The sequence below is a fragment of the Phocoena phocoena genome, chromosome X, assembly GCF_963924675.1.
Source record: "Phocoena phocoena chromosome X, mPhoPho1.1, whole genome shotgun sequence".
NCBI classification, from domain to species: Eukaryota; Metazoa; Chordata; class Mammalia; order Artiodactyla; family Phocoenidae; genus Phocoena; species Phocoena phocoena.
In genome coordinates, this window is record NC_089240.1 from 29,822,549 (window position 1) to 29,894,637 (window position 72,089).

The 72,089-nt window shown below is 42.3% G+C and overlaps 2 protein-coding genes and 1 pseudogene across 2 annotated transcripts; 1 reads left to right on the forward strand and 2 right to left on the reverse strand.

Annotated features, from left to right (window-relative positions):
* The first annotated feature begins 9,160 nt into the window (after positions 1–9,160).
* On the forward strand, positions 9,161–9,529 carry LOC136142579 (ubiquitin-conjugating enzyme E2 D3 pseudogene; annotated as a pseudogene).
* Positions 9,530–19,129: 9,600 nt separating this feature from the next.
* On the reverse strand, positions 19,130–20,164 carry LOC136142051 (melanoma-associated antigen B3-like). The gene has a single exon (XM_065900143.1). The coding sequence runs from the start codon at positions 20,162–20,164 to the stop codon at positions 19,130–19,132; it is 1,035 nt and encodes a 344-aa protein (XP_065756215.1).
* A 17,329-nt stretch (positions 20,165–37,493) lies between these two features.
* Positions 37,494–38,521, reverse strand: LOC136142607 (melanoma-associated antigen B4-like). The gene is given in 2 exon segments (XM_065900871.1): positions 37,494–37,540; positions 37,543–38,521. Coding segments are annotated over 2 exon segments (1,026 nt in total).
* Positions 38,522–72,089: the final 33,568 nt, after the last annotated feature.

The following is a 72,089-nucleotide window of genomic DNA, read 5'->3' on the forward strand; positions in this document are numbered from 1 at the left end:
GAGAGCAGGTGATGCTGGAACCTGGAGGAGGGAAGGTGAGAGGGTGTGAGCACCTTCAGCAGGGAGGTCCCACCCTGACTTGAAGAACGCCGCTCTGCACGTTTCCTTGAGGGCACTGCTCTAGGAACCACTAGGCTCTTGTTCTTGGTCAGCCTGTCCCCTGAGAACCCAGCGTATGAAGCGAGAGTGAGTGAGCCTCAGGCTACAGCCTGCCAGCCCTGCCTGTGGCTGACGGCGGTGACCACGGATCCCGGTAGGGTAGGCCCTCTCTGGGTTCCAAGGGTCCCTTTCGTTCACAAACAGGATTGCCACATCGACTCTTAGTAGGGCCGGGGCCTCTTTCCTGTGCTGCTCTAAAGGTGACACCTCAAAGCTCCCTGGGGCCCACGAGAAGGAACTGCGTCATGGACACTGTCGGGGTGCACAGCGCTGACAGTTGTGTGGGGCCTGCTCTGTCCTGAACTCGTTGGTCCTCAACCATTCAGCGTCCTCATCTTGTCGATACCAAGGGTCTGGGACCCCTCCTGCTGCCCCTGGTGTGGCACCTTCAGACGAAGGATCTCGTCTCCCTTAGAAATGATACAAAGAAATGAGGAGCCTCCACCTGACCACCATGCTCTGGGCCTTCAAGGGCTGAGCAGAGGCCTGGGCAGGACTCTTTATTATGCCTTTGATTCGGTGGAAGGGGGGTGTGCTACCGTCAGTCGTCATTCACAGTCCCCACTGGGTCTCCTGGGAGGATCTGGGGGCGCCTTTCTCTCTTGACTTGAGGACATTGCCTCACAGTAAGGCCCACAGCTCCCTGAGACCGAACAGTGGAAGTGAGGATGGCCTTACCTGGCCACAGCGCCCCTAGTCTCCAGAGGCTGAAAGCCGCAGCAGGCAGGCTGAGGCCCTATAACGTGTGGTCCTCCCTCACGGTCCCCATTTCTCACTCAGGGGAGGGTCTACGGTTCCTCCCTCTGCTGACCCATCACACCAAGATGCTGACTTCCCTGTGAGTTCCGAGTGGGGAACTGATGGGCACTTCTGCCTCACATCTGTGCCCGGGGGCGCCTCTAGGAACGACAATGGAGAGGGACTCCGCGCCGTCCCCGCTGGCACGGGGTGGACTTCCCCCCCACAGTCCTCAGCATCTTCTCCGTGAGTCCTGGCAAATCCCGGAAATCCTCCCTCCGCTGATCTGAGTTCGCTTGCATTACATTAAGATTCTCACCTTCCTGAGATCCCCGAGATGAAAGAAAGGGTGAGCCACTGCCAGTCACCCCCGTCCATGCCCTCCCTGGGTTGGTAGCAGGGGCTGGACTCCGCGGGACCCCACTGTTGCGGCATCGTTGGCCTCTTTCGCCCTCACTCAGACGGCATCTACGCTCCTCCCTCAGCCCACCCGAGTCTTCTGGCCTCAGATCAAGACCCACATCTGCCTGGGTCCCTGGGGCCCGAAGTGAGGGGTGACACATCAGGCTACCTCTACCTGGGGTTTCCCAGGGCTGAGGGGGGTGGGAGTTTGTGGGCCCCCACTGCTTTGGGTGGGTGTGCATCTACATCATCCCTCAGTGTCCTCACCCTGACGCACAGCAGGACTTGGACATCCTCTGTGTCTTGACTTGATGTCTATCCCCTCATACGAAGGCCCCCAACTCCCCGAGACCCGCTAGAAAGAAAATTTTCTTGTCTCTCTAGCTACAACTGTGTGTGGACTTGCAATGCTGACAGGCAGGAAGAGATTCTGTGGCCCTCACTATTGTGGTGTAGGTGGTCCCCTCAATTCTCAGGGTCCTCTCCTTGGTTCCTGGCATTACCTGGAAATCCTCCGGCTGCTCACCTGAGCCCATACTCCCATCAAGGAGGTTCCTCACCTCCCTGCCATGGTCTGGGAAAATGTGTCACCATGCCTGAGTCTCCCTCCCAGGTCTGAGAGTAGGGATGAGATTCTATGTGGTTCACTTCTTTCTGGGTGGGGCTCCCTCATGTTCACTCGGTGTTACCACCTTGACTCTCGTTAGGAACCAGGCTTCTTCCCTATGTTGAATGAGGCCTCTCCCATTAGACCCAAACCCTGACGTCCCTGAGACCACCCTTGGAGGAAACTGAGAGGGCAATTCAGCCTGAGAGCTCTAAACTTGGCTTCCCAGGGTGAAGGCAGAGGTGGCACTTTGTGGGGTCTCCTCTGTTCTGGGGGAGTCAGCTGTCTCATTCCTCACATAGAATTTGTGCCTTGACATCGATCGTGGCCTGGGACTCCTCTTCTTCTGCTGAACCGGGCAGCCAGCCCTTAAACCAAGGCCCTCATCTCCCTCAGACCCCACAGGCAGAAGTTAGGGGGCACCTGAGCCTGCCAGCTCTGCCCTGGGCCTCCCGGGGCTAACGGCAGGGGCGGCATGAGATGCAGCTCTCTCCACTGTGTATGCAGCAGTCTCCATTTCCTCACTCAGGATCTTCACCTTGACTCTGCACCCTGCCTGGGACTTTGCCCTCTGCTGACGTGAGCCCGTGACCGTCAGAAAAGGTCCTCATCTTCCTGGGACCTGAGCTTACAGTCAGAGCGAGCCTCATTCTGCCAAAGCTGATCTGGGGCTCGGCTACGCCTGGTAACAGCAAGGGTGGGACTCTCCGACCCCACTGTTCTGGAGTTGGTGGCTCCCTCAGTCCTCATTCAGGACTCTGGCGTCCAGTCCGGGTAGGGTTTGGGATTCCTCCCTCCACTGACCCGAATCTACATGCCTCAGGCCGCAGCTCTCACCTCCTTGAGTAGCTAGAAGAGAAGTCGGGGGCTCCGCATCCCGGCTACCTTATCTGGGGACTCCCAGGTCTGAGAGCAGGGCTGCTGATTTGTGCAGTTCCCTGTTTTCACGAGAGGTCTGCTTACTAACACTGATGGGCCTACCTCTGCTTCTTTTAGGGCCAAGTCTCCTCCCTAAGCTTAATGGGGTTGCCTTATCTATCTATCTCTCCATCCATCCATCCATCCATCCATCCATCCAACTACCTGTTGTTTTACATTTCACACCCATTACGCATTTACTTCGTAACTGGTAGTTTGTATCTCTTAATTGTCCTCACCTAATTTCTCTCCTCCCCCCAACCACGTTTGCTCTCTGTATCTATAACTGTTTCTGTTCTGTTGTTTGTTCATTTGTTTTGTTTTTCAGCTTCCACGTGTAAGTGAAATCATACAGTAATCATACAGTTTTTCTCTGTCTGACTTATTTCACTTAGCGAACATAACACCCTCTTGGTCCACGCCCCCGCCCTTTCTTTTTGGCCGCACCATGTGGCATGTGGGATCTTAGTTCCCCTACCAGGGATCGAAGGTGCGCCCCCTGCAGTGGAAGCGAGGAGTCTTAACCACTGGACCGCCAGGGAAGTCCTGCCCCCTTTCCGTAAAGGCCTTTCTCTACCCGAACGTCCCCTAGCCCCCAACCCCACTTCCCACCCCAGGCAGAAATGAGGGGTTCTCTCAGCCTGAACTCCTCTAGAGCATCGCATGGGTGAAGGCGGGAGGGGGCCCCGTGCAGTCACGCCTTTCGGAAGGAGGGACCCTCGTCAGCTCTGAAGGTCCCACTTTTCACCTGCTGGGGACAAGACTACACCCTTTGCCTAAGAAGCCACCCCCTCTAGACAAAGGCCCTCCACTCTCTGAGGCCCTCCAGACGGCAACTCCTCTGGCATATAGGTCAGATCAGGGTCCCACGCTGCTGATGGCAGGCAGGGGCGGGAGGCGGGGGGTCACCTTTGTTATGGGGGGAGGGGGGAGGGAAGGTCCCTGCAGGCTACATTCAGGTCCTCACCGTGGCTCCGGACGAGTCCTGAAAACCCACGCTCGGACGAACAGACGCCGCGGCTCCCGCTCGGGCTCCTCGCTCGGGCTCCTCGCTTCCGAATCGGAAATCCGGGGGAGCCGCATCCGGCGCTGCGTGGGGTAATCGAGGGCTGACGGTAGGGGCGGGACTCTGTGGGGACGCCCACTGTTCGGGGTTCAGCGGCCCCTGCGTCCTGCCGGTGCCGTCTATCAGAGCCCGGGACCCCTCCCTCTATGGTCCCGGGTCCTCCAGCCTCCGAACCAAGCCCTCACCTCCCCGAGGCCCTAGTGGGGGGAAGTCAGGGCGCTGCTCCGACCACCTCTGCCTGACAAGACGGGCGCCACCCTGTGAGCCTCCCTCCTTGGGGGAGAGAACCCCTCATTAGCACTGAGGGTCCTCACCTTGACTCTGGTTATGGCCAAGACGTCCCCCTCTGCAGAACTGGAGTCTGATCCTGCTAGATGAGGCCCTTCCCTCCCTGAGATCACACGGGTGGAATGAGGGGATGACTCAGCAGTAGCTCTTCTGGGTCTCCCAGGGCTAAGAACTGTACAGAATTCTATTTGGCCCCCTCTGCTTTTGGGGGGTCCCCTCATAACACTCAGCATCGTCACATGAATTCTTGTTAGGGCTCAGGTCTCTATCTCTCTCTCTGCAAAACTGAGGCCAACCCCATTAGACAGAGATCCTCACCTCACCGAGACTTTCCAGGCTGAAATCAACCTGACGTCTATGGCCAGAGCTTCCTGGGGATGACAGCATCAGAGATTTTTCCGGGGCCTCCTTTTATGCTGTGCGTGCTACCCTCAGTCCACATTCAGATCCTCACCTTGACACATGATCGATCCTGTAACTCCACTCTCTGCTTTCCTGAAGCTGCTTGTCTTACATCAAGGTCCTACTCTCCTAAGAATTCCAAGTGGAAAGTCAGGGTGATCCTCATATGACCATAGTCCATTGGGGCCTCCAAGAACAGGCAGCAGGGATGCAACTCTATAGGACCTCACTGTTCTGGCTGGGTCCTTCCATGATTCCTCACTCAACATGCTCACTACATCTAACAAAGCCTGGCACTCCTCCTTCTACGGAACTGAGGTCACTCTCCTTAGTCTTTGGATAACTCCTATATTCAGGGGTGATTGTCTCCTCGGTCCTCATTCATGGGGGTTCTTATATCAGCTTCTGTCTCTTGATTAAAGGCTTCCTGGGAAACGCATATTCCTACAAACATTTGACCGGTTACCCTATTGCAAATCTTGGGAGAAAATGGGTCTCTGTCCCGAAAGTGATGTAAGATTAGGAAAATACAGCACAAATTAAGGAACTCAGGACAGACGTTACGCTGTCAGAGAAAAAGAGCTGATATATTCCTTCTCTTCACCAGCCAGACTTAGGGTAGTTCTAAAATATTTACTTTCTACATAGAAGGATAGAGCCAGATAATCTTGTAAGCCCCTGATCATTTGAGGGTATCTGATTTTGCACATGCAGATGATCATATTGCTACCGAGCATTATCTCTTTCTCTCCTTTATTCATATCTCTTGTTTATTTCGGTATTCGTACTGCTGTGGGTATGTATTCCAATCCAGTGTTTTGGTCACAGAGTCCTTCTTCTCATCACTCAAGATACATTTTGAAGTGGTACAAGACAGTGAATTAACTGACTCATGATCAGCCTCAGGCTGGGAGGAGTGGAATGGCGCGAGCTCTGGACAAATTCAGACCAGAGGTCCAGTCCCAGCCATGTGACCTATTAGCTGTGTGAACTCAGGTCCATCACCAAGCTCTGTGAGCCTCAGGTGAAGTGGCTTTGTTAAGCCCTATTTTGCAGGGCTAGTGGCATGCAGGTAATGTATGTAAAACACCTGGCACAGCGCCTGGACCACATTGAGACTTTACACAATGTCTGTTTTTACCACAATTATGATTATTTTGGCTGCAGACGATACCACCCACCCTGAAGGAATTTTTAAATCCAGGAGATATCAGAGAATATGTGGCATTCTAGGACATGGAACACCAAATCAGTCCAAAATGCTGTTTACAAAGAATCTTTAATTTCCCCAATAAATCAAATATGAAAATTATATTTTCCTTCCAACTGAATGAAATTCAAATATTCTAGAATTTGCTTCCAAGACTAACTCTTTCTTCCTTCCAAGCTGCCCTTTCATCTAAACTAAACAACCCCTATCGTCATTAATTTTACCGTCACCGAAAATCTACACCTCTCGTAGACTTTGCGGAATTACAATCAAAAAAAAAAAAAAAAAGAAAAACTGAATGCGAATGCCCTTTTAATAGAATGGGCTCTGACTCCTTGTCCCCCAGCAAAGAGTATCAGCCCACTGGCTTCTGAGTTTCCAGTTTCAGACTCCTGTCACCTTTATTTCAAAGACACTCCTTGGAGATGACGTGCATAAAACACCTAGGTTGTGCACTGTGTTCACCTGCACTGGGACAGGAGCACGGGGCACGTTCCATCCCTGCCCCGGGTGGAGATTTTTCTCTGGTTTACTCATGACTTCAAAGTAACTGTTAAGGGCACTTTTCCATTCCAGGCTTAAGTCTCTCAACTCTGAGACCCACCATCTGAGGGTCTGGCCCCTGTTCCGTGTTTCCACAGCCTCACTGGCTGGCTCACCATACGGCCTAACTTAAAATTATCTCCCACTGCAGGACTTTTATATTGTCCTAAAGTCTCAAAGTGCCTTGCATCAGGACATTTACACTAGACTCCTCATGAGGAACCCCTCAACCCCCACTTCTTACCCCTTATTTTTATTGGGCCTTTAGATCTTTGTTCACCAGCTGCTTTCTATGAATGCTGCTCTTAGACTCTAGAATTCTACAGGCAGGGGGTTGGGTCTATGTTTCTTAGCATCCCCAGTACCATCCAAAAGCCTTCTGAAGAGCAGACGCTAAATTGATATTTGAACAATTAAAGATCAGGGCTTCCCTGGTGGCACAGTGGTTAAGAATCCTCCTGCCAATGCAGGGGACACGGGTTCGAGCCCTGGTCCGGGAAGATCCCACATACCGCGGAGCAACTAAGCCCGTGCGCCACAGCTACCGAGCCTGCGCTCTAGACCCCGCGAGCCACAACTGCTGAAGCCCACGTGCCACAACTACTGAAGCCCACATGCCTAGAGCCCGTGCTCTGCAACAAGAGAAGCCACCGCAGTGAGAAGCCCACGCACCGCAGTGAAGAGAAGACCCACTCGCCGCAACTAAAGAAAGCCCTTGCAGCAACCAAGACCCAACGCAGCTAAAAAATTAATAAATTAAAAAAAAAAGAGCACGTGTGCAAGAAGGCAAAATACTGTGATTTCACTTCTCCCACATTCTTAAATAAGCGAATCCAGGTATATATACTTCAATTTTACAAAGAAAGACTAAAAGGAATAAAACAAACAAGAAGTGAATACCTCTTCGGATTTTTTTTTCTGTATCTCATGATCACACAGACTTTACTGTGGAATAATTTCCTTTTTCACAAAAAATCCATATTCCAATGTTCCGAATGACAAGAAATGATTCAAGGATTTCCAGTTTGTGTTACATAATACCAAAATTCTTATTTTTCAACCTGATAAGCTGCACTAAATGCGTGAGTCATGTCATTAATAAACTTAAACTCTGAAGCTAAACACATCTTTAATTGAAAGGAACAACATTTAAAAATAGAAAAAAGAAAAATCTCCGATCTGTGCATATTGTCTAGGAACACAAATATATTATATGTTGTGTTCCCAGGAGCCACACCTTGGCCCTCCACTAGTCGGAAGACTGACTGCTTTCTTTAAATACAATGTGAAGTATCTGCTCAGCCTTCACTAGGGACCGGAGGAGCCTTGGGACATGCCCTGGAACACCCACTGGCCAGCGTAGCAGTATGAGCCCTGGCTGCAGCTCTGGCTCAGGCTCTCTCTTCCTCATCTCTCAAAGCCTCTTCATACCAGGATGGGAAGGCACTGGGCTTGGTATCATTGACATTAGCCCCAAACTCACACATTCTTTTATATATCTATATCCATAACCATCCTGCAAGCACCCCATACTAGTTTACAAAGATCATGCTCATTCTTTTTTATAGCTACACAGTATAGTGCTCCACTCTGCGAATATACCACGTTTTTATCAATTAATATATTCACGGACATTGCAGTATTTTCACATCGTTGTGGATGTGTCTTCGGGGTTAATTTCTGAAAAATTGGAGTTACTGGCTCAAATGTAAATGCATATTTCCTTTTGTTGTATCGCCAAATTCTGTTTATGTTCTAATCTCATTCTTTGACGTGTAGCTGTCCAGCTACACGTCAAAGAATGAGATTAGAACATTCTCTAACATTACATACAAAAATATACTCAACACCAATTAAAGACCTAAATATACGAGTGGAAACCATAATGCTCCTAGAAGATAACATGGGTGGGTGGAACACTCTTTGACATAAATCATAGCAATATTTTTTTGGATCTGTCTCCTAAAGCAAAGGAAATAAAAGCAGAAATAAACAAATGGAATATAATTAAAGTTAAAAGCTTTTGCACAGCAAAGGAAACCATTGACAAAATGAAAAGACAACCTGTGGAATGGGAGAAAATATTTGAAAATGATATGCTCAATAAGGGGCTAACATCCAAAATATATAAACAGCTCATATAACTCAACAGTTAAAAAAAACAAACAAACAAATAACCCAATCGAAAAAATGGGCAGAAGACCTAAACAGACATTTTTCCAAAGAAGACATACAGATGGCCAACAGGCAAATGAAAAGATGCTCAACCTCATCAATCATCAGATAAATGCAAATGAAAACTACCATGAGGTATTACCTCACACCTATCAGAATGGCCATCATCAAAAAGAACAGAAATAACAAATGCTGGCAAGCACGTGGAGATCTGTACACTGTTGGTGGGAATGTAAATAGGTGTAGCCACCGTGGAAAACAGTATGGAGGTTCCTCCAGAAACTAAAAATAGAGCTACCATATGACCCAGCAATTCCACTCCCGGGTATGTATCCAAAAGAAACAAACAAACAAACAAAAAACAACAACCCCACCCCCTCACTAAGTTGGATGGTCTCCTTCAGGTTCTCGATGGTTCTCTGAGCCTGAGGGTTTCCACCGCTCATCTACCCTTCCCCTCAGCTTCGTCTACATGCCTCTGACCCCACCCTCCCAGTCCAACCTCTCTGTTTAGTAAGAAGGTGCCTGTGTCTGGCAGAGCCAGGATACGATGAAGAGACAGTCCTTCCCAGCCGCCCGGATAATCAAGAGTTTTGACCGGATCTTTGAGCACACACCAGGACTGTGAGGGGCCAGAGGAAAAGCACAGACTATGGTGCTGAAAGGGATTAATAAGGAACTTAGTGATTTGGCCCGTGACCCTCCAGCACGCTGCTCTGCAGGTCCAGCTGGGGATAATATGTTTCACTGGCAAGCCACAATTATGGAAGCTAATGAAAACCCATATCAAGGTGGTGTATTCCTTTTGACCATTCATTTTCCTACAGACTACCCCTTCAAACTACCTAAGGTTGCATTTGCAACAAGAATTTATCATTCAGACATTAACACTAATGGCAGCATTTGTCTCAATATTCTAAGATCACAGTGGTCTCCTCCTTTAATTGTTTCTAACGTTCCTTCATCCATTTGTTCACTGCTATATGATCCAAACCCAGATGACCCCCCCCCAGTGCCATAGACTGCATGGATCTATAAAACAGAGAGAGAGAAGTACAAAAGAATTTCTCAGGAATGGACTCAGAAGTATGCCAGGTATGATACCTTAAAGTCAGAATAACCTGCATTATAGCCAGAATAAACTTTAAATTACTGTTAAAAAAAGGAAAAAAACACTAATTCGAAAAGACGCACGCACCCCAATGTTCATAGCAACATTACCGACAATTGCCAAGATGTATATACCACATCTTCTTTACACACACACACACACACACACACACACACAATGGAATACTAGTCAGCCATAAAAAAGAATGAACTTTTGCCATTTTGCAACAACATGGATGGAGTTGGAGGGTATTATGCTAAGTGAAATAAGTGAGGTAGAGGAAGAAAAACACTGTATGATACCACTTATATGGAGAATTTCAAAAATAAAGCAAACTAGGGAAATATGACAGACTCACAGATATAGAGAACAAACTAGTGGTTACCAGTGGGAAGAGGGAAGGGGGAGGGGCAGGGGAAGGATAGGGGATTAAGAGATACAAAATACTATGTATAAAATAAATAAGCGGGCTTCCCTGGTGGCGCAGTGGTTCAGAGTCCGCCTGCTGATACAGGGGACACGGGTTCGTGCCCCGGTCTGGGAAGATCCCACATGCCACGGAGCGGCTGGGCCCGTGAGCCATGGCCACTGAGCCTGCGCGTCCGGAGCCTGTGCTCCGCAATGGGAGAGGCCACAACAGTGAGAGGCCGGCATACCGCAAAAATATTAAAAATAAATAAAAATTAAAAATAAATAAAAATAAATAAGCTACAAGGATATATTGCACAACCAAGGGTATATAGCCAATATTTTATAATAACTGTAAATGGAATATAACTTTTAAAAATTGTGAATCACTCTGTTGTGTACATGAAACTTATAAAATATTGTATACCAACTATACCTCAATTAAAAAAGATCTACTCTCTTAACAACTTTCAAATATACAATACAGTATTATTAACTATAGTCGCCATGCTGTACATTACAACCCCAGGACTTCTTTATTTTGTAAATGGTTTGTACCGTTTGGCCATTTACACCCATTTTATCCATCCTCCACCCCACACCTGTGGGAACCACCAATCTGTTCTCTGGGTGTGTTTTTTTTTTTAATTTCCACATATAAGTGAGATCATATAGTATTTGTCTTTGTCTGTGCCTCTGTGTTATTGCAAATGGCAGGATTTCCTTTTTTTTCTTTTTTAAATGGCTGAATAATATCTGAGGGAGAATGAGAGTATGACTGTGTGTGTGAGTGTGTGTGTATCACATTTTCTTTATCCATTCATCCATTAATGAACACTTACGTTGTTTTCATGTCTTGGTTATGGTAAATAAATGAATATGGGGGGTGCAGATATCTTTTCAAAAAAGTTGTTGTTCTCTTTTCCTTCAGATAAATTTCCGGGAGTGGAATTGCTGGATCACATGGTAGTTCTATTTTCAATATTTTGATGAACCTCTATACTGTTTTCCATAGTGGCTGCATCAATTTACAGTCCCATAAACTCATATTTTCTTGAATAATTTAAGCACATCCTAAATGCAAAAGGTATATATCTTTTCCTAACTTTAAAAGGTGTATATCTTTTAAATTTTGGAAAAGGAAGACTGAATGGAGTACGCCAAACCCATAGGTGAACAATTTTAATTTGTTTTCTCTATCTTCTTATCCTATTTTACTGTGGAGTTCTTTCACATTACCAAGGATATCCCTATTCCAATTCCATGCAGTCTTGTTCTGGATCCCATAGATGATTTAAAATTTTTCAATTTGTATTTCAAAAAACAAAATTCTTACTTCTAAATCTGATAAAGAGCAATAAGTGTGTGACCCATATCATTCATAAGCTTGCTCTGAATCTAAATAAACTTTCTTTTGAAAAGAAAATCACTTGAAAATTACCAAAAAAATAAGTCAACAGGAATTTATGCATATCAGGAACACTGGTTAACAGGCTTTTCCAACCACAAAGTGAAGAATCGGCCTCTACCTCACTCGGGGTGACAGGAGCGACTGGATGTGGCCCTGGAATGTGCACTGGCCGTGGCAGTAGTGCCAGCCCTGACTGCAGCCCTGGCTCGGGCTCTCTCTCCCTCATCTCTCAAAGCCTCTTCATACCAGGCTGGGAAGGCAGTGGGGACCCTATCATCGACCTTGGCCAAAAATTCCAGGACTTTCATCTTGCCGGTTTCAGCTTGGGCTCTCGATCGCTGTCGCGCATCTGATGATACACCAGGTATTTTCCTGCACCAAATCTTCTGTGATAACCTTCCTGGGCTCCACCAAGATGAAGTGCCTCCTTCCATCAAAAACACCCAAAATATTCAGGAATTCCCAGATCTCCTCCTCAGAGGCACGGTCGCCATGCAAGAAGATCACACCGAGGAGAGGCATCAGGGGCCCATTCTTCCGAAACCGCCCGCCACTGCTCCGACGCCCATCATCGGTGAGATCTAGCTTGCTGACAAGGGCATAGGAATCACCACCCGGCTTGACTTCCTTCAAGTCAAGGCCGCAGACCAGTTCCATGTGCTCAGTGGCTCTCCTTAGGATCTCAGGGAATTGTTCCCTGTACATTTTGTTGACAACCTTCAGCGTGTCTACCTTCATGATGGGCTCTTTTATATTTCTGCAGTAGGAATTGCATCAACATCCCTGCCTTCATGGTTAGAAGGTCCTTCCGTAAGCTCTCAGTGGAGGTTGAGGCTTTAGAGCGACGTGCACTTTCTCATCTTGGCTCTTGACATCTTTTTCAGACATTGTGCATGAAACAGCTGAGAAGTAACCATGGTGGATGTGGATCTCTGAGGCTCCTAGGAATGCCAGCCACAGGGGAGTCCAAGGAAACATCCCCAAAACAGGAGAGGAAGAGAAGGGGGGCTCTTCCCTGCTGAGTGGTTTGAGCACCCTGGAGATCCTGGGTCTCACCCCGGGCATGCTGGCATTTCTCACGAGCACTGAGTTTACTCTTGTGACCCTAGGGGATGATGAGTGTCATCAGGAACAGCAGGCGGGAGTGTGGGTGATGCCCACACTTGGAGGAGGGAGGAGGAGGGGGAATGCGATGGTGTGAGGACCTTCAGCAGGGAGATTCCACATAAGCTTTAACCAAGTCCACCTCTGCAGGTTTCCTTGAGGGCACCGCCCTAGGACTCTGCAGGGCTCTTGTTCTCCTGGTCGACCTGTCCCTGAGAACCCAGTGGAGAAACGGTGAGCCTTAGGCTGCAGCCTGCCTGCCCTGTGTTTTACTGACTAGGGTGACAGCATGGTTGATAGTGGGGCCACTTGTGTTTTCAGTGTAGGGGTCTTCTGTGTTTAGCTTCAGGGTTATCATGACAGCTCCTGGCAAGGCCTGGAAACTCCCCTCTCTGTTCCTCTAAAGTTGACACCCCAGAGCTCTCCGGGACCCACAAGAAGGAAGTGAGAGGGGCACCTCAGCCCACCACTCTTATCAGGGGGAACCCAGTAGTTAAAGCTCTGTGGGTACCTCTCTGTCCTGAGCTTGTTAGGCCCTAAGTCATCATTTGGAGTCCTCACTTGGATACCGCACAGGGTCATGGACTCTTCCTTTTGCCGACTGGGGGCTGGACCTTCAGACCAAGGATCTCACCTCCTTCCAGAACTCATAAAAAATGGGATGGGGATCCATGAAAGAAATAATTGATAAGCTAGATTTCCATTCCCTTAAACTTCTAATCTGCAAAAATACACCATCAAGAGAACAAGAAGATGAGCTACAGTCTCAGAGGAAATATTTGCAAAAGACAGATCTGATGAAGGCTTTTATCCAAAATATACAAAGAACTCTTAAAATTCAATAAGAAGGAAACTAACAACCCGATTAAAAAAGTGGACAAAAGATATGAACAGATACCTCACTAAGGAAGATATACAGATGGCAAACAAGCATATGAAAAGATGCTCGCCATCATGTACCATTAGGGAACTGCAAATTAAAATTACAACCAGAAACCACTTCGTGCCAAAATCCAGAGGACTGACAGCACCAAATGCTGGTGAGGATGGGATTTAACAAGAACGCTTTCATTGTTGGTGGTGATGCAAATGGTATAGCCACTTTGGAAGCCAGTTTGCAAGTTTCTCAGTAAACTAAACATATTCTATACTGTCGGTGGGAATGTAAATTGGTCCAGCCACTATGGGAAACAGTATGGAGGCTCCTCAAAAAATCAAAAATAGGGCTTCCCTGGTGATGCAGTGGTTGAGAGTCCGCCTGCCGATGCGGGGGACGTGGCTTCGTGCCCGGGTCTGGGAGGATCCCATGTGCCGCGGAGCGGCTGGGCCCGTGAGCCGTGGCCGCTGAGCCTGTGCGTCCGGAGCCTGTGCTCCGCTGCGGGAGAGGCCGCAGCGGTGAGAGGCCCGCGTACCGCAAAAAAAAAAAAAAAAAAAAAAAAAAAAATCAAGAATAACATGATATTATCGGCAATCCCACTACTATCCAAAGGAATTGAAATCAGGACCTTGAAGAGATATCTGCATTCCCATGTTCACTGCAGCATTATTCATAATAGCCAAGCTATGGAAGCAACCTAAATGTCCACCGATGGATGAATGGATAAAGAAAGTATAAAGTATACATACAACGGAATATCATTCAGCTTTAAAAAGAAGCTAAAACTTCTCCAGCTATGACAGCGTGAATAAATCTAGAGAACGTTATGTTCCAGTGAAATAAGCCAGACACAGAAGGACAAATACTACATGACGCCATTTATATGAGGAATCTAAAATAGTCAAAGTCAGAGAAGCAGAGAGTAGAGTGGTGGTTGCCAGGGGCTATGGAGATGGGGAAACTGAGAAGGTTTTAATCAAAAGTTACAAAGTTTCAGTTACGCAAGGTAAATCCTAGGGATCTACTATACAGCATAGAGTTTACAGTTAAGAATACTATATTGTACACTTTCTAACAGGTTAAATCTTATGGTAAGTGTTCTTATCACACACACAAAATAAAAAGGGTGGGAGGAAACATTTGGAGGTCATAGATATGTTTATGGCATAAACTGTGGTGACTGATAGTTTCACAAGTGGATACTTATCTCCAAACTCATCAATTTGTATACATTAAATATGTACGGTTTTTGTACGTCCATCCTACCTCAATAAATTGTTTTTTTTAAAAAAACCAACTAAACATACTCTTACCATACAATCTAGTAATCATGCTCCTTGGTATTTACCAAAATGAGTTGGAAACTTACATCCACACAAAAACCTGCACACCGATGTTTATAGCAGCTTTACTCATAATTGCCGAAACTTAACAGCAACAGAGGTGTCCTTCAGCAGGTAAATGGATAAATAATGGAATACTGTTCAGTGCTAGAAATAAATATCAAACCATGAAAAGACATGGAGCAACCTTAGACGTGTATTACTAGGTGAAAGAAACTAATCTTAAAAGGCTACATGCTGCGTGATTCCAACTACATGACATCCTGGAAAAAGGCAAAACTATAGAAAAAGCAAAAAGACCAGTGGTTGCCAGGGGTTGGGGGCAGGGAGGGATGAATAGAGCACAGAGAATTTTTAGGGTAGTGAAATTACTCTGTATGACACTATAATGGTAGATACAAGTCATCATACGTTCGTTGGAACCCACAAAGTGTACCACACCAAGAATGAAGCCTAATGTAACTCTGGACTTTGTGTGCTAATGATGTGTCAATGTAGCTTCATAGATCGTAGCAAACGGCCCACTCTGATGGGGGATGTTGATAGTGGGGGAGGTGTGAGCTGTGTCGGGGAAGAGGGTACATGGGAACTCTTTGTACTTTCTGCTCCATTTTGCTGTGAACCTAAAACTGCTTTAAAAAAAAAATAAAGTGAACTAAAAAAAAAACTGATGGGGGGTGGTGGTTGTTGCTCAGCCTCACACCCTTCCCTGGGGATTTAAGTCTTGAGTGCAGGCGCAGGGCCAGTTTTCCCCTCTATGCAAGAGTGGGTGGGCCTCTCAGTCCTCACTCAGTTTCCTTGATTTGACTCCTGGCAGGGCCTGAGGCTCCCCTCTTTCTCGACCTGAGGACATTTCTTCAGAGAAAGGCTCTTATTTCCCTGAGATCCAATAGGAGGAGGTGAGGGTGGCCTTACTTGGCCACACCTGCCATGCCATGAGTGACAACTGTATCAGGCAGGTTGAGACGATATGATGGTGATTCCACTCGGGGTTCTAACTCAGTACCCTAAATCTGACTCACGTGAAGGCCTAAGATTCCCCCCTCTGCTGCCCTGGGACCTCCCCCTCAAACCAAGTTCCTCACTTTTCTGTGATCCCCGAGAAGGATATGAGGCCGTCTCTTCCTGACAGTTACACCAGGATCTGTCATGGCAACAGGGAGGATTCTGTGAGGTCTCCGCCGATACGGGTTTGGTGGGCCCTGAACTCTTCTCTCTGCTCACCTTCCTCCTGGCTCACCTTGGAAATCCTATCTCTACTGACCTGAGTTGGCCAACCTCAGGCCAAAGTCTTCACTTTCTCAACCTCTTACGTGGAAATCAGGTTCAGCCACATCTTGCCAAGGCTGTCTGGGGACTCTGAGGGCTGACGGCAGGGTCAGGAGTCCACGGGGCACACTGTTCGGGGGTGGCAGGTGTGCTTCCTTCATTCCTCATTCAGGGTCCTGACCACCACATGTGGCAGAGACTGGGACTCCTCCCTCTACTGACCTGAGCTCATCCTCCTAGGTAGGACTCACAAGTCCCTGAGAACCCTGAAGAGTAACTGAGGGCATGCTCAGGCTGACAACTTTGCCTGGCATGTTGCTCTCCCCAGGCCACCCGTAAGGGGCCCTTCATCGTGGCTCCCGTTTCTTGATTAAAGGCTTCCTGGGAAAGGGCCCATCCCTGCAAACTCTTGACTGGCTTCCCTACTGCAAACCCTTCAGAGACTGGGTCTCCGTCCCAGGAGTGATGTGAAGTAGGGAAGTTGTAACGCAAGGCAGGATGGATGTGCTGTCAAAGAAAAAGAATACATTGGTTTTTCCCTTCTCTTTACCAGCAACACTTAGCCTTTTATGTAACTTCTCTTTGAATAGATTTAACTTCCAAATGCGAAGGGCTGTCCAGCATGATTTTCTGAGCCCCTGATCTTTTGAGGTTATCTGACTTTGGATATGTAGATGATCATACTGTGACTAAATATCTTCCTCTGCTTTCTTCACCCTTTTCAACTATTTTGATACGCTTATTGCTGTGCGTATGTATTCCCATCCAGTGTTTTGGCCACAGAGTCCTCCTTTTTATCACCTGAGATATATTTTGTAGTGAGTGAGAAGTAAGGTGAATTAAGGAACACAAAGTTGGCCTCGGGCTGGGAGGAATGGAAAAGTGTGGGCGTCAGACTTAGTTAGGCCAGGAGTCTAGTTCCAACACTGTCACTTAACAGCTGTGTGAAACTGAACACATTACCAAACTCTGTGAGCCTCGGTCTTTTCATCTGTGAAATGGGTTTGAGAAGCTCTGCCTTGGGGACTGATAGAATTTATATAATGCCTGTGAAGTGCCTGGCCCATTGCCTGGCCGGTACTGAGACTTTCAAGGATGCCAGTTCTTACTATGATTAATTTGTCCCCTGGAGTTTCAACCCACTACACTGAGATTTAACTCTCAATCCAGGAGATGCCAGAGAACAAGCAGGGCTCTAGGGCAAAGAAACCCCTATCAGGCAAAATCCTGCTTAGCAAGGAAAACTAGTATTTCCCTGTTAAGAGTGTGTCATTCGAGGTCAACATGAGGCAGACTTCCTCAGTAGATGCAACACGAAGCTCTAAAATGTTTCACGGACCTAAAACTTACCTCCCTCTCAGTTGCCCTTCTTTATAAACCACTCCCACTTTCATTCATTTAACCACCCACGAATATCTACTCCTTGCCTAGAGTTTGCCAAATTACAATCAAGATAACTTAATTTGAATGATTTTTTTTCGTGGAGTGGGCTCTGGCTCCCCCAACTAGGGCAAAGAGTGCCAGTCCAGTGGCTTCTGGGCATCCCCCCTCAGGGGAGTACCACCCTTATTTCTCAGAAACTCCCTGGAGACATGACAGCGTGAATAAAACATCTAATTTGCATAGTGTTCACCTGCACTGGGACAAGAGCACAGGACACATTCTATTCCTGCCTCAGGTGATTTCTCTCTGATTCACCCACAACCCCAAAGTACAAGGAGACCTCGAAGATATTGCAGGTTTGGTTCCAGACCCCCAAAATAAAGTGAATAGCACAATACAGCGAGTCACAAGAATTTTTTGGTTTCCCAGAGCTCTTACAAAATTTCTGTTTACACTATACCGCAGCCTATTAAGCGTGCAATAGCATTATGCCAAGGAACAATGTACATACCTTAATTAAAAAATACCTTGCTGCTAAAAACTGCTAACCGTCACCTGAGCCTTCAGCGAGTCCATCTTTTTGCTGGTGGAAGGTGTGAAATATTGTGAGAATTACCAAAACGTGACACAGAGACATGACGTGACAATACCTTGTTGGAAAAATGGCACTGAAAGACTTGCTGGAAGCAAGGTTGACACAAACCTTCAATTTGTTAAAAAAAGAAAAGAAAAAGCACTATCTGTGAAATACAATAAAGCAAAGCGCAACAAAATGAAGTGTGCCTGTAACTGCTAAGGGCAGTTTTCCATTGCAGGCTTTGTCTTTCAACTGTACGGCCCACCATCTGAGGGTCCGGCCCCTGCTCAAAATTATCAGTCTCATCTAGCCCACCACGCACCTAACTTATAATTACCTCCCACTGAAGGACTTACATTTTTCCCAAGGCCCACCACTGCCTTGCATCAGGGAATTTACATTTGACTGCTATCATGCGAAACCACCCCTCTCCTTTCTTATCCTGTCTTTTCATTTGTCCTTTTGGTCTTACAGTATACATCACCATTTTCTTTATATGATAGCTGCTTCTCGGCTCTATAATCTTATGGTCAGTGGCTAGGTCTTCTTCTTCTCAGCTCTCAGAGTACTAGCAAGGAGCCTTCTGAAAGAGCAGATGCTCAAGTAATGTTTGGGGAATAAACGAGCCTGTGAGCATGAGGTCTAATTTATTATGATTTAATTCTACATTTTTGAATGAGCCAAGCACATACTGTTATTTCTAATTTTATAAAACAGAGAGTAAAAGGAATTAGTAAACCAAATACTGACCATCTTACTTTTTCTATACTATACTACATACAGTATACTATACTATACTATACTTAACTTTTTCACATTTTCAAGGAATTGCATATTGCAATGCCATGTTATCTTCCACCAAATTACTAAATAAGATGGAAGTTTTCCCAATATGTTTTACAAAACAGCAAAACTCTTATTCTTAAGCCTGATAAACAACAGTAAGTATGACTGATGTAATTCATAAACTTACATTCTAACGCTAAATAAAATTTCATTTAGGAGTAACATTTGAAAAACAGCAAAAAACAAAGACGTATTTCCAAATTCCCCATACAGAACAGGAACACAAAGGTATTATACAGTGTTCCCTCTGTCACACCCAGCCCTACACTACTTGAAATATTGAATGCTCTCTTCAGCCACAAAGTGCAGAATTTGCCTCAGATTCTGTGTGGGAGGAGCTGGACAGAACACTGGAACATCCACTGGCTTGGGCTCTCTCCTCCTCATCTTTCAAAGCCTCTTCATACAAAGACTGGAAGGCACTGGGGACGGTGTGATTGACCTTGGCCAGGAACTCCAGGACTTTCATCTTGCTGGTTTCGGCATGGGCTCTCGGGCCCCACAGGAACTCGTAGCGCGCTGGATCACTGTTGGCCACTTGCCGGTATTCCAAATACTTCAGCTTCACCAAATCTTGGGTGATGAGCTTCTTGGGCTCCCCAAATATGAAGTGCCTCTTCCCAGCATAGACTCTCATCTTATTCAGGAATTCCCAGATATTCTCCTCTGTGGCGCAGTTGCCCTTCATGAGGATCACACCCAGGATATACATCAGGATACCGGTCTTGGGTAACCCGCGGCCACGGCTCATGGTCCCATCGTTGGGGAGAGCCATTTTGCTGACAAAGGTATAAGTATGCTTGGTACGGTCCACCTCCTTTAAGTCAACACCAAATAGCATCTCCATGCTGAAAGAAGCTCTTCTGAGGATCTCAGGGAATCGATTTTGGTACTTCTTATCGATAAGCTTCAGCATATGTGCTTTCCTAGCAGGCTTTTTCATTTTATACGTGTGCACCAGGAACTGCACCAACACACTCACTATCCTCCTTAGAGGGCCTTTTCGAGACCGCACGGCAGAGATGGGGGCCTGAGAGGAACTGTGCTTTTTCTTCATTTGGCCTTTGGCTCCTTTGTTTGATCTCGCGGGAGAAACACCTGCAGGCTTAGTGGTGGTGGCTAGGGCCCTCTGAGGACTCTTGAGAGTGCTACGTGACTTAGCACCCGGCTTTCTCCGAGTAGTAACCCCAGGAGGAGAAGGACATGAAGACGAGGCGGCTCCCTCCTCAGCTGCAGTGGCCTGAGCACCCGTCAGACCCTGGGTCCCGCTTTGGGCCTGGTGGCGTCTCTCACGGGTGCGGAGCTTACTCTTCTGCCCCCGAGGCATGGTGACTATGGTCAGGGACAAAAGGCAGGAGCGCAGGTAGGACAGCGCTGCAGAGATGCGAGAGGATGAGAGGGTGTGAGCGCCTACAGCAGGGAGGTACCACCCTGCCTTTAAGAGGGCCGCTCTTCAGGTTTCCATGTGGGTCCTGCTCTACGAACACACAGGACTCCTGTTCTGATCACCCTGTTCTCTAAGAACCCTGTGGAAATAATCAAAGTGAGCCTCAGGCTGCAGCCTGCCAGCCCTGCCTGGTGCTTACTGGGGCTGAGAGCAGCAGTGGGCAATTATCTAGTCCTTGTGGAGCCCCCTCTACTCTGGAGCACTGGGGTTCCCTCAGTTCATATGCAGGACCATCATATCAACTTTGGGCTGGGCCCCCTCCTCTGTGCTGCTCTAAATTTATACCTCAGACCCAGGTCCTCATCTTCCTGGGATACCTTAAGAAGAAGGGAAGGGGCATCTCAGCCCAGCACCCCTGCCAGGGGGCACCCACAGCTGACAACTCTATGGGACTCTGTCCTGGGCTCCTTGGGGTCCTCAGTCCTCATTCAGGGTCCTTGCCTTGGCTCTCACCAATCTGATACCATCAGAAATAAAGGAGGGGAAACTCGGGAGCTGTGCAAACAAAGAGAAAGGGAAATCTCTCCCAGCAGCCTCAGGAGCAGCGGATTAAATCTCCACAATTAACTTGATGGACCCCGCATCTGTGGAATACCTCAATAGACAACGAATCATCCCAAACTGAGGAGCCGTGTGGATGAAAGGCTCTTGGTGCTGCGGCCAGGAGTCAGTGCTGTGCCTCTGAGGTGGGAGAGCCAACTTCAGGACACTGGCCAACAAGAGACCTCCAGGCTCCACATAATATCAAACGGGGAAAACCTCCCAGAGATCTCCATCTCACCACCAGCACCCAGCTTCACTCAACGACCAGCAAGCTACAGTGCTGGACATCCTATGCCAAACAACTAGCAAAACAGGAACACAACCACACCCATTAGCAGAGAGGCTGCCTAAAATCATAATGAGGCCAAAGACACCCCAAAACACACCGTCAGACGTGGAACTGCCCACCAGAAAGGCAAGGTCCAGCCTCATCCACCATAACACAGGCACTAGTCCCCTCCACCAGGAAGCCTACACAACCCACTGAACCAACCTTAGCCACTGGGGACAGCCATCAAAAACAATGGGAACTACGAACCTGCAGCCTGCAAAAAGGAGACCCCAAACACAGTAAGATAAGCAGAATGAGAAGACAGAACAACACATGGCAGATGAAGGAGCAAGATAAAAATGCACCAGACCTAACAAGTGAAGAGGGAATAGGCAGTCTACCTGAAAAAGAATTCACAATAATGATAGTTAAAGATGATCCAAAATCTTGGAAATAGAATGGACAAAATGCAAGAAACATTTAACAAGGACCTAGAAGAACTAAAGATGAAACAAACAATGATGAACAACACAATAAATGAAATGAAAAAGACTCTAGATGGGATCAATAGCAGAATAACTGAGGCAGAAGAACGGATAAGTGACCTGGAAGATAAAATAGTGGAAATAATTACTGCAGAGCAGAATAAAGAAACAAGAATGAAAAGAACTGAGGACAGTCTCAGAGACCTCTCGGACAACATTAAATGCACCAACATTCGAATTATAGGGGTTCCAGAAGAAGAAGAGAAAAAGAAAGGGACGGAGAAAATATTTGAAGAGATTATAGTTGAAAACTTCCCTAATATGGGAAAGGAAATAGTTAATCAAGTCCAGGAAGCACAGAGAGTCCCATACAGGATAAATCCAAGGAGAAATACGCCAAGACACATATTAACCAAACTGTCAAAAATTAAATACAAAGAAAGCATATTAAAAGCAGCAAGGGAAAAACAACAAATAACACACAAGGGAATCCCCATACGGTTAAGAGCGGATCTCTCAGCAGAAACTCTGTAAGCCAGAAGGGAGTGGCAGGACATACTGAAAGTAATGAAGGAGAAAAACCTGCAACCAAGATTACTCTACCCAGCAAGGATCTCATTCAGATTTGATGGAGAAATCAAAACCTTTACAGACAAGCAAATGCTGAGAGAGTTCAGCACCACCAAACCAGCTTTAAAACAAATGCTAAAGAAACTTCTCTAGGCAAGAAACACAAGAGAAGGAAAAGACCTACAATAACGAGCCCAAAACAATGTAGAAAATGGGAATAGGAACATACACATCGATAATTACCTTAAATGTAAATGGACTAAATGCTCCCACCAAAAGACACAGATTGGCTAAATGGATACAAAAACAAGACCCATATATATGCTGTCTACAAGAGACCCACTTCAGACCTAGAGACACATACAGACTGAAAGTAAGGGGATGGAAAAAGATATTCCATGCAAATGGAAACCAAAAGAAAGCTGGAGTAGCAATTCTCATATCAGACAAAATAGACTTTAAAATAAAGACTATTAGAAGAGACAAAGAAGGACACTACATAGTGATCAAGGGATCGATCCAAGAAGAAGATGTAACAATTGTAAATATTTATGCACCAAACATAAGAGCACCTCAATACGTAAGGCAAATACTAACAGCCTTAAGAGGGGAAATTGACAGTAACACATCCATAGTAGGGGACTTTAACACCCCACTTTCACCAATGGACAGATCATCCAAAATGAAAATAAATAAGGAAACACAAGCTTTAAATGATACATTAAACAAGATGGACTTAATTGATATTAATAGGACACTCCATCCAAAAACAACAGAATACACATTTTTCTCAAGTGCTCATGGAACATTCTCCAAGATAGATGACATCTTGGGTCACAAATCAAGCCTTGGTAAATTTAAGAAAATTGAAATTGCATCAGGTATCTTTTCCGAACACAACACCATGAGACTAGATATCAATTACAGGAAAAGATCTGTAAAAAATACAAACACATGGAGGCTAAACAATACACTATTTAATAACAAAGTGATCACTGAAGAAAACAAAGGGGAAATAAAAAAATACCTGGAAACAAATGACAATGGAGACACGACGACCCAAAACCTATGGGATGCAGCAAAAGCAGTTCTAAGCGGGAAGTTTATAGCAATACAAGCCCACCTTAAGAAACAGGAAACAACTCAAATAAACAACCTAACCTTGCACCTAAAGCAATTACAAAAAGAAGAAAAAGAAACCACAAAGTTATCAGAAGGAAAGAAATCATAAAAATCAGATCAGAAATAAATGAAAAAGAAATGAAGGAAACAATAGCAAAGATCAATAAAACTAAAAGCTGGTTCTTTGAGAAGGTGAACAAAATTGATAAACCATTAGCCGGACTCATCAAGAAAAAAAGGGAGAAGACTCAAATCAACAGAATAAGTAATGAAAAAGGAGAAGTAACAACTGACACTGCAGAAACATAGAAGGTCATGAGCGATTACCACAAGCAACTCTATGCCAATAAAATGGACAACCTGGAAGAAATGGACAAGCTCTTAGAAATGCACAACCTGCCAAGACTGAATCAGGAAGAAATAGAAAATATGAACAGACGAAGCACAAGCAGTGAAATTGAAACTATGATTAAAAATCTTCCAACAAACAAAAGCCCAGGACCAGATGGCTTCACAGGCGAATTCTATCAAACATTTAGAGAAGAGCTAACACCTATTCTTCTCAAACTCTTTGAAAATACAGCAGAAGGAGGAACACTCCCAAATTCATTTTACGAGGCCACCATCACCTGGATACCAAAACCAGACAAGGATGTCACAAAGAAAAAAAACTACAGGCCAATATCACTGATGAACATAGATGCAAAAATCCTCAACAAAATACTAGCAAACAGAATCCAACAGCACATTAAAAGGATCACACACCAAGATCAAGTGGGGTTTATTCCAGGAATGCAAGGATTCTGCAATATACGCAAATTAATCAATGTGATAAACCATATTAACAAACTGAAGGAAAAAAACCATATGATCATCTCAATAGATGCAGAGAAAGCTTTTGACAAAATTCAACACCCATTTATGATAAAAACCCTCCAGAAAGTAGGCACAGAGGGAAGTTTCCTCAACCTATTAAAGGCCATATATGACAAGCCCACAGCCAACATCACCCTCAATGGCGAAAAACTGAAAGCATTTCCACTAAGATCAGGAACAAGACAAGGTTGCCCACTCTCACCACTCTTAGTCAACATAGTTTTGGAAGCTTAAGCCACAGCAATCAGAGAAGAAAAGGAAATAAAAGGAATCCAAATCGGAAAAGAAGAAGAAAAACTGTCACTGTTTGCAGATGACATGATACTATACATAGAGAATCCTAAAGATGCTACCAGAAAACTACTAGAGCTAATCAGTGAATTTGGTAAAGTTGCAGGATACAAAATTAATGCACAGAAATCTCTGGCATTCCTATACACTAATGATGAAAAATCTGAAAGTGAAATCAAGAAAACACTCCCATTTACCACTGCAACAAAAAGAATAAAATATCTAGGAACAAACCTACCTAAGGAGACACAAGACCTGTATTCAGAAAATTATAAGACACTGATGAGAGAAATTAAAGATGATACAAATAGAGAGAGAGATATACCATGTTCTTGGATTGGAAGAATCAACATTGTGAAAATGACTCTACTACCCAAAGCAATCTACAGATTCAATGCAATCCCTATCCAACTACCACTGGCATTTTTCACAGAAGTAGAACAAAAAATTTCACAATTTGTATGGAAACACAAAAGACCCCGAACAGCCAAAGCAATCTTGAGAACAAAAAACGGAGCTGGAGGAATCAGGCTCCTTGACTTCAGACTATACTACAAAGCTACAGTAATCAAGACAGTATGGTACTGTCACAAAAACAGAAAGATACATTAATGGAACAGGATAGAAAGCCCAGAGATAAACCCACGCACATATGGTCACCTTATCTTTGATAAAGGAGGCAGGAATGTACAGTGCAGAAAGGACAGCCTCTTCGATAAATGGTGCTGGGAAAACTGGACAGCTACATGTAGAAGTATGAGATTAGATCACTCCCTAACACCATACACAAAAATAAGCTCAAAATGGATTAAAGGCCTAAATGTAAGGCCAGAAACTATCAAACTCTTAGAGGAAAACATAGGCAGAACCCTCTATGACATAAATCACAGCAAGATCCTTTTTGACCCCCCTCCTAGAGAAATGGAAATAAAAACAAAAATAAACAAACGGGACCTAATGAAACTTCAAAGCTTTTGCGCAGCAAAGGAAACCATAAACAAGACCAAAAGACAACCCTCAGAATGGGAGAAAATATTTGCAAATGAAGCAACTGACAAAGGATTAATTTCCGAAATTTACAAGCAGCTCATGCAGCTCAATAACAAAAAAACAAACAACCCAATCAAAAAATAGGCAGAAGACCTAAATAGACATTTCTCCAAAGAAGATATACAGAATGCCAACAAACACATGGAAGGATGCTCAACATCATTAATCATTATAGAAATGCAAATCAAAACTACAATGAGATATCATCTCACACCAGTCAGAATGGCCATCATCAAAAAATCTAGAAACAATAAATGCTGGAGAGGGTGTGGAGAAAAGAGGACACTCTTGCACTGCTGGTGGGAATGTGAATTGGTTCAGCCACTGTGGAGAACAGTATGGAGGTTCCTTAAAAAACTACAAATAGAATTACCATATGACCCAGCAATCCCACTACTTGGCATATACCCTGAGAAAACCAAAATTCAAAAAGAGTCATGTACCAAAATGTTCATTGCAGCTCTATTTACAATAGCCAGGACATGGAAACAACCTAAGCGCCCATCATCGGATGAATGGATAAAGAAGATGTGGCACATATACACAATGGAATATTACTCAGCCTTAAAAAGAAATGAAATTGAGCTATTTGTAATGAGATGGATAGACCTAGAGTCTGTCATACAGAGTGAAGTAAGTCAGAAAGAAAAAGACAAATACCGTATGCTAACACATATATATGGAATTTAAGGGAAAAAAATGTCATGAAGAACCTAGGGGTAAGATAGGAATAAAGACGCAGACCTACTGGAGAACGGACTTGAGGATATGGGGAGGGGGAAGGGTGAGTTTTGACAGGGCGAGAGAGAGTCATAGACATATACACACTAACAAACGTAGTAAGGTAGATAGCTGGGGGGAAGCAGCCGCAAGGCACAGGGATATTAGCTCGGTGCTTTGTGACAGCCTGGAAGTGTGGGATGGGGAGAGTGGGAGGGAGGGAGACGCAAGAGGGAAGACATATGGGAACATATGTATATGTATAGCTGATTCACTTTGTTATAAAGCAGAAACTAACACACCATTGTAAAGCAATTATACCCCAATAAAGATGTTTAAAAAAAAAAAAAAATCTAGAAACAATAAATGCTGGAGAGGGTGTGGAGAAACGGGAACACTCCTGCACTGCTGGTGGGAATGTGAATTGGTTCAGCCACTTATGGAGAACAGTACGGAGGTTCCTTAAAAAACTACAAATAGAACTACCATATGACCCAGCAATCCCACTACTGGGCATATACCCTGAGAAAACCATCATTCAAAAAGAGTCATGTACCAAAATGTTCATTGCAGCTCTACTTACAATAGCCCGGAGATGGAAACAACCTAAGTGTCCATCATCGGATGAATGGATAAAGAAGATGTGGCACATATATACAATGGAATATTACTCAGCCATAAAAAGAAATGAAATTGAGCTATTTGTAATGAGGTGGATAGACCTAGAGTCTGTCATACAGAGTGAAGTGAGTCAGAAAGAGAAAGTCAAATACCGTATGCTATCACATGTATATGGAATTTAAGGGAAAAAATGTCATGAAGAACCTAGGGGTAAGACAGGAATAAAGACACAGACCTACTGGAGAATGGACTTGAGGATATGGGGAGGGGGAAGGGTGAGCTGTGACAAAGCGAGAGAGAGGCATGGACATATATACACTACCAAACGTAAGGTAGATAGCTAGTGGAAAGCAGCCGCATAGCACAGGGATATCCGCTCAGTGCTTTGTGACCGCCTGGAGGGGTGGGGTAGGGAGGGTCGGAGGGAGGGAGACGCAAGAGGGAAGAGATATGGGAACATATGTATATGTATAACTGATTCACTTTGTAATAAAGCAGAAACTAACACACCATTGTAAAGCAATTATACCCCAATAAAGATGTTTAAAAAAAAGAAAAGAAATAAAGGAAGGCTCACACACACCTGACTTCCATACCTGGGCTACCCAGCACTGCAAGCAAGGAGGGGGACACTCTCTGTTGTCTCCTCTGTTTGTGGGTGAGTGGTATCATCACTGTTCTTTCAGGGTCCTCACCCTGACTCCTATAAAGCCCTGGGTCTCTTCCCTCTGCAGAATTGGGGCTATTCAATTAGTCCAACACCCTCACATCTCTGAACTCTCCAGACACATGAGAAGAGTGCTTCAGCTTGACAGGTACTCTTGGTTTCTACTCAGAACACGGGCAGAATTTATGAGACCCTACATTTTAGAGTCGGTGTTCACCTTAGTCCTCTCAGGTCTCTGACCCGAACTATGTGTAGGACTTAGGACTCCTCCCACCAATAACCTGGCTAGTCCAGCCTCAGAGCAAAGCCCTCAATTCCCTGAGTCCCTAGAGGGGGAAGTCAGGGTCCTACATATATGACTACCCCTGGCTGGAGCCTCCCACAAGTGTAGGGGCGCTGCCACCCCTAAATGGGGAGAGGCCCCCTCATCAGTACTTAGGGCCCTCACCTTCACCTCAGTTAGGACCTAGGTATCCTCCATCCGCAAGATGGAGCTACTCCCTAGACCAAGGCCCTCCCAGCCCCGAGACATCTCAGGCAGAACTCAGTTTGATGGCTCTGTTGGGGCTTCGCAGGGCCTACAGCCAGCAGCGAGACTTCGTGCAGTTTGTTATGGGCCGAGTGGCACCTCTCACTCCCCACTCAAAGTCTTCACCTTGACTCCAGACCAGTACTGGGAATTTTCTCTTGGCCGGCCGGAGGCATGGCCCTCAGATGAAAGTTCTCACTTCCTGGAACCTCTGAAGCCGAAGTCAGGATGACTCACATCCGGCCACAACTACTCAGGGTCTCTGACAGCTGACAGCAGGGGCGGGGGTCTGTGGTACTCCAGTGTTCTGGAGCCGGTGGTCCCTAGGTCCTACATACAGGGTGCCCATCTTGGAATCTGTCAGAGCCTGGGACTTCTCCCTTTACTGAACTGTGCCCACAAGCTTCACCTCCTTGAGCTCCTGGGGGTGGGGGGGAAGTCTGGGCCTGCTATATACGACCACCCTGGCCTGGAGGCTCCGGGAACTGAGTGCATGGGTGCGGCTTTGTTGCCATCTCTACGCCCTCATTAGCACTCAGGCCCCGCCCCTCCCCCGCCCCCCATCCTCCCCGCCCCCCCCCTCCCCCGCCTTGACTTCAGTCAGGGCCTAGGTTTCCTTGATTTACAGAATCAGGAAATTCTCTCTTAGATTAAGGCTTTCCCCCTTGAGAATTTCCAGGCAGAACTCAGCCTAACAGCTTTTCGGGAACCTTCCACTTTCGATCACAGAGGCGCGATTTGTGGGGGTCACCTTTGTTACGGGAGGGGGGAAGGATCCCTTGGGTCCGCATTCAGGTCCTCACCTCGACTGCAGATCAGTCCTGGGAATCCGCCCTTGGCCGAACAAACGCCGTGAACAACCGTCCGGCTCCTCGCCCCCGGAGCGGAAGTGTGGGAGCCACTACCGGCTGCGGCTGCCTCGTGTGGGGTTCCAACGGCTGACGGGACGCGCGGGGCTCTATGGGATCCCAGGGTTCAGAGGTCAGCCGTCCCATGATCCTCCCTCGCGGGTCTCTCCGTGCCATCTATTAGAGCCCGCGACCCCTCCCTCTGTGGTCCCGAGTCCTTCAGCCTCCAAACAAAGCCCTCACCTCCCCGAGCCCCTAGTGGGGAAGGCAGGGCGTTGCTCTGACCATCTCTGCCTGACAAGAGGGGCGCCACACTGTGAGCCTTCCTCCTTCGGAGAGAGACGCTCTCATTAGCACTGAGGTCCTCACCTTGACCCTGTTTTGTCTGGTTATGGCCAAGACCCCTTCCCTTGCAGAACTGGGACCTGATCCTGATAGACAAAGCTCTTCCCTCGCCGAGACCAGACAGACAGAAATGAGGAGGCTTCTCATCCCTATGGCTCTGCCTGGGGCCTCTCATGGTTAAGAATGGGGGCAGGGGTCTGTAAAGCCCCCTCATTTGTGGGTCTAGTGATACGCTCTTTCCTCACTCAGGGGCCCCACCATACTCCTGGCCAGTCCCGGGACCTGATCCTCCCTGACCCTCCAACCTGAGCTTCTCCCTCTACTGAACTGAGGCTGTTCTTCTTAGACCAAGACTTTGACCTCACTGAAAACTATGAGACTTATAAGAGAGGATGCCCTGCCTGGGCATTCTAGGTCTGAGAGCACGTTTGGGCAGGTCTCTGAATGACCTATATTTTGGCGTGGTTGTCTCTCCAGTCCTCACTCATTTCGGGGGGGGGGGGGGGGATGGTGTTCCTTTTGTCTATCTCTTGGATTAAAAGGTTCCTGGGGAATGCCACATCCCTGCAAACTCTTGAGCAGCGTACCTAATGCAAACCTTGTAGCTTCATGTCCCAGACTTGACGTGAGATGGGGAAAATGCAACATAAGGCAGGGGGCCCAGGACAGGGGTGGGCTCCCAGAGAAAAATAATGCTAATCTGTCCTTTTCAATAGCCAGAGTTAGCCTCTTCTGTGACTTGTTTTAATTGATTTATAGGCATACCTCTTTTTATCGTATTTCACTTAATCATGCTTCACAGATATTGTTTTATTACGAATTGTAAGTTTGTGGTTACCGTGCATTGAACATGTGAATGGGTGCCGTTTTCCCAACATCATGTGTTCACGTGGGGTCCCTGTGCCACATTTTGTTAATTCTTGAAATATTTTAAACTTCTTCATTATTTTCTTATGGTTCTCTGCTCAGCTATCTTTGTTATTCTTGTAACTATTTTTGTTTTTTGTTTGTTTGTTTGTTTTTTGCGGTACGCGGGACTCTCACTGTTGTGGTCTCTCCCGTTGCAGAGCACAGGCTCCGGACACGCAGGCTCAGCGGCCATGGCTCACGGGCCCAGCCGCTCCGTGGCATGTGGGATCTTCCCGGACCAGGGCACGAACCCGTGTCCCCTGCATCGGCCGGTGGACTCTCAACCACTGCGCCACCAGGGAAGCCCACTGTTTTGTATTTTTAAATTAAGATGTGTACATTTTTTTTAGACACTGTCTAGTAAGTGTACAATAGGATTAACAACTTTTATAAGCACTGGGAAACCCAAAATTTCGTGCGATTTACTTTATTGCAATATTCGCATTATTGTGGTGACCTAGAACCCAACCCACAGTGTCTGAGATATGCGCATACTTCTAAAGGAAAGGAGCTGTCCAGGATGGTTTTGTGCTTCCCCTGGTTGAGGTTATGTGACACTGCATATAGAGATGATCCTATTGTCACTGAGCAGCATCTGTTTCTTCTCCTTATTCCTGTTCCTCCTTCTTATTCCTAACTGGCATTTACTGAGGTATTCTTCAATGCTTTGGATAGATTCCGATCCCGTTCTTTAGCCACACAGTCCTTATCTTTATCCCAAGATACATTTGAGTGTCAAGGAATACAAGCTCTGCTTTAGGCCAAGAGGAGTATAACAGTGTGAGATCTAGAGGAATTCAGACCAGGAGTCTAGTCCCAGGCCTGTCATTTACTAGTGTTACCCAGCAAGGGCTCACTGCCTGACATGCATAGAAGCCAATACTATCGCACTGCCTTTTGAGATAAAAACTTTATTCCGGGACTTCCCTGGTGGTGCAGTGGTTAAGAATCTGCCTGCCAATGCAGGGGACATGCAAGAGGGAAGAGATATGGGGCTATATGTATATGTATAGCTGATTCACTTTGTTATAAAGCAGAAACTAACACACCATCGTAAAGCAATTATACTCCAATAAAGATGTTTAAAAAATGTGTTGAAAAAGAAAATGAACTTATTTACAAAACAGAAACAGACTTACAGATATCCAAAACAAACTTATGGTTACCAAAGGGGAAACGTGAGGCGGGGGGGAATGGATAAATCAGGAGCTTGGGATTAACACGCCCACTACTATATATAAGACAGATAACCAACGAGGACCTACTGTATAGCACAGGGGACTCTGCTCAATATTCTGTGATAACCTGTATGAGAAAAGAATCTGAAAATGAACGAATATACGTATATATGTGACTGAATCACTTTGCTGTACACCTAAAACTAACACATTGTAAATCAACTATACTCCAATAAAATAAAATAAAAAATACCATGTGATCCAGCAATCCCACTCCTGTGCACAGATCCAAAGAAAACCATAATTTGCAAAGGTACACGCACCCCAATGTTCACTGCAGCACTATTTGCAATAGCCAAGACATGGAAGCAACCTAAATGCCCATCGACAGAGGAATGGATAAAAACTACGTGGTACATATATACAACGGAATATTACTCAGTCATAAAAAAGAAAGAAAGAATGCCATCTGCAGCAACGTGGACAGACCTAGAGATTATCACACTAAGTGAAATAAGTCAGACAGAAAGACAAATATCATATATCACTCATATGTGGAATCTGATTTTTAAAAATGACACAAATGAACTTACTTACAAAACAGAAACAGACTTACAGATATCGAAAACATACTTATGGTTACCAAAGGGGAAACGTGGGGTGGGGAGGGAATGGATAAATCAGGAGCTTGGGATTAACATACACACTACTATATATAAGACAGATAACCAACGAGGACCTACTGTATAGCACAGGAGACTCTGCTCAATATTCTGTGATAATCTGTATGAGAAAAGAATCTGAAAATGAACGAATATATGTATATGTATAACTGACTCACTTTGCTGTACACCTGAAACTAACACAACATTGTAAATCAACTATTCTCCAATAAAGCAACAAAAAAACAAAAAAGGAATATACACGTGTAACACCACCTCCGGGCAATCATCTTAGGCATGGGTGAAAAACCCCATCACCCTGTAAAGCAAGGTTTCCAGTCCAGGAGCAAGGTCTTTTATCTCCTGAGTCAGAGGACCCTCATTAATATCAATCAGGTTTAATAAAGTTTTGCCACAGTCATCCAATAGCCAACTCCCATTAGCCAATCCTGACAGATATAACAGTCAGACCTAAACAAACATAGGCAAACAAATCCAAAGGCCTGGGACTTTAACCCAATCCTTTGAGTACCTCAGCAGCTGTAACCTTTTGTACTGTCTCTCTTAGGGTGGGACTCTAGCCCAGGATCCCAGCCTTAGGACTCTAACCTGGACTCTATCCCGAGCAAAAAAAACTCCCCCAGGCAGGTCTCTAACCCACAATTCCGCTGAGATTATTAGACAATTTAGGTACAGGCACATTTTAACAAGGTTACTCACCCAAAAGACGTCTGATCCAGGAGCTGTTTCTTTTCTCAAAAGCAAAAGTAGCCCGAGGAGCCTCGAGTGCCATGGCGGGGAAGCAGGAACCCAAGAGCCGACCTTCTAGACAAATTCAGTCTAGGTGGCTACTCAAGGTTGGTGCTGAGGGCCCACACTCTGCCAGGGGCTACAGTGCCTCAGGCAGGCGGTCACAAGACCTAAACTTCACCTGGGTTGCCAAAACTTACTGAACAAGGGCTCACTGCACTGTGTGCACAGAAGCCAACACTATGGCAACAGTTTTTGAGAAAAGAGCTTTACTGCAAGGCCGACTAACACAGGAGACAAGGCTCTCAAATCTCACCTCAGTCCAGCGGTCTGGGTGAAATTTAAGGGGTCCGGGTAATTTCAAACTTGGAAGCTAATTGGCTAGTCTTGAATTAGTCCATATAAGCTACTCATGCTGCTGGAGGCCAGATTTTCCTTAATTGAAGGATTGTCACGGGCTCTCCAGGCAACATTTCTATTCTCTGAGCTCTGCAGACTGAAGATCTTGGTTCCAGGGTCATCCTGGGGTCATGGGTTGCTTCTTGGAGATGTGCAGTTCTGTCTCTGTAAAATAACACAAGGTTTGATTAATCAACAACCTATTTAAGGAGGCAAAACCAGTTTAAGCTGATCAATTGTTTTACGTGCTGTTTCACTGGCCCCATGAGCTCGAGCACATTAACCAAACAGCAAGACAACGGAATCGCAATTAACTAAAATGCTGCCTAGCAAGGACAATCATGTAATATCCACACCAGAGGATATAATACATAATGCGCTTGTGGGAGAATCTTTCCTAGTTGGAAACAACTCAAAGTCCTTAGAATTTTTGTCACTGACCAGTATCTTCCCAGAATTTTTGTCATTGACCAGTATCTTCCCTACCAGCTACCCTTTCTTCTAAATAACCATTACTTCCACTTATTTAACTACCAACAAAAATCTAGAACTTGCCTAGAATTTGCCAAATTACACACAAGATAGAATAATTGAGTACGCTTTTAATGGCGAGGTCTCTGGCTCCCCCAACCCAGGGTAAAGACTGCCAGCCCAGTGGATTCTGGATTCTCTGAGGCCCTCCATCTGAGGCTCTGGCCGGGCTCACCACTCCCACAGTCTCATCTAGCCCACCAGGCAACCTCACTTAAAATTACTTCTCACTGAAGGCTTTTGCATTTTCCTAAGGCGCCAAGTGGCCTTGCCTCAGGCCATTTACACTTGATTGCTTTCAGCTCCAACTGCCTGCCCTCTTTAACCCTACTTTTTACTTGTTCTTTAGGTCACAGAGTGCATCCCACCATCTTTTTATATAATAGCAGCTCCTAGACTCTAAAATTCAACGGGCAGGGGCTAGATCTTGTTTTTGTGGTGGTTGTTGTTTGGGGGCTTTTTTTGGGGGGTGGCGGGGGGAAGCATCCACAGTACTAGTATGATGCCTTCCAAAGAGCTCATTCTCAATTAATGATTGGGAAATTAAAAAGGAGGAAGCATGTGGCCTAATCCATGAAAATTTAATTTATCTTACATTCCTGAATAATCTAAGCAAATCCAGGTGTATGACTTCCACTTTTACAAGAAGAAACATGAGAAGGATTTAGGCAAACCACAAATTGACGATCTTTCCCTTATTTATAGTCTTTCTTTCAGCCTTTATTGATTAAATATAAGGTACCTACTGTATACTATGCACTATGCTCAGACTACAACCCCAAATAAAAGAAAATATGAGCTTTTTTTTTTTTTTGCGGTACGCGGGCCTCTCACTGTTGTGGCCTCTCCCGTTGCGGAGCACAGGCAGGCTCGGGACGCGCAGGCTCAGCGGCCATGGCTCACGGGCCCAGATGCTCCGCGGCATGTGGGACCTTCCCGGACAGGGGCACGACCCCGTGTCCCCTGCATCGGCAGGCAATTCCTACTGCAGAAATATGAAAGAGCCCATTATGGAGGTAGACATGCTGAAGGTTGTCAACAAAATGTACAGGGAACAATTCCCTGAGATCCTAAGGAGAGCCACTGAGCACATTGGTTTTTAATGAGGTTCCTTACCTCCATGAGAGCTCTGGGAGGAAGTGAGTATGACGCGTCATGTCACCGTGCCTAAGTGACATAGCCTCAGGTCTGACAACAGGGACAGTGCTCTATGTGGTCCCCTTCTTTCTGGGAGAGATCCTTTCATTGTCAGTCAGTGTCATCATGTTGACTCCTGTTAGGAACTGGGTACCCTTCCTCTGCTGAATGAGGCCTCCTCCATCAGTCCAAGGACTTTAAGTTCCTGAAACCATCCTCCTTCAGGCAATAAGGGGTGAACTTAGTCTGAAAGCCCTGTCTGTTGCCTCCCCAGGCCAATTACAGACGCGGGACTTTCTAAGGATGTATCTGTAACTGGGTAGTTGGTTGCCACACTCCTCATACAGGACTTTTACTTTGACACTGTCACGCCTGGGATTCCACTCTCTGCTGAACAGCCAGCCTATAAACCAAGGTCCTCCCCTCCCTGACACCCCCCAGGCAGAAGTCAGGGGGCACTTGACCCTGCCAGCTCTTGCCTATGCCTCCCAGGACCTATGCCTCCCAGGGCTACACTTAGCAGAGGAGGGGCTGAGTGTAGCCCTGACAGTGGTGGACTGAGTGGTCCCCACGTCCACAGACAGGGTCTTCACTATGACTCTGCACACTTCCTGGGACTCCATTCTCTGCTGATCTAAGGCTGAGGGCTCTGCTGATCCCCAGAGTCCCCACCTTCCCGCGACCTGAGTTGAAAGTGTTAGTCACAAGCAGCCAGGACTGTTCTGGACCTCAGGGGGCTGCCAAAGGGGATGGGACTTTATGGGATCCTACTGTTCTGGCTGGGTCTTTATTCAGGTTTATCACTGTCATTTCTGTGAGAGACTCACACTCTCTCCTCTACCAACCTGAGAACTCTGCCCTTAGACAAATTTCTTATGGCCCCAAGAAGCCTGAAGAATAAGTGAGGGTACGGTTAGCCTAACAGGTCTGCCTGAGACCCTCTGTGTCTGATAGCAGACAGGACTGGTGTCCCAATGACCACCCCCCAATATTCTGGGCTTTGGTCTCCTCAGTCCTCCTACACGGGGCCCTCATCCTGCTTTCTATCTCTTGGATTAAAGCCTGCTTAGGAAATTCCACATCTCTGCAAACTCTTGAGCAGTTTTCCCTCTGCAAACCTTACAGAGAATGGGTCCCTGGCCCAGGAGTAATGTGAGATGGGGAAGCTGTAGCACAAGGCAGGAGTCCCAGAACAGGTGGTGGTAGCCTGTCAGGGAAAAAAGTACACTGATCTATTCTATCTCATCAGCCAGATGAAGATTCCCACGTCACTTCTGTTCTGATAGATTTACTTTCTACAGGGGATGATTTTGAGAGCCCCTAGTCTTTTGAGGTTATCTAACATCGCAAATGTAGATGCTTATACTGTCACCGAATATTGTCTCTTTCATTTATTTATTTATACCTCTCAAATATTTTGGTATTCTTACTGCTCTGGCTACGTGTTCCAATCCAGTAGTTTGAGCACAAGGCCATGCTTTTTATCACCTAAGACAAAGTTTGAAGTACCGAGAAAACAACTGAAATAAAAGACACAGGATGTGTCTCAGGGTAGGAGGAGTAGAACAGTATGAGCTCTACGGTAATCTAGACCAGGAGTCTAGTCCCACCCCTGTCATTTACTAGCCTTATGAAATTTGGCACATTACCAAACTCTAACTCTATGAGCCTCAGGATCTTCGCTGTGAAGCGAGTTTGATAAGACCTGTCTTGTAGGACTGGTGGAATATATGTAATGTATGGAAAGCATCTGTCACTGTGCCTGTCTCGTATTGAGACGTTAGGGAACGGCAGTTATTACTATGATTATCTTGACCTCAGACGTTACCATCAATCCAGCTGGGTTTTTTTTTTTTTTTTTTTTTTTTTACATCTAAGATATGTCAGAGAATATGCAGCATTCTAGACGGAAAAAATCCTCCCAATCAGCCAAAATTCCGCTTTTAACAATGAAAACTACGGAATATGTTCTCTCCACCCTCTCTTTACCCTGCTTTTTTACCTGCTCTTCTTGAAGTAGAGAGTATCTCACCCTTTTCCATACAATAATAGCTGCTCTGAGAAACTGTAATTGCATGGGCAGAGGCTAGGACTTTTTTGATTAAACATCCCCAGTACGAGCACAGAGACTTCTTAAGAGCAGATGCTCAGTTAATGTTTGTGTAAAATAAGAGTCATGAACAAATCATTTGCTATAATTTGTATTCTCAAACATTCTTGAAAACCATAAGCAAATCCAGTATATATCTTTTAAATTTACAAAAGAAAGACTAAATGGAGTAAGGCAAACCAAGAATTGATCAACTTTGACTTTAGCTCTCTATCTGTCTTATCTACCTTATCTCTCCATCTAGCTACCTAGCTATCTTCTGATCCTATTTTAGCGTGGTGTTCTTTCATGTTTCCAAGGATATTCTTATCCTAAAGTGATGTTATTCTTGTTCTGGACCACAAAAGTGATTTAAGGATTTCCAATTCGTATTTCAAAAAACAAAATTCTTACTCCTAAATCTGACAAACAGCAATAAGTGTGTGATCCATGTCATTCATATACTTATATTCTGAATCTAAATAAACTTTCTGTTGAAAGGAACACCAATTAAAAATGCAGGAAAAAAGTCAACAAGTTATTTAAGCATATCAGGAACACTGGTTAACAGGCTTTTCCTACCACAAAGTGAAGAATGGGTGGGCTTCAGACCTCACTAGGGGTGTGAGGAGAGGCTGGATGTGGCCCTGGAACGCGCACGGCAGTGGCAGTAGTGCCAGCCCTGGCTGCAGCCCTGGCTCGGGCTCTCTCTCCCTCATCTCTCAAAGCCTCTTCATTGTGGGGTGGGAAGGCAGTGGGGACCGTATCATGGATCTTGGCCAGAACCTCCAGCGCTTTCATCTTGCTGGTTTCAGCGCGGGCTCTCGGGCCCCACAGGAACTCAGAGCATGGCGGATCGCTGCTGGGCACCTAGCGGTACTCCAGGCACCTTTCCTGCACCAAATCTTTTGTGATAACCTTCCTGGGCTCCACCAAGATGAAGTGCCTCCTTCCATCAAAAACACCCAAAATATTCAGGAATTCCCAGATCTCCTCCTCAGAGGCGCGGTCACCATGCAAGAAGATCACACCGAGGAGAGGCATCAGGAGCCCATTCTTCCGAAACCGCCCGCCACTGCTCCGACGCCCATCATCGGTGAGATCTAGCTTGCCGACGAGGGCATAGGAATGACTGTTGGGCTTGACTTCCTTCAATTCTAGGCCAAAGACCAGCTCCACGCACTCGGAGGCTCTCCTGGGGATCTCAGGGAAGTGCTCCCTATACCTTTTGTTGACAATCTTCAGCTTTTCTCCCTTTTTAATGGGCTCCTTTATCTTATATTTATACAGCATGAACTGCACCAACATCCCTGCCTTCCTGGTTACAAGATCCTTTCCAGGATCACTGGAGGTTGAGGCCTGGGAGGAATTTTTACTTTCCTCAACTTGGCCCTTGGCACGTACATCATATCCTGGGCATGAAACCCCTGCATCACGAGAGCTAGTGGCTGGGGCTCCCTGAGGCTCCTGGCGAGTGCCAGCAGCAGCGGAGCTCTGGGGAGTACCCTGAGAAACAGAAGCGGGTGAGGAAGTGGTCTCTTCTACCCCTGCTGTGGTGGCCTGAGCATTAAGACCTTGGGTCTCACCTCTGTTACGGCGGCGTTCCTCACGAGCACGGAGCTTACTCTTCTGACCACGAGGCATGGTGGCTATGGTCAGGGACAGCAGACAGGAGTGTGGGCCAATGACAGGTGATTTGGACACCTGGAGGCTGGAGAATGAGATGACGTGAGCACCTTAAAGTAGGGAGATTCCACCTTGGCTTTATCAAAGGCTGCCTCTGCAAGTTTCCTTGAGGGCACTGCTCTGGGAACCCACAAGGTTCCTGTTTTCCCGGTCAGCCTGTCCTCCCAGAATCCCATAGAGGAACCACAGAGGCCTTAGAGTTTTACTCTGCATCCTATCAGCCCTGCCTTGGATTTACTCAGGTGACAACAGGTGCTGGCAGTGGGGTCCTCTCGGTTCATCTTCAATATTATCATGTCAGGTCTCGGCAGAGCCTGGGCACCCTCCCCGCTGCTACTCTTCAGCTGACACCTCAAACCTCCCTGCGATCCAGGAGAAGGAAGTGAAGGGGTGCCTCAGTCCACCTCCCTGCCAGGGGACACCAGAGCTGCGAGCTCAGTAGGGTCCCTCCTATCCTGAGTTCGTTGCGATCATCATTCGAGGTCCTCACGTTGGCTCCTTAAAAGGCTTGGAACCACTCTCCATTTGCTGACTGGTGGATGCACCTTCAGACTGAGGACCTCACCTCTCTTAGACGTGATATAAAGAAGTGAGCAGACGCTCTACCTGACAGTCCTTCCCAGAGATGTCTTGGGCTGAAATCCAAGGGTTGGGCTGGACACTTTGAGTCCTCACTCGGGTTCCTCAGTTGGGCTCCTGGTAGAGAAGCTCAACTTTTGCCTGAATGATGCCTATATGATAGTAAGAGCCAACCAGCCTGTGTCCCAACAGGAGGAAGTGAAGATGACCGTATCTAACTAAACGTGGTCTCCCAAGAATGAAAGCTGTTGCAGGCAGGTTGAAGTCCTTGTGGTCCCACACAAGATCCCAATTCAAGGTCTAAATGTGCCTCCTGATAGGGTCTAAGATTTCTCCCTCTGCTGACATGGGACCACTCTCCTCAGACCAAGACCCTTATTTCCCTGTTCGCCTATAGTGGGAACTGATGGGCATTTCTGCCTGACATCTATGCTTGAGGTCTCCCAGGGATGCTAATAGTGAGGATTCTTTGTGGCCTGAATGCTTTCATGTGGGACATCCCCACAGTCCTCAAGGCTCTCACCATGACACCTGGCATAACCTGAAATCCTCCCTTGCCGACCCGAGGCTGCCCCCTTTGACCTGGTCTCTCACCTCCCTGAGATGTCCTGGGAATAAGTGAATGCAACTCATGTCAAAATACCCAATTCTCCCAAGCCTGAAAACAGGGCTGGTGCGTTATGCTGCCCCGTTTCTTGTGGGAGGGGCCCCCATCCTCACTCGGTGTCACAACCATGAATGCTGTTGAGGACTAGGTCCCTTTGCTGAATTGGGCTTATTCCATTAGACCAAGGCTCTCATCTCCCTGAGACCATCTCCAGAGGAGATGAGGGGGCACCACAGCCTGCCAGCTCTGCCCGGAGCCTCCTCTCCTGAGTTTGGGAGTCATGAGGTAGCCCTCATTTCCCTCCGTCACTAGAGGGGAATTTAGGTCACTCAACATCTGTCTACCTTGCTAGGGCCTCCTAGAGCTGAGAGCAGGGGCGCTGCTCAGTGTGGCCCGCTTTGGGGGCCGAGGTCTGCTCACTAGCACTCAGGGCCGTCATCTAGGACTTAGATCTTCTCCATTTGTAGAATCAGCGCTACTCTCACAGACCAAGGCCTTCTGCCTGAGACATCCTAGGCCGAATTCAGCCCGATAGCTCTGCTGGGGCCTCCAAGAACAAGATCGCAGGGGTGGGATGCAGGTGGGTCACCTTTGTTATGGGGGGAGGGGGGAGGGAATGTCCCTGCAGGCTACACTCAGGTCCTCACCGTGGCTCCGGACGAGTCCTGAAAACCCACGCTTGGCTGAACAATCGCCGCGGCTCCCGGTCAGGCTCCTCGCTTCTGAAGCGGAAGTCGGGGGGGAGCCGCATCCGGCGCGGCGTCGGGTCTCCGAAGGGTGACGGCAGGGGCGGGACCCTGCGGGGACGCCCACTGGTCAGGGGTCAGGGGTCAGCGGTCCCTGCGTCCTGCTGGTGCCGTCTATCAGAGCCTGGGACCCCTCCCTCTATGGTCCCGAGTCCTCCAGCCTCCAAACAAAGCCCTCACCTCCCCGAGGCCCTAGCTGGGGGAAGTCAGGGAGCTGAAATTCATAGAGCAAGCCAGTAGGTTAGAAACTCAGATGTTACAGTCTTGAGTCCAAGGTCTGTATAGCAGGGCAGGCATACTGGAAACTCAGGCAGGGTTTCTGTGTTGCAGTCCTTTATTTATTTATTTTTAAAAATATTTATATATTTGTTTTGGCTGCGCCGGGTCCTCGTTGTGGCATGCGGGATCTTCAGTCGCGGCATGGGAACTCTTACTTGCAGCACGCATGCGGGATCTAGTTCCCTGACCAGGGATCGAACCGGGGCCCCCGGAATTGGGAGCACGGAGTCTTAGCCACTGGACCACCAGGGAAGTCCCTGTGTTGCAGTCTTGAGGCTGAATTCCTTCAGGACACCTCAGTCCTTGGTCTTGGGGCCCTCAACTGATTGCACGAGGCCCGGTCACACTACGGGTGGTAATCTGCTTTACTCAAAGCCTACAGATGGAACTATTAATCGCATCTAAAAAATACCTTCACAGTGGACATCCAGACTGCTAACTGACTAAACAACTATGCAGCACAGCGAGCTAAGATGGCGTACGAAATTAAGAGGTGGGAATGATAGGGAGGAATCTAGACTTGGAAATACGATGCTGCCACTAAGTGGGACAAAGAATACAGGAAGAGGACGAATGAGGTTGGGGGGGAAAATCATGTGTTTATATTTTTTCACACTGAGTTTGAGATATCCTTGAATCAGTCATCGTTGGATTTACGTTTAAAGCTTTGTGGGTAGGTCAGGGCTTGGGATAATAGATCTGGAAGTTAGCAGCAGATAGTTTGCAGTTAGAACTGGAGGACTGGATGAAGTTACCTGGGGATAGTGGTGGGGAGGAAAAAAAATAGTGGACCAGATATGGTAACTTGGGGAGCACCAGTTCCCCAAGGGGTGACGGAAAAGAAGTCCATTGAGGCGGCAGAGAAAAAACAGGTTGAGAGGTAGAAGAACCAGGACAGGGCAGTGTCTTAAAAACTGTAGCAGACAGTGCTGTGCTCGCCAAACCCAATTCTATATTCCTTCTTCTCAGGCACACGGAAAGCTCCATTTTTCAGACCCCTTGAGGCTAACCGAGGATTTATGACCGGTTTCAGCCAATGAAATGGGAGAAGCAGTGATGGGTTTGGCTGAATCAGAGAAGAGCCCTTTAGAGACTCTCTGTCCACTCTCCCCTGCCTCAGTGAATAGGTAAGCCCCAGAGAAAACCCCCAAATGCCCCTCCCTCCCCCATACCCACTGAACATGTAGTGTGGTTGAGAAATAAACCTTTGTTGTGGTAAAACACTGAGATTTCAGGATTAATTTGACACTCTAACATAACCTAGCTTATCTTGACTAATACAGAAGCCAAGGCAGTAGAATATTCTGCAAAGGAGAGAACAGTCACAACAGTCTCACACGCATCAGTGTTCCTGAAAAGAGACCCTTCCATGGATTCCCAAATGTGGAATAATTAAGCCAATAAGTCCAAACAATTTAGGGGGTCTCTCAATCATAACAGTCTGACAGGGAACCTGCATTGTCTTTTGGCTTTAGCAAACAAATGTGCTCATCAGGTCAATAAAATGTAGAGTTAACTTGAATTGGACATTGACATCACAACACATATACACATTACAGTGGACTAGTCTTGTGGTTTGGCTTGAACTCTTGAGGTGATGACATAAATTCTGATTGAATTATCTTTGCCTTAGTTCTCCATTTATGTTTTGCAAAAAGAGTGTTCTTAGTATTTCCCCTTCGTACAAGAGACCCCAATTTATAAACAACTTTCTCCTATATATTTAGTTACGAAGTTGATTGTTTAGCGTTCTGGGTGCCCTCTCCCAAGTGGAAAGAAACGATAAAGGATGATTAGCTTCCCAGGCCATATCCCACCACCTACAGTGCAGCCAGACTAGAAATGCATATTATTCCAGGACATAATTATGACTTATGTTATTGATTCTAATCAATGAGAAGCAAACTAAATGTCATTTTACATAAGGCACAACAATAGAGTCAAGCAGGAAGCTGTGCCAGATATATATGCATTATACTTGAAAAAGGAGAATACCAAATTCCAAAAGTACGTTGATGTAAACTAAAGGAGGTCCAACCGGCCTAAATGCACACATCTAATCATAGATTCCACATATCTGTATAGATAAAAATGAAATCTCTGATGAGACTAGTAATTATGACATAAAATGTTCCAGCTAGAAAACATTAAGCTAAAAAAATCACTTAAAAACTATAAAATATACATGAAAACAATGCTTTGATTAGGCAGCATTTCCAATGTATTCCGGTCCTTCTTCCACATATTACTCTCAAATGAGATCATCACAATCTCTTTTCTTCTCAGATTTATAGAAATTACATTAAGAGGTATCCTTGGATACCAAACAACCCTTAAATCTCACTTAGTCCAAGATGTGGTCAAAGCTGAGTTCCTCAGTTCTTCACTGCTTAGCTATTTACTGATGATAAAACATAAAATCTCTCTCTTTTGAATTACCTCATTTATCCTATACAAATGGGGAGTGAAGTATTAAGGCTAATAAATTTTTCTGATAACCATGGCTTGTATTTAAACATTAATACTTTTTATTGACCTAATTAATATTAATGGAAATCATCCGATAGTGCTTTAGGGCCTACAGATGTGACAGATTCCCTCTCAGAAGGTTAGTATTTCTCCATTGTAGTTTTTAAGTGTTAAGGTTATCTATAGGGCCCATATTCTTCCTGTATTAAATGTCAATTAATCCTTCAATGAAAACTCAGCAAAATGCTTTGATAATAAAATAATAGTTAACACATATATAACGCTTATGAATTCGTGGGCACCGTGCTGAATGCCCTACACTTAATTCTCAGAATAATCTTATAGTTAGGTATTACTATCATCACAATTTTACAGATAAGAAAAGAGGCACAAAGAGGTTACGGAATTTACCCAAGATTACACAACTAGTAAATGGTAGCGCTGGGATTGAAAGACCGGGTGTCTGGCTCCAGAATCTCATGCTCTTACGAACTACATATTGCCTTTCTAGATGGTGAGAGATAAACATGCTCCAGAACTATGTTGAAACTCATGAACTATCAGGAACTTATCCTCTGATATAAAATTTCTCTTAATCAGGTGGAGGGGAAGATGGCGGAAGAGTAAGATGCGGAGATCACCTTCCTCCCCACAGATACACCAGAAATACATCTACACGTGGAACAACTCCTACAGAACACCTACTGAATTCTGGCAGAAGACCTCAGACGTCCCAAAAGGCAAGAAACTCCCCACGTACCTGGGTAGGGCAAAAGAAAAAGCAGAGACAAAAGAATAGGGACAGGACCTGCACCAGTGGAAGGGAGCTGTGAAGGAGGAAAGGATTCCACACACTAGGAAGCCCCTTCACAGGCGGAGACTGCGGGAGGCGGACGGGGGAGCTTCGGAGCCGCGGAGGAGAGCACAGCAACAGGGGTGCGGAGAGCAAAGTGGGTAGATTCCCGCACAGAGGATCGGCGCCGACCGACACTCACCAGCCCGAGAGGCTTGTCTGCTCACCCGCCGGAGCAGGCCGGGCTGCGAGCTGAGGCTCTGGCTTTGGTCGGAGCACAGGGAGAGGACTGGGGTTGGCTGCGCAAACACAGCCTGAAGGGGTTAGTGCACCACGGCTAGCCGGGAGGGAGTCCGGGAAAAGGTCTGGAGCTGCCGAAGAGGCAAGAGACTTTTTCTTCCCTCTTTGTTTCCTGGTGCGCGAGGAGAAGGGTTTAAGAGCGCTGCTTAAAGAAACTCCAGAGGCGGGCGCGAGCCGCAGCTAAAAGCACAGACCCCAGAGACGGGCGGGAGACGCTAAGGCTGCTGCTGCTGCCACCAAGAAGCCTGTGTGCGAGCAGAGGTCACTATCAACAACCCTCTTCCGGGGAGCCTGTGCAACCCGCCACTGCCAGGGTCCCGGGATCCAGGGACAACTTCCCTGGGAGAACACACGGCGGGCCTCAGGCTGGTGCAACGTCACGCCGCCGCAGGCTCGCCCTGCACTCCGTGCCCCTCCCTCCCCGCCCCCAGCCTGAGTGAGCAGAGCCCCCGAATCAGCGGCTCCTTTAACCCCGTCCTGTCTGAGCAAAAAACAGATGCCCTCCAGCGACCTACACGCAGAGGCGAGGCCAAATCCAAAGCTGAGCCCCTGGGAGCTGTGAGAACAAAGAAGAGAAAGGGAAATCTCTCCCAGCAGCCTCAGAAGCAGCGGATTAAAGCTCCACAATCAAATTGATCTACCCTGCATCTGTGGAATACATGAATAGACAACGAATCATCCCAAATTGAGGGGGTGGACTTCGAGAGCAATATTTATGATTTTTTCCCCTTTTCCTCTTTTTGTGAGTGTGTATGTGTATGCTTCTGTGTGAAATTTTGTCTGTATAGCTTTGCTTCCACCATCTGTCCTAGGGTTCTATCCGTCCGTTTTTTTTTTAAAATTTTTTTCTTAATAATTAATTTTAATACCTTTATTATACTTTTCTTTCCTTTCTTTCTTTCTTTCTTTCTTTCTTTCTTTCTTTCTTTCTTTCTTTCTTTCTTTCTCTTTCTTTCTCTTTCTTTCTTTCTATCTTTCTTTCTTTCCCTCCTTTAGACAACGAATCATCCCAAATTGAGGAGGTGGACTTTGAGAGCAAGATATATGATTTTTTCCTTTTTACCTTTTTTTGTGAGGGTGTATGTGTATGCTTCTGTGTAAGATTTTGTCTGTATAGCTCTGCTTCCACAATTTGTCCTAAGGTTCTATCCGTCCCTTTTTTTTCTAAATAATTATTTTTTAATTTAATAACTATTATATTTTACTTTATTTTATTCTACTGTATCTTCTTTCTTTCTTTCTTTTTTCCTTCCTTCCCTCCTTCCTTCCTCCCTCCCTCCTTTCTTTCCTTCTTTTCTTCTTTCTTTCTTTCTTCCTTCCTTCCCTCCTTCCTTCTTTCCTCCCTCCCTCCTTTCCTTCTTTCCTTCTTTGTTTCTTTCTTTCTTCCTTCCTTCCTTCCCTCCATTCCTCCTTTCTTTCTTTCTTCCTTCCTTCCCTCCTTCCTTCCTTCCTCCCTCCCTCCTTTCCTTCTTTGTTTCTTTCTTTCTTTCTTCCTTCCTTCCTTCCCTCCATTCCTCCTTTCTTTCTTTCTTCCTACTTCTACTAATTCTTTCTCTCTACTTTTTCTACCTATTATTCTGAGCCGTGTGGATGCAAGGCTCTTGGTGCTGCAGCCAGAGTCAGTGCTGTGCCTCTGAGGTGGGAGAGCCAACTTCAGGACACTGGTCAACAAGAGACCTCCAGGCTCCACATAATATCAAACGGTGAAAATCTCTCAGAGATCTCCATCTCAGCACCAGCACCCAGCTTCACTCAACGACCAGCAAACTACAGTGCTGGACAACCTATGCCAAACAACTAGCAAAACAGGAACACAACCACACCCATTAGCAGAGAGTCTGCCTAAAATCATAATAAGTCCACAGACACCCCAAAACACACCACCAGACGTGGACCTGCCCACAAGATCCAGCCTCATCCACCAGAACACAGGCACTGGTCCCCTCCACCAGGAAGCCTACACAACCCACTGAACCAACCTTAGCCACTGGGGACAGCCATCAAAAACAATGGGAACTACGAACCTGCAGCCTGCAAAAAGGAGACCCCAAACACAGTAAGATAAGCAAAATGAGAAGACAGAAAAACACACACCAGATGAAGGAGCAAGACAAAAACCCACCAGACCTAACAAATGAAGAGGAAATAGGCAGTCTACCTGAAAAAGAATTCAGAATAATGATAGTAAAAATGATCCAAAATCTTGGAAACAGAATGGACAAAATGCAAGAAACATTTAACAAAGACCTAGAAGAACTAAAGATGAAACAAACAATGATGAACAACACAATAAATGAAATGAAAAAGACTCTAGATGGGATCAATAGCAGAATAACTGAGGCAGAAGAATGGATAAGTGACCTGGAAGATAAAATAGTGGAAATAACTACTACAGAGCAGAATAAAGAAAAGAGAATGAAAAGAACTGAGGACAGTCTCAGAGACCTCTCAGACGACATTAAATGCACCAGCATTCAAATTATACGGGGCCCAGAAGAAGAAGAGAAAAAGAAAGGGACGGAGAAAATATTGGAAAAGATTATAGTTGAAAACTTCCCTAATATGGGAAAGGAAATAGTTAATCAAGTCCAGGAAGCACAGAGAGTCCCATACAGGATAAATCCAAGGAGAAATACGCCAAGACACATATTAATCAAACTGTCAAAAATTAAATACAAAGAAAGCATATTAAAAGCAAGGGAAAAATAACACACAAGGGAATCCCCATAAGGTTAACAGCTGATCTCTCAGCAGAAACTCTGCAAGCCAGAAGGGAGTGGCAGGACATATTTAAAGTGATGAAGGAGAAAAACCTGCAACGAAGATTACTCTACCCAGCAAGGATCTCATTCAGATTTGATGGAGAAATTAAAACCTTTACAGACAAGCAAAAGCTGAGAGAGTTCAGCACCACCAAACCAGCTTTACAAAAAATGCTAAAGGAACTTCTCTAGGCAAGAAACACAAGAGAAGGAAAAAACCTATAATAACAAACCCAAAACAATTTAGAAAATGGGAATAGGAACATACATATCAATAATTACCTTAAATGTAAATGGACTAAGTGCTCCCACCAAAAGACACAGATTGGCTAAATGGATACAAAAACAAGACCCATATATATGCTGTCTACAAAAGACCCACTTCAGACCTAGCGACACATACAGACTGAGAGTGAGGGGATGGAGAAAGATATTTCATGCAAATAGAAATCAAAAGAAAGCTGAAGTAGCAATAATCATATCAGACAAAACAGACTTTAAAATAAAGACTATTAGAAGAGACAAAGAAGGACACTACATAATGATCAAGGGATCGATCCAGGAAGAAGATATACCAATTGTAAATATTTATGCACCCAACAAAGGAGCACCTCAATACATAAGGCAAATATTAACAGCCTTAAAAGGGGAAATCGACAGTAACACATTCATAGTAGGGGACTTTAACACCACTTTCACCAATGGACAGATCATCCAAAACGAAAATAAATAAGGAAACACAAGCTTTAAATGATACATTAAACAAGATGGGCTTAATTGATATTGATAGGACACTCCATCCAAAAAAACAGAATACACATTTTTCTCAAGTGCTCATGGAACATTCTCCAGGATAGATCATACCTTGGGTCACAAATCAAGCCTTGGGTGAATTTAAGAAAATTGAAATCGTATCAAGTATCTTTTCCAACCACAACGCCATGAGACTAGATATCAATTACAGGGAAAGACCTGTAAAAAATACAAACACATGGAGGCTAAACAATACACTACTTAATTGCAAAGTGAACACTGAAGAAATCAAGGAGGAAATAAAAAAAATAACTAGAAACAAATGACAATGAAAACATGATGACCCAAAACCTATGGGATGCAGCAAAAGCAGTTCTACGAGGGAGTTTATAGCAATACACTCCTACCTCACAAATAAGAAACACCTCAAATAAACAACCAAACCTTACACCTAAAGCAATTAGAAAAAGAAGAACAAAAGAACCTCAAAGTTAGCTGGAGGAAAGAAATCATAAAGATCAGATCAGAAATAAATGAAAAAGAAATGAAGGAAACAATAGCAAAGATCAATAAAACTAAAAGCTGGTTCTTTGAGAAGATAAACAAAATCGATAAACAGTTAGTCACACTCCTAAAGAAAAAAAGGGAGAAGATTCAAATCAAGAGAATTAGAAATGAAAAAGGAGAAGTAACAACTGACACTGCAGAAATACAAAAGGTCATGAGAGATTACTTCAAGCAACTCTATGCCAATAAAATGGATAACCTGGAAGAAATGGACAAATTCTTAGAAATGCACAACCTGCCAAGACTGAGCCCGGAAGAAATAGAAAATATGAACAGACGAATCACAAGCACTGAAATTGAAACTGTGATGAAAAATCTTCCAACAAACAAAAGCCCAGGACCAGATGGCTTCACAGGCAAATTCTATCAAACATCTAGAGAAGAGATAACACCTTTCCTTCTCAAACTCTTCCTAAATATAGCAGAGGGAGGAAACACTCCCAAACTCATTCTATGAGGCCACCATCACCCTGATACCAAAACCAGACAAAGATGTCACAAAGAAAGTAAACTACAGGCCAATATCACTGATGAACATAGGTGCAAAAATCCTCAACAAAATAGTACCAAACAGAATCCAACAGCACATTACAAGGATCATACACCGTGATCAAGTGGGGTTTATTCCATGAATGCAAGGATTCTTCAATATATGGAAATCAATCATTGTGACACACCATATTAACAAACTGAAGAATAAAAACCATATGATCATCTCAGTAGATGCAGAAAAAACTTTCAACAAAATTCAACACCCAATTATGATAAAAATTCTCCAGAAAGTAGGCAAAGAGGGAACTTACCTCAACATAATAAAGGCGATATATGACAAACCCATGGACAACATCGTCCTCAATGGTGAAAAACTGAAACCACTTCAACTAAGATCAGGAACAAGGCTGTCCACTCTCACCACTATTATTCAACATTGTTTTGGAAGTTTTAGCCACAGCAATCAGAGAAGAAAAAGAAATAAAAGGAATCCAAATCAGAAAAGAAGAAGTAAAGTTGTCACTGTTTGCAGATGACATGATACTATATATAGAGAATTCTAAGGATGCTACCAGAAAACTACTAGAACTAATCAATGAATTTGGTAAAGTAGCAGGATACAAAACTAATGCAGAGAAATCTCTTGCATTCCTACATACTAATGATGAAAACTCTGAAATTGAAATTAAGAAAACACTCCCATTTAGCATCGCAACAAAAAGAATAAACTACCTAGGAATAAACCTACCTCAGGAGACAAAAGACCTGTATGCAGAAAACTATAAGACAATGATGAAAGAAATTAAAGATGATACAAACAGATGGAGAGATATACCATGTTCTTGGATTGGAAGAATCAACATTGTGAAAAGGACTGTACTATCTAAAGCGATCTACAGATTCAATGCAATCCCTATGAAACTACCACTGGCATTTTTCACAGAACTAGAACAAAAAATTTCACAATTTGTATGGAAACACAAAAGACCCCGAATAGCCAAAAGCAATCTTGAGAGAGAAAAATGGAGCTGGAGCAATCAGGCTCCCTGACTTCAGACTATACTACAAAGCTTCCGTAAGCAAGACCTTGTGGTACTGACACAAAAACATAAATATAGATCAATGGAACAGGATAGAAAGCCCAGAGATAAACCCACGCACATATGGTCACCTTATGATTGATAAAGGAGGCAAGAATATATAGTGGAGAAAAGACAGCCTCTTCAATAACTTGTGCTGGGAAAACTGGACAGCTACATGTAAAAGAATGAAATTAGAACACTCCCTAACACCATACACAAAAATAAACTTGAAATGGATTAAAGACCTAAATGTAAGGGCAGACACTATCAAACTCTTAGAGGAAAACAAAGGGAAAACACTCTATGACATAAGTCACAGCAAGATCCTTTTTGACCTGCCTCCTAGCGAAATGGAAATAAAAACAAAAATAAACAAATGGGACCTAATGAAACCTAAAAGCTTTTGCACAGCAAAGGAAACCTTATACAAGACGAAAAGACAACCCTCAGAATGGGAGAAAATATTTGCAAATGAAGCAACTGACAAAGGATTAATCTTCAAACATTACAATCAACTCATGCAGCTCAATATCAAAAAAACAAACAACCCAATCCAAAAATGGGCAGAAGACATAAATAGACATTTCTCCAAAGAAGATATACAGATTGCCAACAAACACATGAAAGGATGCTCAACATCACTAATCATGAGAGAAATGCAAATCAAAACTACAATGAGATATCATCTCACACTAGTCAGAATGGCCATCATCAGAAAATGTACAAACAATAAATGCTGGAAAGGGTGTGGAGAATAGGGAACCATCTTGCACTGTTGGTGGGAACGTAAATTGATACAGCCACTATGGAAAACAGTACGGAGGTTCCTTAAAAAACTACAAATAGAACTACCATATGACCCAGCAATCCCACTACTGGGCATATACCCTGAGAAAACCACAATTCAAAAAGAGTCATGTACCAAAATGTTCATTGCAGCTCTATTTACAATAGCCAGGACATGGAAGCAACCTAAGTGTCCATCAACTGATGAATGGAGAAAGAAGATGTGGCCCATATATGCAATGGAATATTACTCAGCCATAAAAAGAAACAAAACTGAGTTATTTGTAGTGAGGTGGAGGAACCTAGAGTCTGTCATACAGAGTGAAGTAAGTCAGAAAGAGAAAGACAAATACCGTATGCTAACACATATGTATGGAATCTAAGAAAAAAAATGTCATGAAGAACCTAGGGGCAAGATGGGAATAAAGACACAGACCTACTAGAGAATGGACTTGAGGATATGGGGAGGGGGAAGGATAAGCTGGGACAAAGTGAAGAGAGTGGCATGGACATATATACACTACCAAACGTAAAATAGATAGCTAGTGGGAAGCAGCCGCATAGCACAGGGAGATCAGCTTGGTGGTTTGTGACCACCTAGAGGGGTGGGATAGGGAGGGTGGGAGGGAGGGAGACGCAAGAGGGAGGAGAGGGGCTTCCCTGGTGGCGCAGTGGTTGAGAGTCCGCCTGCCGGTGCAGGGGACACGGGTTCGTGCCCCGGTCCGGGAGGATCCCGCGTGCCGCGGAGCGGCTGGGCCTGTGGGCCATGGCCGCTGAGCCTGCGCGTCCGGAGCCTGTGCTCCGCGACGGGAGAGGCCGCAGCGGTGAGGGGCCCGCGTACTGCAAAAAAAAAAAAAAAAAAAAAAAAAAAAGAAAAAAAAGAGGGAGGAGATATCGGGATATTATGTATATGTATAGCTGATTCACTTTGTTATAAAGCAGAATCTAACACACCATTATAAAGCAATTATGTTCCAATAAAGATGTTAAACAAAATTTTAAAAAAATTAAAAGAACTGTCATTACAGAAACCCACCCAGCTATCTTATTCCTTAGTTCACATCTGTATAACAGGCAATGAAAAAGTGAGACCAGCCAAGAGAAGTACATAACATATTTATATTAGTTAGGCGGATCAGTGTTTTAAAAAAAAATAGCAGCAGCATTTGCCTTTTTCAAATGAAATATTATGTAAAATTCCATTATGTAATACAAATTAAAGAAGAAATTCTCTCTTACAATTTGAGATGGGGCAGGGGTGGAATGCTGAACTTATTTCCCAACCTTTCACTCCATCGTTATTTAAAACCATTGAAATCTTCCAATTCAGATAATTTCATTCTTTTCAAATTATTTTTAACATTATCATCCCCATAACAGACCTTTAACATTACCCCCTGTCACCAGTGTCTCCTCATCTCATCCACCTTGTAAAGTTTTACAGACTAACATTCACAAAGGACAGATATTGACCCCTCTCCTAATCATTCAATAGCCCCTCTGTAAAACTGAACACAAAATTCCAAATGTCTCATCAAAGATTTTCAAAAAGTAAATTCCCAAATTCTTAGCTGTTGACTCCCTGTCATTCGCTGAGAAGTGTCTCCATGTTTTACTGTATCCATGTTTTTGCTCTTGCTTTATATTCTGATTGGAATGCCATTCTCTTTGACATACCTTACTTGTTACTTTTAAGTGTGTCTTTTACACGTGTCTTTTAAGGCATATCTCAAATAGTATGGACTCTAAAATCTTTCCTCATTTCTTTCCTTTCCAAATTGAACATGTTCTCTTCTTCAGACCCCTTCTAGTGGATGTCTACTGTTTTCCCTATCCATGCTTTCTTCTCCTGCTTAGAGAACCCCAATTTATCATAAGTCATATCTCTACCTCTGACTCTACATGGCTTTACAATATAGATGCCCAGAGCTGGTCAATAAAGGCATGATGCAACCCTGATTACAGTAACTACCTCTTGCATGGGTACAGAAACAAATCTGTCTTCATAAGATTAAGTTTGGGAGTAAAGTATTAGGAAGAGAAATACTGTCTTTCTGCTCTTCTTTCTGAGATGACAGAATATTAGCTTGGCCCTGCTAGTCGTCCTTCTCTTGAAGAAGGAGAGCACCTAAGATGGTTGCATAGGGAGCCAGCACAGAAGAAAGCAGACCCTAGGGATGGAGAATGTGAGAACAAGTATTGAAGACATCATTCAAGCTTCAGTCATCCCTAAAGTCCCTTATATCTCTAAATTTTCAGGTTTGTTCATCATTAAAATTTGTATTTTCCTTAATCCATTTTGGTTGGTTTTCTATCACTAGCAAATGATGTAATTCTTAAGGATTTTCTCATAGAGTACTTTGTGTTTATATTGGGGGTCCTACTCTAACTCTAATGCACATTATAGTCAAATTTGCATATATTTCCATTTCCATTGCCTTATATTTTTACCCTCCTACTGTAGCCTCCCTCATTTTCTATGAAACTTCTTATAGGACATTATTTTTATTATTCCATATCAAATCTGGCAAACATCCTAAAACATAGTAGACAACTAATTGATTCCTGAATTTTAAAAAGTGCAGCTAATCCATTTATTTCTTAGTACATGTAGACAGACTAAAACAGCAACCCTCCTTTTGAGTGAAGTGTTTCAATTAGAATAAAAGATATATTGATGACATAGGTCCCATTTTTCTAGTAATTTTTTATACAAAGAAGAAAAATGTGCTATTCACATGACTATAAAAGTTTTTGTTTTTGTTTTAGAATTTAAAAAATTTACCAGCAAACTGATATCAAGTAGATTCCATTTCAAAACCATTACTGGTGGAAAATTTTCCCTATCCTTTTGAAGTTTTTCTGAACCTTCCCTTATGGTAAATTAGCAGTGGTGTGTGGTGCCTGCATCTTTAAATTAAGGAAAGTAAAATTAAAGTCCACTATGTCTGGGTGCTTATGTCTTATGGAATTGATACTTATTTCAGAGTAACTATAGATTAAACAAAAAATCAAAATAATTGGGTAAAAAATAGGCAACTCTCCCTGCTGGTGGAATCATAGAAACCACAAATATTTAGTAGTTAGATGTGTAACAAGAGAATTAACCATATGTTGTCTTCTTTCTCTACTGTCTAGAACATCAAAAGCAATTAGAGAGAATAATTTAATAGGCTGACTCTTCAAAAAAGGGAAAATTCTTTTTTTTAATAAAAGGTTAATGAAGTTCTTGTACTCCATTTGTGAAAAATTAAGCAGTTTGGGCCATTGAGAAATTAACTCCCTGTAGTTTGTGTCAGTAAATTGAGTCTACTAGCTACAATTTTTAAGAAATACAGATGTCTGGATGCATGTGATTTGTATTGGTAAAAAATAATGCAAGTTATTCATATGCCTGAAAGTTTTTTAGGAAGAAAATACGGATGCCATTTTTCATTCTTCTATTATGATATCTGGAGTGGATTCCATTGAAACATATAAAATATAACCATGGAATGAAAGTAAAAACAATGGTCATCAAAAGAAAGAATTGGCATTTTACTCTCCCTATCCCGTGCTTTTTGTTAATCCCAAACCACAAAGCATGTGATTTTCTTTCATAGTCAGAGTGGGACTATCAAGAAATTATCCAACCAGAAAGTGGCTATGAAAGTAATGGGAGGAAATTCTCTACCTTGTAAACCATAAGGAAATAATATTTTATAAAACTATGCCAAAAATTCAGCAGAGAAAGCCTTTATGTTTACAATATATAGTGTTAATAACTTTAAGCTTTACAATAGCTAAAATACTACATTTATGCTAAATCTGCTATTTCATTGTAAGTTCTTGAATTTACATGAAAATTCCAGCTAAAATTCTAAAATGAAGAACCTACTAGATATTCAAGTTATTTTCATTCTTTAAATTAATTGGAATGGAAACAATAATATCAAATATAAAGCTAGAGTTTATCAGTTAAACATTTTGTCTATTGTAGTTTAGTTGGAGCTAGTAGAATCAACATGATGTCAATGGGGAAAAAAAAAACGTGGCAAATAAGGTTTCCCAATATTATAGATTGATAAATTCGTTAAGAAATTTGTTATTTTTTGCTTCCAATTTTCATAAAATGTTAGTTAAATGAAGAAGGGGAATAGAAGTGTTGTTCTTTGCTCATTAGTTCTGGGAACCTGGGGAAGTAGGTCTATGAGGGTTTCAATCAGGAGTCATTTACAGTACAGTATATTACACCAGCCAACAGCTTAATTCAAGTATGCTTGGAGAACACTGACATTGACCCAAAGGACTTTTCATATTTCACCCTCTGCAAAATTACAATACTAAGAATTTTTATTTCCCAAGGCCAAGATTCCAGAGTCCAAAGCTATAAAAAAATACTCCTAACAAGTAGTAATCACTTGGTAAATTGATTTTAATTTATAGTAGTTTACAAGACAAGCTAGAGAGTACCACAGTTTCTGTCAAGCGACACTTGGCCTTAGAAGTGGGTCTGCTTGGGAATTACATGAGTACTTTAGTTTATCTAATGCAGATCCCAGTATGTTAGCACTTTCTTATGCAAACTCAGGAATTTTAATTACTATTTGTTTTGAGAGCTTCTCATTTCTTAGTAATGAAACTAATGTGTTCAATCAATGACAAAACAAAAAAGTCACTTTAAAATCCAGCCTTCAGGGCTTCCCTGGTGGCGCAGTGGTTGAGATTCCGCCTGCCGATGCAGGGGACACAGGTTTGTGCCCTGGTCCGGGAAGATCCCACATGCCGCGGAGCAGCTGGGCCCGTGAGCCATGGCCGCTGAGCCTGCGCGTCCGGAGCCTGTGCTCCGCAACGGGAGAGGCCACAACAGTGAGAGGCCCGCATACCGCAAAAAAAAAAAAAAAAAAAAAAAAAAAAAAAAAATCCAGCCTTCAGAAAGACTGTTAGAGTTTACAATATGAAGATATATAAAATCACATTTTATAAGTCTGGATGTGTGATATTTTATTCATAATCGTGCATTCCCCCATACGCAGATAATTACACATAATTATTTATAAATATATACTATGCATATACAATGTGCATGTAGATAATATTCAATATATTTATGAATAAATGTGCATGTCTTTGAGGTAAGGATGGTAAGCCACTATGTAAGCTTATAGTTAATTTACTTTTGTGTTTTGATTTCCCTTTTAAACATTTTATGTTTACTTAATATTTAAGATATGTATGTAGGAGATTCTATAACTTATAAAATGCTAAATGGTACTTTTGGAAGATTGAGGTGTGAAAATTTAGTTTTTAAACCTTTCTTCAACATCTCTGATAATAAAGTCAAGTCCCAATTTTCTCACTTCTTAAGTATAAGAATATTTTTTTATGGGCAAAAGCATAATTTAAAAAATTTTCTTCCAGGGCAAAACATTCTCACTTCTTTTCTCTTTTTGTGGGAAGATTGTTACAAAATTAAAATTTCAAAAAAATAATCTGATGCATATTAATCCCCTAGGTAACAAGTAGTATAGATTTATAAAGACTGTGGCAGCCTTTGAAAGCAGCAAAAATTAGATATGAAAATAATTCCGAAAGTATGAAAAATATATCTTCTGGTGAGGATGTGGAACAATAGGAACTCTCATTCGTTGCTGGTAGGAAGGTCAAATGGTACAGCCACTTTGGAAGACAGTTTGAAGGTTTCTTACAAAACTAAACATACTCTTGCCATATGATCCAGCAACTGAACCCCTTGGCATTTACCCAAAAGAGTTGAAAAATTATTTCCACACAAAGACCTGCATATGATGTTTAGAGCAGCTTTATTCATAATTGCCAAAACTTGGAAGCAATCGAGGTGTCCTTTGGTAGGTGAATGGATAAATAAACTGTGCACAACCAGACAATGGACTATTACTCAGCACTAAAAAGAAATGAGCTATCAAACCAGGAAAAGGCATTGAAAAACCTTAAATTTACATAACTAAGTAGAAGAAGCCAATATAAAAAAGCTACATTTTATATGATTCCAACTATATGACATTCTGGAAAACATGAAATTATGGAAACAATAAAAAGATCAGTGGTTGCCAGTGGTTGTGGGGAGAGATGAACAGGAAGGGCATAGACAATTTTAAGGGCAGTGGAAATATTCTGTATAATATTATGATGATGGATATATTTCATTATACATTTGTCCAAACCCATAGAATGTACACCACCAAGAATGAACTATGGAATTTGGGTGATTATGATGTGTAAAAGGAGGTTCATCGTGGGTAAACAATGTACCATTCCGGTGGGTGATGTTGATAACAGGGGAGGCTATGCATGTGTGGGGACAGGGAGGATATGGGAAATCTCTGTACCTTTCTCTCAGTTTTGTTATAAACCTAAAACTGCTCTAAAAATATAAAGGCTTTAATAAGAAGCTTTAATAACAAGCTTCCTTTAATTTAAAAATAAAAGGTGTGAAAGAGTAAAAAAAAACCAAAATCTAAAATTTTTATTGTAAACCAAGGAAATTATCACTAAAGGAAGAAGAATCCATCAAATCCAAGAATATTCTGAATGCTTAACTTTCTTCTATCAAAGCCCTCTACAGATCTCAGAAGGTCATGAACTGTGTATGAATAACTTTAAGGATGAATATGGCGACATCACTCCCTCATTGATCATTCAATTCCAGTTTGTATACTGCTAATGTGAAGTTATTTTTTAATATTAAACCAAAATTATTCTACTGGCCTTTTCTGTTCAGTGTTTTTGATTCCACCTTTTATAGACATATTGTTTTGTTTCAAGTCCCTGCATAGGCATCTCACCTTATCATGTGCCCCAGGTTGTGCATTTCCCTATAAAAATGTGGCACACAATTTCTGCTCTGGGAATGACTGGAGCTGATGAAAAAAAAAAATCACCCTCCAAGTCCTCAATTTTTAATTTCTACTAATATAGTATAAAATATATATATTTTTAAAATTTTGTGGCCATTTTACATTTGTTTCATATTTAGCCAAACAAAATTTTGAGGAAGAAAATACTCTTTATTTTTTAAAGGTTATTGAACAATGAATTAAAATAAAATATATTTTGAGATTAGAATTTAGAGTTATTAAATTACTGGGAGCATACAAGGAGAGCCAATTATATGTTTTTACTTTTTTGTCATGCCTTTAGAAAGGTTTTAAATTATTATTTCTATAAAATAAGTATTTTGCCAGACTAATTTATTAATTGAAGAAACTGTGACATATTATAAAGGAAATGGTATAATTAAAAAGTAAAAATGTGGGGCTTCCCTGGTGGCGCAGTGGTTGAGAGTCTGCCTGCCAATGCAGGGGATATGGGTTCGTGCCCGGGTCCGGGAGGATCCCACATGCTGCGGAGTGGCTGGGCCCATGAGCCATGGCCACTGAGCCTGCGCGTCCGGAGCCTGTGCTCCGCAACGGGAGAGGCCACGGCAGTGAGCGGCCCGCATACCGCAAAAAAAAAAAAAAAAAAAGAAAAGTGTTAATAATGATAACTTACTATAATTATCAAATTTTAGTATCATATTTAAATATTACATGAAATTTTAATTAAGCTCAGTGCAAATATGTCATTTAAAGTAATTGAGAAATTAATTTGATAAAAATAGCAGTATTTAACTATGATCTTGCAGTAAATACAGCCCATTCTTATTACCATGAATGAACTCCTAAATGGAAAGTAGGTAGATCAACTCAGAAATTTTAAAATAAAATAATTTTATTTGTTGCTGATATCCTCCAAAAATTTTTTGTTACTATATAAACTGTGTAGTAATCTCTTTTCAATATTAAATTCTCTTCTCATTTTGTCTGCAGTGATTGTAGTAGCCTATTATAAGTCTCTTTTTCCTTTTTAAAAATGCCATAGTGGTCTCCATCTGTAAGATTATTTATCAATGCATAAAATTATTGTATGCAAATAGGCCTAAGAGGGGAAAAAGGCAATCTAGATTTATTATGGCCAGAAATGAAAGGGTATTTGAAGTATCACAGAAGACCTGGAACAGAAACAGAGAGTCCCAGAACATTCTGCCTGTAAGAGAAACTGTAGAACATCTTTAAACATTCTTCTTTTGTTCAAGGATATTGACACACAGAAAGAATGTGATTAAAGAAGGCTCCTGTCTAAAATAACGTATGTGTTTAAAGTTTGAGAAAATTCTAATAATACATACTGTCTAAAGTAATATCAGATTATTTAAAATGTGTATTTTCTTTAATTTTCTTGTTAAAAATTTCCTTATATTTTAACTATAAAACAAATATATCTATATTTCTTTAAAGTTCCAAACATATAGCTCATTTTCAACCTATAGAGCCTGCCATAAAAAACTAGCATCTAGGCCAGCAGCGTCCAATAGAATTTTCTATTATGCACAAGCTAGAACAGCTAAAATAAGAAGATTGTCACCTCCAGAAGCTGACAAGGATTTAGAGCACCTTGACTCTCATATATTGTTGGTGGGAGTATAAAATGGTAAACCAATTTAAAAGTCAGTCTGGCAGTTTGTCATAAGGTTAAACATATACCTACACTATGATCAAGCAATTCCACTCCTAGATATTTACCCAAGAGAAATGAAAACATGTGTCCACAAAAAGACACGTTTAAGAATCTTCAGAGCTATTTTATTTTCAAGAGCTCTATTACTTGTTTAAAACATAGATATGATTGCTTTCTCAAAAACCCATTGCTTGTCAGTTTACTAAGAGGAATAATCAAAGTTTACATCTTTATTGTTTTATTGCCAATGAGATTATAATTATCTCTTTTTCTCATAATAGTATGTCTAATGAAATCAAGGTTCCTTCACACTAATTATATAAGGAAATAAATAATCTGTGTATGACTAACTAATATTGATTTCTGCCTTGTTACATGATGATGACTATCTCCCTAGAAAGTTGTAGCTGTATTGATATCATAAGTTCATTATCAGTAACACAGAAAATATGCAAAGGAGAAACCCAGGAATAAAAAATAACAGGAAACATAAGCAAACTAATAAAATTTTAAGATTCATGTGAGTTAGTATAACTTTATGCCCTTATTTATCAATAAAGGCTAATTCTTTAGAAGTAAGTTATATTTTTATAAGTCTTTCGGGTAATAACATTTCATGTTCAAAATAGAATTATATATTTTTACTTTAATTTTCACTTGAGTAGTTTAAAGTATTATGAATATTCATTTATAACCCTAATTCTATCTGACTCTAATTATGACACTTGGATTGAATAAACTATTCCTGTTTTCCTGGATAGAAGTCATAATTATATACAGTTGACCATTTGCACTTATATTCCAAGATAGCAGTAAAATATCAGATGCAGCTTTACTAGATTTGAGGACACTTTGGAGGCTGAGGTATACCAGGAAACAACAATCCTTTAAACTACCTGGATTTGGAACTGATTGAGACATGGACAAAAAAATCAGTTGACTGGTGATAAACAATGTTTACATTATTAACACCGTTACTAAAGAATGCATCTAAATTGGGGAGCAAAAAAACTGGTCTTTACAGTTTAAGGCAGAGTATTATCAAAGCATTCTCTGAATAAAGGTTTCCTTTTGCCTCTTGCATGCAGCTACTCTAGAGGCACTATCATTGTCAAATCACTTTTTAATTCAGTTACATATTTGTGTAATTCAAAGGTGAATTTCAATCACCATGTGAGTTGGTCTATTTCTATGTCACTCTTATTTTGTAGAGTCCTACCACAACTATAGGCTATGATGCTTATAGCAAAGAGATGAAAATGATCAAATCTGTGGTATAAAATGATCATCCTTGTGACTGTGTGGAAAATGGAGTACATAGGAGATAAATTGGAGGCAGGATACCAGTAAGTTATGGCACAAAAGATGAGTGTAAATTAGAACAGTCGAAATAGAGATAAGACGATAAAGTCTTGTTTTTAGATATCTTAAAAATAGAACCAACTGGTGATTGAATAAGAGAGTTTATGTCAGTCTTCACCTTGTGGACACAAAATGATCCTGAGCTTGAAAAACTGAGTACATGGTGATGCAGTCTTCCAAGCCAAGAAAATAAGTAGGAAAACTAGTCTTTTTCAGGGAAGATAATATGTTGGATTTTGAGCTTGTTGAGTCTGAAGTTAATAGAACCTTATGAAAAGTGGGGAAACTGAGGGTAGGAAAACAAGTTCACAAGGTACTACAATAGCCCCGGGTCCAATTTTCTAGTGACCCATTTCAACTTGAAGTTCAATGCAATGCCATAAGCACTTATTAACCTCTATGCAAAATAATAAGCTGTATGTAACTATGAGATATAATACCCGTTTTCAAAATATTCTAAAAGTAGTAGGTAGGTTTGGAGATACATTTAAACAAAAAATCATAATGAATGGAAATTTTCTGATTCCTAATTTAGTGATCTTTCTCCTATGCCATTAGATGTGTGATTGGAAATTGTTGGGTTAGGTATAATAAACACTATAAAAGTAAAACTAACGTGTTTAGTCACTGAGAGGTTATGGGGAAGAAGTTAGGGCCTATTTAGAGAGAGAGAGAGAGAGAGAGAGCGCGCATTAATAAAAGTAATTTTTTTTTTTTTTTGCGGTATGCGGGCCTCTCACCGTTGTGGCCTCTCCCGCTGTGGAGCAAAAGCTCCGGACGTGCAGGCTCAGCGGCCATGGCTCACGGGGCCAACTGCTCCGTGGCATGTGGGATCCTCCCGGACCGGGGCACGAACCCATGTCCCCTGCATCGGCAGGTGGACTCTCAACCACTGCGCCACCAGGGAAGCCCAAGTAATTTTTAAATAATACAAATACATGAATATAATCTCAATGGAAGAGAATAGTAGTGAAAAAAGAGGTGGTATATCCTATTCTGAGCCAGCAAGTTTTGGAGGTCCAAATAAATCTCTACATGGACATTAATCACAGCAAAAGGGAAATTTATATCTAGAGCTTGGGAAACCATGATTACCTTATAGAAGGTATGGTTTGACAAACTATGTAATGTTTACTTACCTTGTTTTGGACGCTATAAATATTTATGTAGTCTATTTTGCATCTTTTGGAAAATATATCACACTGTTCTATATACGGCAAATAAAACCAATGGTTCTCTTTCAATTAAATACCTGATAAATTGATTCTTAAACAATCTGTGCATGTAAACTTTGGGTTTCTGAACCTGAATTAAGGGCATGCATCTCTACATCAAACTTTAAATTGTTACCTTACCAATGTGTTTCTTACTTTTAAAGATAGAGTGAAACATTATGCCTAAAAGTGCTTGATCAACCCTGAAAAATGACTCCTAAAATATGTCAAAATTCTCAGACTCATTTTTTGAAAAATATATTAAGAAGTCTTCAAAGATGAGACTACACATAATAGAAGATTTTAAAAATAGATATTGAAACAATAGATATATGAAACCAAAACTATCACTTGGTGTGAAGAGATAAATTTCCATCACACATATGGAAACAATACCACATTTCTAGTGGGAGGAATGTCCTGATGTGCTAAGTGCTCTACATTTATCCCAATCCCCATGTGCTCATAAACACCAATGAATGATGAGACTGTCTTTAGGATATTTTGTAACTTCATCAATTATCTGGAGTGTCTGACTTGTGCATTCTGTCAATCAACTATTAGTGTGCTTACTGCCTACAAAAATGGACACATATTGGCCTTTCAATTTTTAACGAGTATTTCTAGGCTGCCACTGACTATGATGAAATGTTTCCTGAGCTCATGAATCACTATAAAGATACTTTCTAATGCCACTTTCTAAAGTCACCTCAATGTTGCATCATTCTAAAGCAACCTAATCACAAACATTGAAATGGGAGAATTAACATAAAATAGCCATTTAATTTCTAGGATTGGGAATTATAAGTATCAGTAGGGTGGTTCTATATATTCCAACTGGTATTTTAGAAAAGCCACTCTGGATTACCTTAAGCCGTCAGTGGTTAGATTCACATTTGCCTTTTTAAGTGTAGTTTAATTTGTACTGAAAAGTCTTCCCATAAATTGGGAAATGATGCTAGTATACATTTATTTCTATCTTCTACCGGTTCTGACTACAGCTGCATGATTCTAGCTTTGCCTCTAGGGTCAATTTTAAAGAGTCCATTTGCCATGCTGATACAGACAGGTGTAATCATAGTTAAATATAATTGTCCTCTGGGAAAATAAGGAGAATTATCCTCCAGAGGTTAGCACTAGGGATAGTGGTAGAAGATTATGGTAGAAATTAGAGGGAGAGAGATTATGTCTCTATGTACAACAAGTTTAGCAATTTGAATTAAAAATGAAATGTGGTGCTGTTTGGCATGGTGAATTACCATCACTGGGCATTTTCAAACAGAAGTTGAATCACACACTATTTCACTCACTATTTTATCCCCAACACCTTGCATATTGCCTATTCTTAGTAAAGGTCCAAAAATATTTTTAAATCAAAGAATAGATGACTAACAAAATGACTGAGTAGCAGAGAATGAACAAATTTGTAGAAGAGATTCCTATAAGGAGAAGACAATGGCAAGAGGCAAGCTTCTACAAGTTTCATACAGTCGTGAGATGTACAAGTCAACATACGGGATTTGGAGACCCAGGTGTAAAATCTAGAAATAGGAATGCAGGTTCCAAAGAAATGATGCTTATGCTGAGAGCTTCAAGTTAGTCCTACACTGAGTTTAAAATATGGGAAATGTGGGAAGAGAAATAGAGTTGTATGACAAAGATAGACAAAGATAGAAACACAACTGTCGTAAAGGTGACAAAAATTAGATAACTTGCCCCAGAGACTAACATTACTTTTACATTCTTTGTCAGCAGCAAGATATCCAAGGCCATACTGAGAAATAAAGCTTAAAGCAATACAGGAACAATGGCAGTGAAGCCAGTAGGGAATTTTCCCCTATGTAAAGATTACTCTGTTGGGTCCGGTTGAATAGTGCTTTTTCCCTCACACAGAAAATTAATTCTAACAGGGAACTAAAGTTTGAAGGAAGACTGAACACCAGAAATTGTCAAATTCTTGTTCCAGGTCCTCATTTATCAGAGGGAAGGATTTCAGCTTGGGCCATGAACAAGAGGAAACTTACCACTGCCTGAAATGAACATTATATAAGCTGTCACTCCCAAATCGCAGGTGTAGATAGTCCTGAAAAATAACTGTGTGAGAAAACAACTTGCAATAAACAATGTCACTTAGATAATCAGTCTAATACTCAAATACTTCCTGCCTAAAGAGACCTAGCAGCAAATCTGTTCATTACAGCACTAAGAGTTTTGATAAAGGATACTCACTCAACAAATAAAATGAGACTCCTTTTTCAAACTATAATGAAATAAAAATATATGTCACATATTTGGTAAACATTCACATTTCCAATGTCTTTTTCTCTACAAAGCCATAGATAGTCACTAGCATTCTGAGAACACTCTATTACATTTAGAATTTTCTATAACCGAACTAATCTCTAGTTCTCTGGTTATCTAAATTTTTAGAATCCCTAGTGTTTTGATCTAGGTCATCCAGAATTAAATATAATGGTTTTCACACTATGGTCCTCTACTGACAAACATGTTATATTACTTAATGTTCACAATAATCCTGTGATGTCATTAGTCCTAATTTATGTATGTAGAAATGTAGGAGAATGACTGCTTAAGATCAAGTTGATAAATGGCAAGAATTTCCACTTCTGATGAAGAAAGATTAACAAAGACTAGTTTTATTTGCTGCCTGAAACATGTACAAGATGGGTAAAAGACATGAGTCAACAATTTTCAAGGCACTGTTCATTAGGCTAGGAAGGAAGGACAATGATCTCACTGAGATGGGAATCAAACACAGTGAGCCCTAAGATTGCCCCAGATTACTGCCTTGAGAGACTTTTCTGGGCAAATTCTTGGCCAAGAAATAGGTGATTGAAATATGATAGAAGAATTTTGTGGTGTTCCACAAAATTGTTCTTGTTCCAAGACCCTCCCTGGCTTGGCGACAGTCTTGATGATGACAGTTCATGGTCCTGGTATATGTGTCTAGTTCTACAGAGAGCAGAGTAAACCTTGATTTCAATGAATTGTATTTGTCTGTTTTGATCTGTCTGGGGGTTCCCTGCCATAATGATGTAAGAGACTTGCCTTTATTAACCTAACTTGGAAATTTCTCAGTGTGCAAAAATGGTTACACAGAGCATATCCCTCAAAAATGTTGAGGGGCAAATGAACAAGCCACTGCCCTCTGGGGCAAAAGATTATGTTTGTGTCAAACAATAGACATACTGAAAGACTGGGAAGACAGGCTGGGGAGTGAGATACTTTGGAATATAAGAGTTTGAAAAGTTCTTACATTTATAATGGACTCTAGAAAGCCACACATATGCCCAGGATAAGATGCATGCTCAGAAAAGACCTGAGAAGATTTTAAGATTTCACATATGGCTGATCAGTAGGCTCAATGAAAACAGGAAGTGAAGGCTAAGCCACTGTTACAAATGGCCTTGTTAAGCAATGAAGGAGTGCCTCAATACAGAAACAATCAGCAAATTCCAAAAGGTATTTTTGTTTGTTTGTTTGTTCCAGGTGTTTACGGAAATTCATCAAACCACTTGATGACCATTAAGCTAAAAGAAATAGAGGGACTTCCCAGTAGTTAAGAATCCTCCTTCCAATGCAGGGGACATGGGTTCGATCCCTGGTTGGGGAACTAAGATCCCACATGCCACTGGGCAAATAAGCCTGTGCACTCTAGAGCCTGTGCACCACAACTAGAGAGAAGCCCGCGTGCCACAACAAAGGGCCCGCGTACTGCAACTAAGACCTGATGCAGCCAAATAAATAAATATTTTAAAAATAAATAAATAAATAAAAGAAATAGAGATTTCAGAGATCATACACAATAGAGAATGCACTCCTAACAAAAATAGTTTGGCTAAGTCAGTAAAGGAAAAATAACTAAAACCTACAAAAAAGCAGCAACAACAAACACTGGGAGGGAGAGAATCTGATCTTCAGAATTACCATGTTATAATATCAAACCTTCCAGTTTTTAACAAAAAAATACAAGGCATGAAAAGAAACAAGAAAGTATGGAATAAACACAGAGAAAAAAATAAATTAATAGGAATTTCCCCTGAGGACAATTTGACTTACTACACAAAGAATTTGAACCAAATGTCTTACATATGCTCAAAGACACAAAGGAAACCATGAAAAGTATAAATTTAGGAAATGAGGGGGAAAAATCTCAACAAATAGAGAATATTAATAAAGAGACACAAATTATGAAGAGGGAACCAAATAGAAATTCTGAATCTGCAAGTACAATAACTGAAATGAAATCTTCACTAGAGGTTTTCAGTAGCAGACTGAACAGACAAAAGACTCGGTGAACTTAAATATAGGTCAATTAAAAATATCCAGTCTGGGGCTTCCCTGGTGGCGCAGTGGTTGAGAGTCCGCCTGCCGACGCAGGGGACACGGGTTCGCGCCCAGTTCCGGGAAGGTCCCATATGCCACGGAGCGGCTGGTCCTGTGAGCCATGGCCACTGAGCCTGCGCGTCCGGAGCCTGTGCTCCACAAGGGAAGAGGCCGTAACAGTGAGAGGCCCGCGTACCGCAAAAAAAAAAAAAAAAAATCCAGTCTGAGGGGCAGGCTAGTGGGAGTCTCACAAGGAGAGGGAAAAAAAGGGGTCAGCAAGAATCTTTGAAGGAAGAATGGCCAAAAACTTCCCAAATTGGATAAAGATAGAAATATACATATCCAAGAAGCTCAATATCTCCAAGTACAAAAAACACAAAGATATTCACACTGAGACACATTATAATTAAACTACCAAAAGCCAAAGACAAAAAGAGGGAATTTTGAAAGCAGCAAAAGAGAAATGACTCGTCATATATGAGGCATCCTCAATCAGAAAATAGCTGATTTCCCATCAGAAATCATGGAGGCAAGAAGGCAGTGGGAAGGTATATTTAAAGCACTGAAGGAAATAAATCTGTGAACCAAGAATTCTATTTCTGGCAAAACTACTTTTCAAAAATAAAGGAGAAATTAAGACATCACCATATTTTCTTTTAAATGAAGGCATTCAGGCGCTAGTAGGCCTGCCCTACAAGAAACACTAAATGGTGCCTTTCAGGTTGAAATAAAAGGACACTAAACAGGAACTCAAATGTGTAACAAAAAAAGTAACACTGGTAAAGATAAACATATAGGTAAAGAAAAAAAGTATTATTTTATTAAAAAAATTTTTTGTTGCAACATTTGTTTCATTTACAACAAAAGGGCAGAAATGTTAATAATTTAGAAATATGAATTTGCTGCACTAAAGATTAGAATACGCTGGGGATGAGAGACACAACTCAAGAAGGCTGTGCTTAGGTAGTGATATATTTCAGGACAAAAGGATTTTGTACTGGGGGATGATTCTATTCTGCTAACAAACAAATGAAGCAAAAGATTATTTTTGTGATCTTTACGTGTTATTCTTGGAAAACTCTTTTCATCATTTGGAGGTGAAAATCTTTTGACTGTTCTGTGATTTCTTTTTAACCAACGATCTGATACTTTTCTCAACAGGTTTTTACTTTATCGAGATGTAATTAACATTCAATAAAATGCATGAACTTTAAATGTTCAGTTTGATGAGCTCTGACAATTAAATATAGCCATGCAACCACCATTCAAAGTATATATAGTAGAACAAATGTTCCCTTGCACTCCATTCCAGTCATTTCTCTCCCAACTCCTACAATACGGGATTCCTATCATCATAGATTAGTTTTGTCTGTATTTGGATATTACATATATGAAATCCTACAGTATGTGCTCTTCTGTGTATAGCTTCTTTTGTTTAATATAATGTTGATATGTATCCATATTGTGTATTATTTTATTTTTGATTAGGAACTTCTTATTTTTTCCTGTTTTATTTAAAAGACAAATGCCTAAAAATAATTATAAATGTATGTTAATGGGCACACAATGTAGAAATATGTAATATGTGATAATAACAACAAAGAGGTAGGGAAAGTACTGTATAGGAGTAGAGTTTTGAATACTATTGAAGGTAATTTGGCATTAATTAAAATTAGATTATTATATGCTTAAGATGTTGTAATCTCCAAGTGACCACTAAGAAAAAAAATGCACAGGAAAATGATATGAGAAGGTGATCTGAATGTAACATTAGGAAAAGTATCAACTACAAAAGAAGGTAGTAATAGAGGAATTGAGGGAACAAAAAAATATATATGATATATAGAAAACAAATAGCAAATGGTAGAAGTAAATTCTTCCCAATACTTAAAAGAAAATGAATTGAATTCTCAAGGTAAAAGGTATATATATACATACATACATATATATATATATGCAAAATGGATAAAATACATGATCCAACTATATGCTGTCCACAAGAGATTCACATTGACGGACGAACGGATAAAGACAATGTGATACACACACACACACACATACACACACACACACACACACACACACACTATGGGATATTATTCAGTCATAAAAAAGTAGAAAAGCTTGCTTTTTGTAACAACATGGATGTATCTTGAAGGCGTTATGCTAAGTGAAATAAATCAGGCAAAGATAGACAAATACTGTACATTCTTACTTACATGCAGTATTTTAAAAACTTGAACTCACAAAAATAAAGAATACAATTGTGGTTTCCAGGGGCTGGGGGTGGGGTGGGGTGGAAGAAACAGGAAGATGTTGGTGAAAGTGTATAAACTACCACCTATAAGATGAGTAAGTAAGTTCTGGTGACCTAATGCACAGATTGAAGACTATAATTAACAATACTGTATTATATACTTGAAAGATTTTAAGAGAGTACATCTTAAATATTATCACCACACACACAAAAATGGTCATTATGTAGAGGGATGGAGATGTTAACTAATCTTATTGTGGTAATCAGTTTGCAATATGTATGTGTCTCAAACTATCATATTGTATACCTTAAACTTACATATGTTATAAAACAATAATATCTCAGTAAACTTAGGGAGGAAAAGAATAGAAGTTAAAGAAATAAAATTGAGAGTCTCCAAATTAATTCATATCTATGGTCAATTGATTTACAGCAAGGGTGTCAAAAGGATTCAATGGAGAAAAATAGTCTTTTCAACAATGTTGCTGGTACAACTAAAAATCCACATGCAAAAGTATGAAATGAGACCCCATCTCACACCATATTAAAAAACTGAATCAAATGGAAGAAGACTTAAATGTAACTAAAAAAACTGCAATACTGTTAAAAGAAAACATGGGTATAATTTATGATTTTTGATTTGGCAATGGATTCTTAGATATGCCACCAAAAGCACAAGCCACAAAAATAAATAAACTGAACTTCATGAAAAATTACAAAAAAAAAGAACTTCCCTGTATTAAATGACACTATCCAGAAAGGCAACCTAATCTCCTAAGAGATTACTATGAAACATTGTACACTGACAAATTAAAGAACCCATAAGAAATGCATAAATTCCTGGAAACATACTATCTGCTAAGACTGAATCATGAAAAAGAGAAAATCTGAACAGACTGATTAATTGCAACAAAACTGAATCATAATCAAAATACTCCCAATAAACACAAGTTCAGGACCAGATGGTTTCACATGTGAATTCTACATGTGAGTTCTACCAAATATTTAGAGAAGATTTAATACCTATCTTTCTCAAACTATTCCAATAAATTGAAGAGGAAGGAACACTTCCAAACTCATTCTACAAGGCCAGTAGATACACTGATACCAAAACCAGACAAAGACACTACAAAAAAAGAAAATTACAGGCCAATATCTCTGATGAATGTGGATGCAAAAATCCTCGACAAAATATTAGCAAACCAAATTCAACAGTACATTAAAAGAATCATACACCATGATCAAAACCGATTCATCCCAGGGATGCAAAGTTGGCTCAATATATGCAAATCAATCAATGTGATATACATATTAAAAAATGAAGGATAAAATCATCTCAATATATGCAGAAAAATCTTTTGACAAAATTCAACACCTATTTATGAAAAAAACTCTCCAGAACATATCTGGAGGGAACATATCCCAACATAATAAAGGCCATATATCAGGGGTCCTCAACCCCTGGGCCGCACAGCAGGAGGTGAGCAGCAGGCAAGTGAACGAAGCTTCAACTGTATTTACAGCCACTCCGCATTGCTCGCATTACTGCCTGAGCTCTGCCTCCTGTCAGATCAGCGGCAGCATTAGATTCTCATAGGAACGCAAACGCTACTTTGAACTACGCATGCAAGGGACCTAGGTTGAGGGCTCCTTATGAGAATCTAATGCCTGATCTGAGGTGGAGCTGAGGCGGTGATGCTAGTGCTGGGGAGTGGCTGCAGATACAGATTATCATTAGCAGAGAGGTTTGACTGCACAGAGACCATAATAAATCAATTGCTTGCAGACTCATATCAAAGCCCTATCAGTGAGTGACAAGTGAAAACAAGCTCAGGGCTCCCACTGATTCTGTGTTATGGTGAGTTGTATAATTATTTCATTATATATTACAATGTAATAATAATAGAAATAAAGTGCACAATGAATGTAATGCACTTGAATCATCCTGAAACCATGCCATCCCCCGAGTCTGTGGAAAAATTGTCTTCCATGAAACCAGTCCCTGATGCCAAAAAGGTTGTGGACCACTGCCATATATGACAAACCCACAGCTAACATCATACTCAATGGTGAAAAGCTGAAAGCATTTCCTCTAAATTTGGTAACAAGATAAGGATGACCACTCTTGTCACTTTTATTCAACATAATATTAGAAGTACTAGTCACAGCAATCAGACAAGAAAAATAAATCAAAGTCATCCAAATTGGAAAGAAGAAGTAAAACCGTCATTGTAGATGTCATAATAATACACAGAAAAATCCCTATATATTCCACCAAAAAACTATTAGGACTAACAAATAGATTCTATAAAGTTGAAGGATACGAAATTAATATACAGAAATCTGTTGTGTTTCTATACACTAACAACGAACTATCAGAGAAATTAAGAAAACTATCCCATTTACAATTTCATCAAAAAGAATAAAATACCTAGGAATTAACCTAACCAAGTAGGTAAAAAAATTTTTACTCAGAAAACTTTAAGACACTGGTGGAAGAAATTGAAGACAACACAAATAGATGGAAAGACTACAATGCTCATGAAGCAGAAGAATTAATAGTTTTAAAATGTCCACACTACCCAAAGCAATCAAAAGATTTGGCATTTTTCACAGAACTAGAACAAATAATCCTTAAATCTGTATGAAGCCACAAAAGACCCTGAATATACAAAGCAATCTTGAGAAAGAAAACAAAGATGAGGTGTCATGCTCCCTGATTTCAAACTATAATACAAAGCTATAGTAATTGAAACAATATTGTACTGGTACAAAAACAGACTCATTGATCAATGGAACAGAATAGAGAGCCCAGAAACAAATCTATGCTTCAATGGGCAATTAATCTATGACAAATTTGTCAAGAATATACAGTAGAGGGGAACAAAAACTAAAAAATAAATGGTGCTGGGAAAACTGGACAGCTAATGCAAAAGAATAAAACTGGACCATTTTCTTATATATACAAAAAAAACCCTCAAAATGGATCAAGTACTTAAAAGTAAGACTAAAACCATAAAACAACTAGAAGAAAACGTAAGTAGTATGCTCTTTGACATCGATCGTTTTTTGAATCTGTCTCCTCATGCAAGGGCAACAAAAGCAAAAATAAACAAATGGGACTACATCAAATTAAAAATCTTTTGCACAACACAGGAAACTATCAACAAAATGAAAAGGCAACCTACTGAATGGGAGTAAATATCTGCAATGATATATTTGATAAGGGGTTGATATCAAAATTATACAAAGAAAACAAAGAACTCGACATAAAAAAAATCAAACAATCCTATTAACAAATGGGCAAGATTTGAATAGATATTTCTCCACAAGAGACATACAAAGGCCAATAGACACATGAAAAGATGTTCAACATCTCTAATCATCATGGAAATGCAAATCAAACCACAAGAGATATTATCTCAAAATGGCTATCGTCAAAAAGACAGCAAACAAGTGTTGGGGAGGATGTGGAGAAAAGGGAACCCTCGTGCACTGTTGATGGAAATGTACATTGGTGCAGCCACTATGGAAAAGAGTATGGAGGTTTGTAAAAAAAAATTAGACTTAGAACTACCATAAGATCCAGCAATTTCACTTCTGGGTATTTTTCTAAA

Excerpts from the sequence above, each read along its gene's own strand:
- LOC136142051 (XM_065900143.1), bottom strand. The coding sequence starts at position 20,164 with ATGCCTCGGGGGCAGAAGAGTAAGCTCCGCACCCGTGAGAGACGCCAC.